At 28.3% G+C, this 72,089-nt stretch overlaps 5 protein-coding genes and 3 non-coding genes across 10 annotated transcripts in view; 5 read left to right on the top strand and 3 right to left on the bottom strand.

The window, feature by feature from the left end:
* Positions 1–4,206: 4,206 nt before the first annotated feature.
* LOC114179672 (bax inhibitor 1-like) lies at positions 4,207–6,486 on the top strand. Its single transcript, XM_028066084.2, has 6 exons — positions 4,207–4,456; positions 4,562–4,705; positions 4,793–4,884; positions 5,675–5,861; positions 5,959–6,114; positions 6,207–6,486. The coding sequence occupies exons 1-6, from the start codon at positions 4,349–4,351 to the stop codon at positions 6,255–6,257; spliced, it is 738 nt and encodes a 245-aa protein (XP_027921885.1). The 5' UTR covers positions 4,207–4,348; the 3' UTR covers positions 6,258–6,486.
* A 26,384-nt stretch (positions 6,487–32,870) lies between these two features.
* GATA26 (GATA transcription factor 26) lies at positions 32,871–38,651 on the top strand. Of its 3 annotated transcripts, none has more exons than XM_028063712.2 (8): positions 32,871–33,358; positions 34,686–35,057; positions 35,576–36,008; positions 36,214–36,283; positions 36,558–36,661; positions 37,034–37,220; positions 37,762–37,879; positions 38,100–38,651. In XM_028063712.2, the coding sequence occupies exons 1-8, from the start codon at positions 33,319–33,321 to the stop codon at positions 38,405–38,407; spliced, it is 1,632 nt and encodes a 543-aa protein (XP_027919513.1). In that variant the 5' UTR covers positions 32,871–33,318; the 3' UTR covers positions 38,408–38,651. The 3 variants fall into 3 exon arrangements, with proteins under 3 accessions (XP_027919513.1, XP_027919512.1, XP_085527555.1); XM_028063711.2 differs by having other exon boundaries at positions 32,872–33,358; positions 38,091–38,651; XM_085671429.1 differs by lacking the exon at positions 32,871–33,358 and adding an exon at positions 33,383–34,000.
* A 10,308-nt stretch (positions 38,652–48,959) lies between these two features.
* LOC114175504 (expansin-like B1) lies at positions 48,960–49,756 on the bottom strand. The gene is made up of 2 exons (XM_028060260.2): positions 49,413–49,756; positions 48,960–49,312 (listed from the first exon to the last, which is right to left on the bottom strand). The coding sequence occupies exons 1-2, from the start codon at positions 49,737–49,739 to the stop codon at positions 49,127–49,129; spliced, it is 513 nt and encodes a 170-aa protein (XP_027916061.2). The 5' UTR covers positions 49,740–49,756; the 3' UTR covers positions 48,960–49,126.
* A 5,647-nt stretch (positions 49,757–55,403) lies between these two features.
* On the top strand, positions 55,404–55,475 carry TRNAE-UUC (transfer RNA glutamic acid (anticodon UUC)). The gene has a single exon. It is a non-coding gene; the product is annotated as a tRNA-Glu (tRNA).
* A 381-nt stretch (positions 55,476–55,856) lies between these two features.
* Positions 55,857–55,928, top strand: TRNAE-UUC (transfer RNA glutamic acid (anticodon UUC)). Its single transcript has one exon. It is a non-coding gene; the product is annotated as a tRNA-Glu (tRNA).
* A 157-nt stretch (positions 55,929–56,085) lies between these two features.
* Positions 56,086–56,157, top strand: TRNAE-UUC (transfer RNA glutamic acid (anticodon UUC)). The gene has a single exon. It is a non-coding gene; the product is annotated as a tRNA-Glu (tRNA).
* A 3,460-nt stretch (positions 56,158–59,617) lies between these two features.
* Positions 59,618–61,150, bottom strand: LOC114177005 (expansin-like B1). Its single transcript, XM_028062221.2, has 3 exons — positions 60,938–61,150; positions 60,680–60,792; positions 59,618–60,274 (listed from the first exon to the last, which is right to left on the bottom strand). The coding sequence occupies exons 1-3, from the start codon at positions 61,068–61,070 to the stop codon at positions 59,777–59,779; spliced, it is 744 nt and encodes a 247-aa protein (XP_027918022.1). The 5' UTR covers positions 61,071–61,150; the 3' UTR covers positions 59,618–59,776.
* A 10,631-nt stretch (positions 61,151–71,781) lies between these two features.
* Positions 71,782–72,089, bottom strand: part of EXLB1 (expansin-like B1) — a 1,342-nt gene continuing 1,034 nt past the window's right edge. Inside the window, exon 4 of the mRNA XM_028065427.2 lies at positions 71,782–72,089. This exon is cut by the window's right edge and continues 104 nt beyond it. Within this exon, the coding sequence (XP_027921228.1) occupies positions 71,996–72,089 (94 nt within the window). The 3' untranslated portion in view covers positions 71,782–71,995.

The raw sequence follows: 72,089 nt of genomic DNA, 5'->3' as shown, positions 1-72,089 counted from the left end.
TATCATGTTTTTGCATTATAAAACAATCACTAACAATAAATTTTAGTGATCCAAATTTATTAGTTACTATAATCACTAAATACTAATTTATAAAATAAAAAAATTTGGTTACAAAAATAATCTTTATATTAAAAATTATAGTTAATTTATAAACTGGTCTCTAAAATTTAACTACTAAAATTTTAGATTAAAAAAATAAGTAGTTTATAAATTGTTTACTAAATATTAACTACTAATCTTTTAACTACTAAAAAAATAAAATTTTAAATTAATCTCTCATTAATTAATGATTAATTTAACCACTAATTATAATATTTTATTAATAATAATATCTATTTTAGTGTTAATATTTTTTATTTCATAAATTAATATCTAAATTAGTATTATAATAACTAGTAATTTTTGTTATTAAAATTGATTTTTGGTTTGCTTTTGAAATTTTCATTTTCATCCAGACTAGAACAATGATTTTACTATGTTCAGACCCTTTCCTGCATTTAACTGTAAAAAGTTAATTTTCTATCTAATTGGATTTTTATTCTTTTGCACATTTTCTTAGCTATAACAACGAACAAACACGGAACCAGACCTACTTAGTTGGTACTATTCTACAAAACCACTTAGTTGAATATTTCGTATGCGTGTGTAAGAGCTGCTGACTTGTCAATTTCTTATTGGGTAAGACGCGTGTAAGAAGTAAGCTACCAATTTTCCTTGTCAGCAGACTGCTTTCAAAGTTTGGGTTTTCACAGGGGAAGCATGTGAAGGATACATTTTTATTTTATTTCTACACAAAAATAATTTTAGAAATTTATAAATAATAAAGTCGAGTTTAATTTTTTTAATTAAAAATTAATAATATTTACTAAAAATGGAAAAGTTTACATAGGTTACAAATAAATCATGGAAATATATTATCAAAATATGATTTTTTTTTCATTACATCATTTGATGTGTGACAATTAGTTAAAATTTATGATCAAAATATCACGTTTCTTTTTAATTTTCATAAAAAAATTTAAATATTAATAAAAATATTTTTGGTGAATTAAATATATTTTAATTATTTTAGTAATCATGAATTAAATATATAGTCGAATAGAACGTTAATAACAAGACTAACAAAGCAAATCGCTGGTTTAAAAAGAGTTGCATCGATGGGGAAGTCTTGTTGAAAAGGCAATGCGCGAGTAACTTTCTTTACCTTCATCCTTTGCTGGAAAAACTATTAAAATTTCCCTATCATATTATTTTGCACTATGAAATTTACCTTTTACTGTGCAGATATTTGTATTTATATTTATACATTTAAAAAAATAGAAATAATGAAAAACATTATCTTGAATGATTAGAAATTATGCATTTAACATTTTTTTAAATAAGGCTTAAATACATTTTTTGTCCTCATTTTCGTAGTGTTTGTTGCGAATGGTCCTCATTTTGACAGAATGTTTAAAATGGTCATCATTTTTACCGAATGTTTAAAATGGTCCTCATTTTCGCAATTCGTGTTTTATTTGGTCGTTTTCTATAACGCCGTTTAAATCATTAACGAATAATTGTACAGGTGACACGATTTATATTAGGGTGTGTTACGTGCACTGTACAGGTGGCTAATTAACATTAATTTTTCAATTTAGGGTAAATTTTGCAATTAGAGAAATTTCTTCATCTTCGTCTTTCTTGAACTCGGAATGAAGTGGAGAGTATTGTACTACATTTTGACTTTCCTTAAACTTCGTTCAATTTCACTTTTGCCAAACATTGATGTAGTGCATTTTGATGATGATGAATTAATGTTATGAATTTAACTTCTTCCAGACTTAGATCAATTTAATTTTTTTCAAGTTTAGATCAATATCACTTACTTCAATGCTCAGAGATTAAGATGACATTTTGAACATGTTGGGACTAATATCAACATAATCAAACTAATTCATTTCTTCATTTAACACTAGTACAAAACAGATTGGACTTTAAAATCATTAATCTGCCTCATTTGTGTCATGATGATGACATCTTTTCATCAACACCACCATTTGAAAAAGTTGCAACCCACATTATTGGAACCATCGTAAATCAATAAATCAAAAATTAAAATCAATTTATTATTAACACAAAAATAAAAACAGATTGTACCCAAAATTTTCTACTAATATTCTTTGGAGTTCTTGCCATCCTTAAAGTTGTCATCTCTCCACAGCTACAAATTGGGGTTAATCCATTTCTCGTTGAACTGCCAACGGTGCACGAAGTGATACAACACGGTTGTCTCCAACGATTACAACCAGAGGTAAAGGAAGAAGATTGGGACCGTAACATACCTATATAATGGGATTGCAGGAAGAAGAAGATTGCAGCAACACCAATTGGGAATGGAGGAACAAGATTGCCAAAACTCACCAACTGCCCAAACATTCCTTACCAAAACCCTAACTCACTTGTTTAACCCCAAATATCTAATTACCACACCTGTACAATACACGTAACACACCCTAATACAAACCGTGCCACTTGTACAATGCTCCATTAATGATTTAAACGACGCTACAGAAAATGACCAAATAAAATACGAATTGCGAAAATGAGGATCATTTTAAACATTCGGTAAAAATAAGGACCATTCGCAACAAACACTGCGAAAATGAGGACCAAAAAGATATTTAAGCATTTAAATAACTATGATTCTATTTTAACAGACAATATTAAATTATTGAGGGATGAAACTTTCCATAAATAATATGAAAAACAATTTCAATCAAAACACAACTTTGATATCTAGCAATTTAATACGATTGGGTCAAAATAAGAATTACAACAAATTATTACGCAACTTTTGTGCAACAATAATTAAAAGCAAAAAGCAAACAAGGAATGACTTAATGCAAGAAGTTATGGAGTCAATACAAACAGTTTCTGTTTTCTTGTTTTTTTTTTTTTTTTTTAATTGCAGACTTAACTTTGGACTATAAAGATAAATGCTAATATACATTGCTATGTCGATTAACACATATTTATCGTAAATGTTTTATTGAAAAAAAATAAATATGTATATCATCGTATGACATACATAATTTTTTTTCTTTTTACAAATAACATTTAAGGTGAGGTTAATTTATACTTCATTTACCTATTATAAAATTGTTTTTTATATTTCGATGTGAGACTTTCAACTATAGATGTTAATTGATGTAATAATAATGTATATTAGCATTTATTTTTATAATGGAAAGTTAAGTCTGCAATTTAAGAAAAAAGAAAATGAAAAAAAAAAAATATATATATATATATATATATATATATATAATATGTGTGGGTTGTAGTAAAATAATATTTTAATTTAATATTCAACCAGGTTTGGGTATAGAATAAAATAATAAAAAAAATCAATTGATATATTCTCTTACTCCTTTATGAGTTTTTGTTTTTATTAACTCCTTGTATAGTTTTTATCAAAGTTGAAGAGCTATAATCTTCATACTTATGAACTAAGTAATTTGCAAACCTGACTAAAAGATGAACACAAGAGCCTTTCTTCCTTATATTAACATTTCCCGTATAATATTATACAGAATAATGGCAGAACTTATTTAATCAATTAAATTACTTTATCTACGAAAAAAAATTATTAAATTACTTTTCGACAACTGACTTTCTATCTAATATAATGTTAATAAAATTAAATTATTTTATAGTATTATAAATAATTACCTCCTGGGTAATTCGTTGAACAAATATCATTTATATCGAAACTTTATTTTATTGAAGTGACTTATTTTTAACATGGTAACAGTTATTAATTTTATCATATATACATTTAATATAGATGTTCTTCTACTAAGGGAAAAGTTATAGTTATGATGTACTCTTAGTTCCATAGATTAATATGATATTTATATCAATAGTAATATTCCATTCAAAAAGTACATTAATCATATATAATATAAAAAGAGGCTCGATTTTTTTTATATATTTATTCACCTACATCCTTTCTATTCTTGAATGCTGGTGTACAAAACATGTTTTTACATGATTATATATTATGTAATTATGTAATTATGTAATTATAAAAATACAAAATAATATTACAAAATATTACTTTTAATAGAAGTCATTACATATATTAAATGTAACGCGTGTGATTAGATAAGCAACTACGCGCCCTGATGGATGGTGTGGTTCTTTCTGGATAGAACTAGAATTTGGTGGAAGCCAAACCCTAATAAAGAATTAGAAAAAAGAAAAAAAGCGCGCCCTCTCTCTATATAAGTGTGAGGCTTTTCGTGTCGAACCCCTTGTGCTTGTTTTTGTGTTTGTATTGAGAAAACGATACGATTCCTTGTTTTCAATGGAGGCTTTCTTCAATTCCCAATCGTCTTCGAGAAGCCGCTGGAGTTACGATACTCTCAAGAATTTCCGCGAGATCTCTCCGGTCGTTCAGAATCACATCAAACGGGTAATTACTAATTAAGTCTCCTCTCGGATTGGAAATTGATTTTGGGTGTGCAAACGGTTAGTCTCATATTGTATGTGTATTCTGAATCAATTTGATTGATTTCAGGTTTATTTTACGTTATGTTGCGCTGTTGTGGCTGCTGCTGTCGGAGCCTTTCTTCATGTATTGTGGAACATTGGGGGTTTTCTCACTACGGTGGGGTCTATTGGAACCATGGTTTGGTTGCTATCGACACCTCCTTTTGAAGAGGTTTGAATGCGATTCTACCCGATTTCTGCTCCGTCAATCTTATGAGAAGTTGTTCTCACTCATTGTTCTGTGTTTTTTTTTTTTCAGCAAAAGAGGTTGTCTCTGTTGATGGCTTCTGCCCTGTTTCAGGGCGCTTCCATTGGACCTCTGATTGATTTGGCGATAGCCATTGATCCTAGGTATGACCCTGCTATTACTTTTTTGGACACTTCTAATTAATTACTATTGTTGAGAGCCATTGATGCTAAAAATGATTCTTTTGAACGTTTTGGCTATTGGTGTTTGGTGTAGGAGCAAACAGAACTCCTTACGATGTGTAACATGCCTTTCTTTGTTTTTCTTGTTCTGGTTAATGTGCTTTAGATCATATTCTCCAACAGTGTTGTTATCCATATCTGTGTATAACAAATTAATAACCTGGTTTGTAGTTTACTGTAACTGGTGGAGTCTTCTGAAAAGTATCATTGTCTTGCCAGGGTTGATTATGTGATTAATAGAATATCATGCAAATACTGTTCCGTCATACACACAACCAAAATGTTCTTGTTGCTCAATATTTTGTATGAAGAGTATTAGCAATAGAATAATAATACACTTTTCTTAGTTAGAATTTATGTGAGGACCTCTAGTTTAGGAACGAGACGTCATACTTGTTCAGTTCTGCATCCAACCACACAGGATACGTGTTAAACAAGAAGCTACTAAGAGTTGCTTCTGCATTCTTTGCTCAATCTAATGTGAATTACTGGCTTTACCTTGGTTGATATTGTGTAAGCAAACACACTAGGAGAAATAGGTTGGGAAGAGTGTTGCAACATGGAAGCGTTTTGTCTTGTGATACCATTCTCTACCTTGCCCTCTCACTTTAACCTTTTTCTTAAGTTAATGTTTTTTGATAAATGGGCAGCTGCTTCTGTATTTAGTTTATAGTTTTGGATCCTGGTTTGACATTTTTGTTCCATTCTCCAGCCTTATCTTTAGTGCTTTCGTGGCGACTTCCTTGGCTTTTGGCTGTTTCTCTGCGGCAGCTTTAGTTGCAAGGCGTAGGGAGTATCTCTACCTTGGTGGTTTGCTTTCTTCTGGGCTGTCCATCCTTATGTGGTTGCACTTTGCTTCCTCTCTCTTCGGGGGCTCAATAGCGCTCTTTAAGTTTGAGGTAACTATCAATTTAATACCTAGAAAAACCCTTTTATATTTTCTCGTGTTTTGTATTATTAGATCTCTTGCGGGGTACTCATTTGCATTTTTTGCAGTTGTACTTTGGGCTTTTGGTGTTTGTAGGCTACGTCATAGTAGATACCCAAGAAATTATTGAGATGGCTCACTTTGGTGACCTGGATTATGTGAAGCATGCATTGACACTGTTCACTGATTCGGCTGCAATCTTTGTGCGGATTCTTATTATAATGGTGAATGGTTTTCTAGTATTATATTGGTTTTCTTTTTCTGTTCCCTACCTTTGAATTGGTATTGAAACAAGGTTTCCGTTATCCTTTCACAGTTGAAGAATTCATCCGAGAGAAATGAGAGGAAGAAGAAAAGGAGAGATTAAATGACTGACCGGGCTTGGACAACTCTACACTGACCTAGATCGTGGAAAGGCAAATAAACATAGTCTTTTGTATAGCTTTTGTTGTTGCCCATGTGTAGTTAGTTAGGTACCCTTGTTTTTACTTCAATGGTAAATAAAATGTCAGGATTTCTTTTAAACATCTTAATTTGTATCACTAATAATCATAATCTGTCGTATAATATGATATCGCTTTTTGTTTAAGAAATAAGCAGTATGCTGGGTTTTGAAAAGTCTCAAGTCAAGTAGATTTTACGGTTTAGTTTAACACAATGAGGGAAGTGTTATCTCATTAATTTGAGAATGAGATCATCGTCATATTCTGAAGCACTGAGGATGTGCTGCTACTCTCGCAGACCACAGTGGAACGTCAGGTAGACAACACAAAAAAACATTGAGGTTGATCAGCATTCTGATGGAGTAAAACAATATCTACCTGGTTATGTTATTCGTTTCTGTGACCTCATTAAGATTTTATTTTAGGAAATTTAATATATATCATTTTTCTGGTTAAGGGTCCAAATATATTTGAGCATATAATGAAGAGTGAAAGTAGGTGAAATGGCATAAACCAACTGTATCCCTTTTCCTTACATTATTTTAATGATAAAAAAAGTAGTTTGAGAGGGGAAATTGGATTTAACGTCACAGAGTTTATTTTGTTTTATAATATTTTGAATAAAGTAATAAATCCAATGCCATTGGGGAAGCAGATTAAAGCTAAAAGCAGCCATGCATATCTATACAGATTATGCTCATAATTTTTAGTAAAAAGGGGGCGGGATTAATGGAGGCAACTTCATAAACTTGCACATCCTTAAGTTTAAAAATAGTTTATCGATAAGGTTGTAGCCAGGATATTGTTTTAGAGAATTAAAATCTAATTTCTAAATGTAAGTATAATATTTATTTCAGATTTATTATGATTCTACTCCTTAAACGCTTTTAAATTCTACTTCTAGGTTCTAAGTTTTTCTAAATTTTAGTTTTAGTCCTTAAATGAAAAGTTGGTGGATTTATCTTTAAGCTTTTAAATTAAGATTTTTAAGTCTTGTATAATCAATTTGTTTTTTTGGATAAATTATTTTTCATGTTTCCATCTTTTAATACAATTGATTGTATTTTTTAATATTTTTAATGGTTTTTATAATTTTTTACGAAATTTTCTTTTATTTCCCCAATTATTGATTTATTTGTTTCGTTTTTATTGTCGTTGTTTTATTCTTCCTAATCAGATACTATTATTATCTATGATGTGTGAAAGCTACATCAACCTATTGATATCATAATTATGTAAATAGGTGAGATATATATATATATATATATATATATATATATATATATATATATTTTTTTTTTTTTTTTTAATAATTTTAAGGTCATAAGAAGTTCTATAACAAAAGTTCAAGTGAGATATTATTATGTATGCGGATTACTGATTTTTCATACTACATATAATACATTACAATCGTTTCTTTTCTTCAATTTTCAAAATCTTATTTGAAGTCAGACAAATAAAACCTGAAAATTGTTTGAAAATATCTCGAATCAATAATATTTCACTGTAAATTTGAAAAGTCAAAGTCATTTATTATTTCATCAAGTAACATGATATTTGATGAGAAAAACAAATAAACAAAGGAGCGAAGTCAAAATTATTGAGAAGATAAAGAGAATATTACTAGTCAGACATATGATAAGCGAGTAAAACTGAATTTTCTGAAAAGATGATAAACTAAAATATAATTTATTCAAAAATCATATGCAGACAAATTATTGCCATGACAGCTAATCTGACGTTGCCGTCACCACTTAATAGTTACATTTAAAACTGGGACGAGTTGTTAACGAAGAAAAGTGTATCAACCAAATCAATTAATTCTTTGTTTAAAGAATAAAAAGTAGAATTTGAAAAAATATAAAAATAGAACCTTCTAACTTTTTATTTTGTTTCTTAATAAAAAAAATTATTTGTTAATTTTTTTAACTAATTTTGAAGACATTCCATTAACAAAATCCTTTAAAATCTAAATTGTGGTTAAAAACTAATTAAAATGTTTATTTTCAAATACAAATATTTAAATATTCTAAAAATATATAAACAAACTTACATTTTATCAATTGTTCTAATGACAACGTATGAGAATTAAATAAAAGTTTGTATTTTGTGATAAATAATAATATTTTAACTCACTTTTTTATCCATTTTTAATCCATTACGGTCATCACCCTTTCCCTTAATTTTGAATTTTTTTTGTGATTTCAGAAGTTACTACATCTTTCGATGTCGTATTTAGGGATGACAAAAATATTCGTGCCCGCGGATATCTCGGATAAAATCCGCGACGGATAGTTACTACCCGCGGGTATTTATTTCCCACGGGTAGCGGGTATTTTAATACCCGGTTATAAACGGATCGGGTACGGGTATCATACTATCTGTACCCGCGGGTACCCGTTATCCGCAAAAAATTAAAATTAAAATTTAATTTATATTTTATTAAGTTAAATTTAATTAAAATTAGAAGTAACAATATATTTTATTATGTCAAATTTAATTATAATTATAATTATAATTATAATTTAATTTAATTTATATTTTATTTTTATAATTTTATATTTAAAAATTTATAAAATAAATATTTTTTAAAATATTTGTGGGTATCGGATATCCACGGGTACCCGTAGATATTTTTTAAGCGGATACCCGACAGGTAAACGGGTGGGTAACGGGCGAATTTTTTTTAGCGGGTCGGGTACGGGTATCATATTATCCGTGTCCGACCCGACCGGTTACTATCTCTAGTCGTACTATTACATAAATGAGAATGAGCGGTTGTCATTGATAAATAAATAAATTTTGTTGGTTAAAATTTTTAAAATTAGAAGATTTTATGCTTTCAACTATTTTGTGTCAAATGATCATGATTATGATTTGACGGCTTGTTTAGAGTAACAATTTGGGATTTAATATTGAGTAAATGGCTTGCCTTTGATCATGCATAAGATTATGTAGATGAATCATTCTGGATTGCTTTGTTAACGGTTAAGTAAAGAAGAAAGTTCTAAATACATTTAAAAATAGTTTAATAAATAAAATGCTTTTCAAATTACTAGAAAAGCAAGAATAATTTTTTTAATCGACAATTGAAATCAATTTTAAGTAATTAAATTCACCTGAAAACACTTAAAAGTTTTCACAAACTCCCACAAGCTCCCACAAAGAGCTTCTTTGTATGAAAGGCATATAATTCAAAGTTGGATAAAGTTGTTTGTGGAAGTTTCCAAAAATGAGTTATGTTGTCCAAAACTTCATTGTCTTTTGCTTTGATATGGGTTCAGATATGGTTTTGATGAGAGAAAAATAAAATAAATTAGGATATGGGATGTCACATGGAGACCTTTGAATGGTTCTCATTGAGATGAATTTGGTATATAATATGTGTGGATAGCTCCATTGAGCAACGTTCAGATAAAATAAATAAAAAAGAGGGATAATTTTAAAATTGTGGTGAATTTATAAGTTTTTTTTCTTAAAACCCCCAAGATATAAGTGTCTAAGAACTGGGACCTAAAAATTCGTAAATTTTTCAAAGTGTCACTATATTTTTATATGATTTGTTTGCTTTAAAACTGAAACATATCATACGATTTTAAAAATCAAAACTACACTGGTATTTGGTTAAACCCTATCAAAAAATAATTATAGTCACTAAAATGTTGAAATTAACGGCGGACCTTAGAAGTCCGTAGGGGGCATGGCCCCTCCCCCAACATTTTTAAAATATTTTTAAAAAAAATTTTAGATTGATTTTTATTTTTTTAATAAAATAATATTTAATATTAATAAATAATAAAATAAAAACTTAAACATAATAAAAATTATAGAGATATATTTTTTTCTCTCTCATCTTAAATGTTTTTTATTGTATTCATTTATTATTCTTGCATCTCTTCTGTTGTTTGTTTGTTTGTTTTGAAAAAAAATATAAAATTATATATAAATTCATTTTCTCGCTTTTAGATAAAAAGATAACTCTCTTTCTCTTGATAGGAAAATATTAGTTTGATATTTAAATTTTTTTTCATCTTATATGTTTTTGTATATTTATTTTGTTATGAATATAAAGAAAAGTTATGTATTATATGTTTTTATAATCATTTCTGATATGTGATTTGATTATCATATTTGTTGGAGTAATTACATCTCTCAATTTTTTATTAAATTTTGAAATTAATTTTTAGTCTTAATTTTTTTTAAATAGTTATATTGATGAAAAATAAAATAATAGATTTATTTTTAAGTGATAAAATGGAAGATACCCTTGAAGATGAAAACAATACAGATTTAATTATTCACTTATTTAAAATAAGTTTCATATCAAATACAATTTCAAAACTATAATTTGTAAGAAAAAATATATAAAGATTTCAATACTAAATTATATATACTTTTATTATCTATAACAATATATAAAGGGGATTCTCCTTTTTGTGTCCACATTTCAAAATACCAAGTTTACCCTTTAAATATAATAATTTATTAAATTTTTTAAAATTGACCATTACTTTTACAAGTTTTTTATAAAATCGGCTATCTATGCTTCTTTTCTTCTTCTTTATTTATCAATGGTTATTTTTTCATCTGTTCTGATATACTTCACTTTATTTTTAATAAATATAATTTTAGTTTATATATTAACTTAATAACATTACAATATTATCATCTACTAATATTATAATTTTAGCTTATATATTAACTTAATAACATTTAAGTTTAAAAGATGCATACACACAGGCGCTATCGCGCCTGTGTTTACACTAGTATTAATAATAATAATAATAATTAAATATATAAAATTTGAGTATATTATTTTGACTTCTTCGAATTTGAAAAAAACAGTGGAAACCTTCTTAATATATTAAGTAGTTTTATGATTAAACTACTTTTTATATTGTAATAAATGATTGGATAAATTTTTTCGCATAAATATAATTAATAGTCATTTTTCAGTTTTAAATTTTGAAACCATTATATATTAACTATACTATAATATCTTGAATGAATGCTTACCTTTTACATCTTATTTTTTTAAATTAAAAATGGTTCAACAATATATAATTTATCCAATTTCTAATTTTATTCTAAAATGAGATCAATTAGTTTTAAGAATGAAAAAAGTAATTCTATTGAATTTATATTATTTTATATTTGTATAACTATTTGGTATTTGATAAGGATATTGTTTTAAAGTATTCAGATTCATTGAAAGTTCTGATTGCGTTTCAAACATCACTTATAATTGTCATGAACAAGATTTCAGTTTTTTGAACTGTTATTGATAGAATATCTATTATTGAGTCTATTAATGATTAATCTTTATTGAAACCTTGAATAATATTTTTAATGAGTTCGCCTCTCACACTCACATTTAAATTGTAAAATAATATTTCAGTCTATTGTTCGTATGAAAATGACAACATGTTGATATTATAATGAATAAATAAATTGTACTAAAATTATTATTATTATTGTTATTATGTATCATTAATATTAAATTAATTTTTCATTATTATTAAATTAAGAAATTAAGTTGGTAGAATCTATATTTAACCAATACCTTCTCCTCGAAAGATATCTCTGGAAGAATGTGGGAGAGAACATACAACAAAACATTGAAGGCAGCTTAGGAAAGAAAAATAAGGGAGTGTGATTAGTAAAATGGGTGCAAAAAATATGACATAAATGTATAAAAACCGGGCCCGTGTCACAGTTTAATTAAAAAGCAAACTCGAAAACTCAATCTTATTACCCTGTAAGACACGTGTCTTTAACTATTAATATCCATAAAATTTCTGACAATTAATTTAAGAATAACAACTCTCATTTAATGAAAACAACAATGAAAAAAAAAATCAAATAATCATAGCTTTAGTTGTTTTCAAGCGAGACAATGTTATGTACCATAATGCACCACCCCACTTCATTATTTGTCAGGAATGAAAAAAGAACTTTCATTATTTGTCCCAAAATTTCCACAAGCAGATCCCATGAATTTATACAAAAAAAATAAATTAAAATATAGAAACTAAATATGTTTTAGATTTCTTATTAAAAATTTGCTATATAATAAATCGATAACAGTCATACTAAGATATTATCTAATTAACTGATGATTGAAAATTTTGTACTGACAATATATCAAAATTAAGATAATATGCAAGGAAATAATTTATAATAACGTAAAACATTAATAATTGCGCAAAATTATGATATAAGTATAATGTAATTTTTAAACTTTGAAATGGACGTATATTTGTTTCATAAAACGATGAGTAAATAAAACAAAAAAGAATAATAGTTATTTGTAGTTGATAGAAGATAATCATAAAGTACAAAAGAAAAAAAAATTATCACCTGGAGATGGAGTCATAGATTAAAACGCTGAGTTTCATGGTATGATTGAATGAGACTCTTAGGGTTTAATATGTGTTTGTATGAAAATATGTTTATTATATAATGGGGCAGGTAAAGTAATTAACTTTCATGCCATTGCTTCATCCCTAAGCATCCAATGATACAAACTAAGGAAAATAAAAATAAAATAATAATAATAAATATTTATAATGGACATACGTCAATTTGTTGTTGATATTGGACAAAATCGAAGTCCGTTTTTAAGGCAAATTGACTTTATGATAGATTGAGCATTTAATTATTTTATTAATCACTTTGAAAGAGTATACATGGTAGCTACCTACTGTCTAAAGAAATGAGTAGTCACATTGAAAGATAAGATGCACATTTTTGTGTTTTCCCTTTTCATCTTCTTATGATAACCACATTTCCTATGCTATACGTAAACTAACAAATACCTTTATTAGATGCTTTATTGTGTTTCTTTATGCACAAATAATGCATGATTGGGTTTCTATCATATACTACAACTCATTCTTTTATTACAAAAAATTTAATGCGATAATGATGTTTGAAAAAAAAATATATCTTATAAGTGTTATCACATCTCTCGTTGGTATGTTTGGATTAAACTTGAAAGTTTTCTTTTACAATTTGAATACACATTAGAGTTATTGTACACAAGATGAAGAAAGAAAACTTTGTTGTTTTAGGTACAAATATTATTAAATTCAAACATGTATGCATAACGCATATGTTTGTATTGGGTTAAGAATTTTACATTTAAGATTTCAGATTTATGTAACTCAGTTCAATTTACGCAAACATGTAATTGGGTTGATCAAATTTCATATTGAAGACAATTTATCCTCTTTCTTTCTTATTTATTTATTTATGTTATAGAAGAATTGAATTAATTACAAAAAATAATAAAATGGAGTTGTACTTTTTTTTTAAATAACTGATTTTGTCATTCACTTCATAAAACCTAGCTAAAAAAGTTAAGTGTTTTTTTTTCTTTAATTGTATTATAGAAATGTTCAAAGTCAAAATTATGATTAAATGCACGGGTGAAATTTCACTCAGACCAAAAGTTTGTTTATAAATATCACAATTATCCTTAATAGTTATAAAATGACATGATAAGAGATAAGTTAAATTTTATTTCCATTTGAGGATGGTTAACAACACAAAGTAATTGATGAGTTTCCAAAAGCTAGGTGAACACACATAAATACTAAAATGCTCTGGTTTTAGTTTACCCTAATCTTGAAAAAAAGTTAAGATTTATAATTATTCTTTGAGTAACTCTTTTTGCCTTCACCGTTTACTTATTTGAAAATATAATTATTGATATTGTTATAAAATAAAGCTAATAACATAAAGAAAAATAAAAAATAAGAAGATATGAGTCACATTTTTTTTTTCTGTATGTCTTATTATTAATAAGAAGAATCCTATTTATATATACAAATCGATAGTCTACAAAGGATACAAATCGAGTAATTAATATAAATATTTACAAAGAGAGTAATAAATCATATGATTATCAATTATATAAAATCAATAAACAACTATTAATTCATAATAGATATTAGTTTACTATTATTACCATTGTGTTTTGAGAAAATGATCTTATAATGAGATGTAATTATCTTAGAGTAACTTGACCTCTCCTTTTCCAATTTTTATTTTAGTATTATAATAATAATTATTTACTAATGAATGAAGTCACACCCAAATCCTACTTATATTCATAAAATTCTTAGGTGTGAAGGAAGTCAACTTGACTCATAAATGTATAAATGTTGGTTTATAATGAATTTGGAGTTAAGAATAAATTAGTTCAATTTAAAATATTTTTTAAATTAAAAATTTTGTAACTCCATTCATTTAATTACAAGTTAATAGTTTATTAGATTGACTCACTTAAATATGTATTTGTCCTTTTAATTTATCCACTAGTGATGAATAGTTATAATATATTTTAACATCTCTATTACTAACCTTATAATTTTCAATTTATTGACTATACTTTTGAAATCAACACTTTAAACTTATATTGCGTGAATTTTTAAACTTAAAGATTTCTGTTTTAAGATTTAGTAATTTGGTCTATAATTTGAAAAGTAGTACCATTTGAGAATAACAATTATTATGTGTTCGAAATATTACAACATGTAACAAAATTACTATAAATATTATCTATTTCATAATAATAAATAAAATCATTACTTGTTAAGAATTACTATTTATATGTGTCAGTTATTTTGTACTATTATATTTTTATTATATTTTTAGTAATCACTTTTTCTTATTGTAAAATAATTAATAATAAATCTTATTTGGTTTCTATATTTAGGTTTACTACCTATTTTGATTTTTATATTTTTTAATATTTGTTAAATATGATCAATTTGGTTCATAGAACCCTTTGTTTTTTTTTTTATCCCTCCACCTTCCTCTACTCCCTCTGCTTCTTATCACCAACTCCTTCCACCTTCCTCCCTCCACCTCCTTCACCTCCCACTAAATATTCATTTTGCATCATTTTTAGAGAATAAAATATCATAGCATCAAAAGGTAATTTATTTATACAATTCTAAAAATAAAATTCTCATCAGAGTACATGAGAGTAATGTGGTAAACTTTAAAAAAATATTCAAATTTAAAAATATTTTAATTCCCTCATTTATTCCTTTATCTAAATTCTGATGATTTTTTTTACACAAATACATTGACTTAAATCACATAAAAAAATATCAAACTAATTATAATTCTAATTTAGTCACAAATCTTTAATCTACTTTAGATGGTGATAATCAGGATTCATGACAATGTCATTAGATCATGATATTACAGTAAATTAAAAGTCTACATACAATTGTGCTAGTAAAATTACACTTACCAAATTTGCTAGAAAATAAAAGTAATTGTATAAAAAATCATCAAAACAATATTCTATGAAAAAAATAAAAAATAAACAACAAATACAAATATTTGAAATATATATATATATATATATATATATATATATATATATATATATATGATATGAGAACATTTTCTAGAAATCGAACTAGTCGAATTGTTAAATGATAATGAAAATTGTTTTAGCGAAAAAAACAGTAGTTATTCAAATAAAACAAAAGTTAAGGATAAAAAATAAAAAATAATTATTTTTATATTACCCAAAGTGAAAAGTTTACACAATTAGCCACTTTAAATTTAAAGTTGTTAGAAGTGGGTTTTAAGCCTAACTCAAGCTCACAAAATCGCTTGTAAGGTCAGGTTTGCACCTCACTTATATATTATGAATTGGTCTTATCTCTAGTCGATGTAGACTTCCAACACATCCCCTCATACTGAGGTATATTCATCTAGTGCATGGGATAAGAAATTAGTGGGTGGTTCGTTAGCGTCCCGATATGGGGTGGAACAAAATATCCAAGAAAGTTCGCTATGATAGGCTCTAACTTGGCTTTGATACCATGATAGAAGTGGGCTTTAAACCTAATTCAACCCCACAAAATCGGCTTGTAAGGTGAGGTTTGCACCTACTTATATATTACGAATTGGCCTTATCTCTAGTCGATGTGAGATTTCCAACAAAAGTAAAACATTCAAATGTGATAAAAATAAACAATGTATAAAAAAAAGAGTAAAAAAAAATCAAATGTGTGACATAAAAAATATGTAATCAAGATTGTGAAAGAAGGAAAGTAGTTTAAATATGTGAGGGAATTTTGTGTTAAAATGAAGAAATTAGAAAATAGGATAAAAAGTGTGTAATAAAGAAAAAAGTTATGAAAGTAAAGACTAAGAGAATAATATATATATATATATATATATATATATATATATATATATATATATATATATATATATATATATATATATATATATATATATATATAAGTTTTTTAGGTCATTTAATAAATTATGGGTACTTTAGTAATTTAAATGAGGATGAAATTGGTATTGAGACTAGTATGGTAAAAGGACACAATAAATATGTACTTACTTATCTCTATTTTTATATCCAATTGAAAAATTTAGATATTATCCATACACATACCTGTATTTTATTAATGTGATAATTTTTCTTTAAAATGGAAGTGAGTTCAAATAATGTGTATGAAAATATATTTATTTGTTATTCTTATTTGAGATAAGTTATTTGTAAGAAAGTGTTATACATAATTCCCAATAAGTTTTTTATGTTGAGATACTAATGAAAATATTAACAAAGGTCTACAAATCATTATAATTATTTTATGACCAGACTTTCATGTTGGACATGTCAAGTTGATTTTGTAGTAAGTTAAGGATGAGATGCAACTACCTATTAGTTATTTATATAAGTGAATAGGTTGGTTTTTTACGCTTATTTATTTGGTGTGACCTTGGCTTTCAAGTTGAGTTTAGGGTTGTTTGTTAGAATTAATTATATCATGTGACTCATTTGAAATATTATGATAAATCCAAATGTGATTTAATAAAATATAAATACCTATTGGTTATTATAGAAAGTCGTAATAAAATAAAAATAAAGATAAAATAAAGTCCAACCCAACTTGATGGATGATGACTTATAAAAGGGATTAGGGTTCTCTCTCTAGCTATAAGGTTTTTTCACAATAAGTCATCAAGAAAGAGAGTGTGAGAGGAGAAAGAGAGATAGATTGGGAAATGGAGGTCGAAGTACAAGGATTAAAGAATGCATTCTCATTGAATCTCTCATGGATCAAGGTTAGTATCATATTATGATTTATGAGACTCATGGTTTTAATTGAAGAACACATCCTCATTGGATCTCTCATGAACCAAGGTTACACTAACACAAAAAAGCCTTTTAACGTCCGACATTTTCGACCTTTGACGTCTGCCCAAACACCGACGTCGTATCGGGTGACGTCAAAATAACGTCAGAAAAATAGCAAACGCCACTTGACGTCGGTCTTTTAAGAGTCCGACATTATCCAACGTCGGAGCCAGTAACAACAGACGTCAATTTTCACGCTGAAATGAGGGAAAAACCTGAGCAGTTTAATGTCTGTCAGAGCCCGTCAGACGTTAAATAACGTCGGCCCTGGTACGGTCAGACGTTAAATAACGTCTGTCAGGGCAAACGTCAAACTGCTCCATTTTTTTAAAAAAAAAATTGACTGTTTTTACAACATCCATACACCTGAAAATCAGAAAATTCTCAGAACAATTTCATAATACTTTCAGCACAATTCTGGAGTTACAGTTATATATAATAGAACTTAAGTTTCAACATATATTCTAAACTAATATAAATAACAACAAACTAAAAATTTCAACATGAAATTCTTGTACAATAAAGTTTTTGAAAGGAGTTATAATTCATGTGGTATCAACTTCATCTCTCCAATAGATATGTTGCCCATTCCTGTCTTAGTGTGTGGATAATGTCATCTGGCAGAGGTGATGGATTCTTGAATCGCTGAAAAAGTAATACAATTTCATTATGTATGAATATCATTCTTTAAAGTTTGATATGATTTATAATATGTGAAAGATATATATAATTACATCTATCCATTCATCTTTAATTGCAGCTCGAATGATTGTTCTTATCCAAGACATGACATAATATCCACATTCCCATGAATCTTCTTGCTTGTTACACTGAACACATGTACAAATAAGTCAAACATCATAAATTTCACAAAATTTTGACAACATTTCGCATTGGTCTCTGAAGTACACGAAATGAAAGTGATTAATCATGATCACAATCAAGTATGCATCCAGAGAACAACACAAATTAGCCTCAATCGAAATTTTATGAAATTTATACGTAAACCTCAATGTACACATTGTAGCAAATTATGAAAAATAATTTTTTCAAACTGTCCAATCGGACAATTCAAGATTTAATACAAACGATTAAAAATTTAATCATTTGTACTAAATCTCAAACGGGAACTAAGTTTCGCTCACTGTATACTATAAGTATAATAAATCTACATATATAAAATAACACTGCAACAATAATATTCAAAAATAAAATGCAATGAAAATTATTTAAACATGCATATATCTAATAATAAATATAATTTTATTTCCTAATTTTACAAATATTATTATAAAATTTTAAATAAAATAAAAAAATAGGCCAAAAAAATTAACAAAAAAATAGTCTAAGACTAAAACTATAATGACATTTATAAATTAATACAAGTAATTCTATACATACAATGAACAAATATATACATACAATGAAAAACTAACCTCTTCTAATTGAAAGACGAACTTTGAGAGGAAGTCTAGGGTCTCCGCACACTGCTGGCCAAATGGGAACGAAGAGCAAGTGGGACAAATCTCAAAACGCTGCAAATGGGGATGAAAACGAAAAATAATCGGTTCAAAACGCGTAAAATCAACCCATAATCAAACCCCAACAAGTTTGATGGCGAAAACCTTTCGAAACTCACCTGGAGGGGGTCGGAAATGGCGTCGCCGGGGGGAACTTTCGCGGAAACGATGAACAGCGCAAGGGTTTCTGCGTTTCGCGCAGAGATAAACCAAAACTCAACGTCAGGGGTGTTATGTCCGACGTTAAGTGACGTCGGGGGTGGGAGGGGCCGACGTCAAGGGACGTCTGTCGAGCTAGGGGCCGACGTCCTTTTTTGAGTGACGTCGGGGTATCTTTTAACAAACGTTAAGTAACGTTTGCCCGCTCCACGTCAGACGTTAAAAAGGTCTCATTATTTACAAAAATGTCACCGGTCATTTTTAACGTTGGACTTTTTTTAGGCAGACGTTATTGTGGTGACGTTAAAGACCTTTTTTGTGTTAGTGTTAGTATCTTATATTATGATTTATGTACATGAATCTATTAGACTCGTGAATCTTATTTAGGTAGTTTTCTATAATAAATTATTGTCGCATGAAAATTACAAAGTTACATTGTTATCACTTTCATCTAGACGGTAGTTGCTAGAAGATAGAATGTTAGATTTCATAATATGATTTAAGATTCCATTTTTTTATTACTATTTTTTATAACACTTGGAATTGCTACATTGAGAAGAGTAAAATTATTATTTTTAAATAGTTAAATGTATTTTGTATTCTTAAATTGTTTTCAAAATTCTATTTGATCTTAAATTAAGTATATATTTATTTCGTTGTTGTATCTTATGAAAGTTTACGTGAAACTTCCTCCAGCAATGATACATGAAAATTATATACTACAAGCAATTTTGTAATTATTTCCGAAAATTTGACAAAATTAAATCCATGAACAAAACAAAATTTACAGATTAATTTTCTCGACAAATATTTTCATAAGTAATGTATTAATTGGTAAATTATTGTTAGAAAATTCGTTAGTAAATTTCATAAATAAATATCTATTGGTGATCTTGAGTTGTTATTATTCACAATTTTTTTGTTGATAAATTCTATCATTAAAATGTGACTAAGTTTTCCACTTTAGACTTAGATCTTTTCGTGCTAAAATTCGTCGGTAATCATAAATCTTAATTACTGATGGAATTTTTTGTCAATAAATCTTTTGGTAAAATGCATGCAAATTTTTTATTAAATTTGACGAAATATGTTACAAATTAAATGGAGAAGGATGAGAAGAAGAAGACAATAAGAAAAGGAAAGATAAAGTAGGAGGAAGATGACCAGAGGCGGTAGAACGACAACAACAATGGTGCAATGACAACGCGACAATAGAACGACGACAACGATGGAGGAAAGAAAATAAGGAGGAGGCAATGCAATAACGAAACAACGACAACGGCACAATAATATAATGAAGACAACGGCAGTGGATGCAACAACGATAGCGAAGGAGGAGTAGAAGTGGAGAAAGAAGAAGAAAAAATGGAAAACCATAAAGAATAAGAAGAGAACAAGTTGAAGGAAAAAAAAAACAAACCGTAATATTTATCAACAGATTTTACTGATGAGAAGAATTCATCAATAATTACTGATGAATATTTATCCAAATACATTTTTAGTCTATAATTAACAATAACTATTAACAAATTTATGTTCATCAGTAGTTATACTCTCAATTTTTATCAGTTGATAAGCGACAATTTCTTTAACACCAAACAACCATTAATAACTTTGATTGACCAACAAATTTTAAAAATTATTGATAAAGTCTGACTATTAATAATAATTTCTCATATACCACTACTTAACAAATATATATATATATATATATATATATATATATATATATATATATATATATATATATATATATATATGAAAATTCATTATATTTTATGTCACGAAAGATTTTACCCTTTAAAAGCATTGTTATGAAATATTAAGATTCTTATTAGGTTGCTAAGGCTTTAACAATCATTTGCTATCGAAGAAAAAAAAAATATTAAAATAAAATAAAATTACAATCAACTATGGGACCAAACCCCCTCGACAGAACAAACAAATATGGTGAAATCAATTTATATTTCAAACGAATTTCTAAACAAATCTTGTTTAATACCATCACGTACATTATCATACCAAATTAATTCATTTCTAAAGACAATCCAGAGCTAAAAATAATATTTACATAAAACTAAATATATATTTATTTTATTTATGTACTTTATGAAAATTATGTAAAGTATATTTTCAACGAACAAGAGTATGCGTATAATATTTACCATATGATAACAAAATTTAACACTAAACTATAAGTTTAAGAAATGTGATACAGTTTTTTACATTAACACAGAAAATGTTTCTTACGTGTGATACTTTTTACGTATATGTTCGGGAAATGTTTGATATTATCGCGGGTTGACGTTGAAGGTAACAATAATGTATTAATAATGTATTAATTAGTGATTAATTTATGGTCAAAATTTTAATAGCTAATATTATTAACTTAAATTAATATCTTAATGACCGGTATGATTAACTTTAGACTGATTTTATGTACTACATCACAAGTATCTCATATTTTATATTTTTAAAAATTTATACTCTTTTCAAATTTTATATAGTATATATATGTATATTATAAGATTGAAGATATGGGTAAAAGGTTTTGTACCCCTGAATTGAGTGTTATATAATATGAAATATAAATCTGTAACACATGTGCGCACTATAATGTTTGAAACAATGCGATATCATGCCATAAAATTTGTCCCCATTTAATTAGTATTATCCGTATAATCAGAGTGCCAGGGAAATAATATATACTTTATTAACACACAAATAGGCTTCATACAATGTTTCAAAGGCGAGGCCAATTATTAATTATAAATACTAACCATGATTTCACAAAAATGTTATATTTAAAACAGAAAACAACAATGTTGGGACAATGAAAGCTTAAAACAAGGCTACATGGACCAAAGATGAAGACTTAGTTTTTCATATATTTTTTTTTAATTTTATTTTTTCCCATTCAATCCAAATTATGCATCTTAGATCCACCTACTTATCTTTCCCTTTGTCTTATTGACTAAGTGTTCTCATTACAAACATTTCTTGCTTCATCCTCATAATTCTTCCATCTTTTAACCCTTTTCTTTTTCTCTTTCTTAGCCATTCAAATGTAGCTAGAAGTTTCTATGAATGGTCCAATTTTGTTCCCCACATTTTCTTCCACTTTATTATTCATCGAATCAGTTTATACTTGTCCATGATATCACACACACAAAAAAAAAAGGTTTACACTATCTGGGAAATGTGTCTACACACAAAAAAGAAGAAAAAGAAATAAAAGTGCATGAAAAACTTTAAATTAAGTTATCGGCTATAATTATTTTCTTGTACTACTAATATATTTACGAAAGCTTCAGAAAAAAATTTAAATATTAAATATTATTACCATGTACGATTCTATTTGACATGTCACTGCTGTTTAATAACATTGTGTTTGTGACTTTTTTTATTGCTTTTTAAAATCCATACCAGAATTTAAATTAGTTTTGTCTTAATAAAAAAATAAAAGCCATTTTTTATATAAGCTTTTATTGTAATGGAATAGAAATTAAATTAATGTGATTTCAAATTTTCTTAAAAGTATGGAGTTGGCTTTTTACATGGTATGAATGGATAATTTAAATTTTTTATTAATTGGATAACTAATATCTTTTCAAATCCAAATTTAACATCTTTATATTTTCTCAAGCTGTTTTAGTCCTATCAGAGAGAGAGAGAGAGAGAGAGTTGTTTTTTACTCCCTTAGTTTGGTCATAGTGAATGCTAACTATAAAATATATGATGCAAGGAAAGAAGTTATTTTTGTAATATGTTTAGAGATGTCTTGAAAATACAAAGTTCAAACACATACTTAGATGGAAAACATGGAAAAACATTGGCCAAAAATGAATATAACCTACCCCTACCTTTGTAATACAAACATTGGCCAAACGTGATATTTTTTTATGTCCTATTTGCTTCATGATACATTATATCGTTAGTTTATTTGATTTTTTTTTTGTGTGTGTGTTAATTTGTTCTCTATTTTATATGAAGTTGTTAGCTAACTTTTTGTGTTTGATTTGTTATTGTGTGAGTGTTTACATGTGGATGGGTGTGTGAAATTATTATTAGGATAAAATAAGTCTCTATTATTTTCTTTAAGGCTCTCTAAAATTGAGAGAAAGAGATTATTTTTAGAAAAATTGTCCATCTATTTATTATTTTGTATGTTTTATTTTTTTTATTTTAAGGTTATCAAAAACTATGAATATGTTATTATATATATATATATATATATATATATATATATATATATATTCTTATAAAGTAGTTATAGATGTTAATTTTTTAGAAACTTGATTTTTAAGAATAGGAAACATGAGTTGTATTTAGTTTTCTAACAAAATAAACATGTGATAGTTAGAAAACGTGAGAAATAAAAAAAGATAATAAGAAAAAACTAAAAAAAATGTCTCAATAAATTTATATATTTTTTATTGTATTTAGTTTTATATTCTATAATTTGTTAACACAAAATGTTATATTTTATAAAAAAAAATTACCTCATCTAATTTTTACTACTAAAATGTATATTATAAATTTTAAATTTTTTAAAAAGTTTAGAGGGGTCGTATCCTCTCAACCAAAATATCAAGGTAGTGTTCCTTTTAGTGGATTATAAGAATCCACCTATTCGCACGAATGGATAATATATATTTCTCATGTTCTTTTTAACAATTTGAGAATGAATGAATAGAGAGATTTGCGAAATTGTATTAAATTCCCATCTTTCTCAAAATGCAAAGATTTGCATGATACATAATAACTTAAAAAATTTAACCTCATAATTCTTAAACTTTTACTTTTCTCATTGTACATCAAACATTTATAATAATAAATATGTTTTTTTTCTTTTATAATACTTCATCTATAACAATATATAAAGGGATTTCCCTTTTTGTGTCCACATTTTAAAATATCAATTTTACCCTTTAAATATAATAATTTATTAAATTTTAAAAAATTGACTGTTACTTTTACAAGTTTTTTATAAAATCGGTTATCTCTACTTCTTCTCTTCTTCTTTATTTATCAATGGTTATTCTTTCATATGTTCTGATATATTTCACTTTATTTTTAATAAATATAATTTTAGTTTATATATTAACTTAATAACATTACAATATTATCACTTAGTAATATAATATCACACATATTTAAAAAATGCATACACACATACGTGACGTGATAACGCCTGTGTTTACGCTAATATATTAATAAAGATTACGTGTGTCTATATATAGATATATATATATATATATATATATATATATATAAAATAATAATAATTATATATAATAATTATTAAAATTAATAATATATATTTATATAATTGTTATTATTATTAATATTAATATATGTATATAATATATATATATATATATATATAAATAATAAATGATATGTAGTGGAAACATACTTTGCACCACATGCATTACATTTTGCCTTTTCTTTACCTTCTTTTATACCATTTTTCGTAAAATGATCCCAAACCTTAGAAGTAGTTCCCCTAGGTATCTTACTTTCTCTACCAAAATTTGTACCCTCATTATCAATCTCTTCTGTAGTTGGTGGCAAAGAATCATTCAAATTATCATTAACACGTTGATCATTTATTGTTTCAGAATTCATTTTGTTCAGTAATCACCACAAACATTAACTATATAAACAAACAACCAAAAATGTCAAGTAGCATAATTTTAAAACAAAATAAAGTATGAAGTGAAAGTGAGGGAGAAAGATGAGAGATAGAAATTAGAACCGTGAAAATGATGAACAATCGAATAATGTGAAGTCTGGAAGCAGCGGTTTCAAGACGACAACAACAAACAAAAAGATGTAGTGGTGAATTAAAGAGAATATCATTTAAGTTTAGGGTTTTATTTTTTTAATATTACATATATATATATATATATATATATATATATATTAATTTCATATTTAAAATTTATTGGTGGGTTGGTGAGCCAATCCGGCTCATCACGGGTTCAACCTGAATGAGTCGGGTTCTTAGTGGGTTAGGTTCATTTTTAACCCGTACTGAAATTTATAATTTTTTTCGATCGAATTCGGCCCGAACTTGTGATGAGCCAGGTTGGCTTACGGGTTATAACCCATTTTGACGACTCTACTAATACTATAGTTTGATAAGTGACAAGAATGATTTGATGTTAGACAGTAATTTATATTTTTGTAATTTTGGTTTGTATCTGGAGTTTAACATAATTTGAGATTTTATTTGGATTGTATTGAAGTTTATTTAGATTTTAATCGGAATTATAATTTAGTTTTCTTGGGATTGAAGAAAAAAAATTATGTGTTTTTTTTTATTAAGTGAGCTAGTGAGCCAACCCGTTTAACCCGACATCCCGTGGTGGGTCAGGTCAGGTTCTAATTTTTTTGGCTCACTAATAAGTGAGCTAGGTTGGGTTGACCCACTAAGTGACCAACCCGTCATGGGCCGAGCCAGGTTGGGTCGGCTGACCCGTTTTGACAACTCTAACTTTATCATTTAAATCCACTCAAAAAACACACATATTCATCAATTCAAATCTACACAAATCTTCACACTCTCTCAAATCTATTTTACAAAAGTAACACAGTCTAAGATCCGAAAAGCATATGAAAGAACAAAGAAATACCTATACTTGAAAGGAAATGACACAAATGTACGAAGACATGAGATATTATAGAGATTCAAACAATACACATTTTTGTGAAGAATTTGATTGTGTAAATAAGCTTTCAAATTTAGTCATTGTCATAAAAATACACGAGTTCCAATGATTTGATTCTCTCTCTTTTTTTTTAACATGGATTTGGTTTGAACTCTATTATTTTTGTTTTACTTCTTCTTTCTTTCCAATAAAATATTTTAAAACAAAAGAATAACTTCAATAATTATTAAATTGAAAGAAAACAAATCTAATTGATTTATTTTATCATAAAGATTAAAAATCAAGAATGTTATGATTTTATAACACAATCAATATAGTAACCTAGACATGTCAAAACCAACTGACCAAACTCACACAGTTACTCACCATAAGCCGGGTTGAAAATTAATAAATCTAACCCGATTCACTTTATGGTGAGTTATAAATTTTGCAACCTAGCTCAACCCACCACAGATTGGTGAGTTAAGTGGGTTGACTCACTAACCCATATAAACAAAATATTTATTAATTTATTTTCAAGTATTCAAATACTTAAATAATTTTTTAATCAACTCATGAGATGACAATCACAGTAAAATCAAGAATTAATTAATGTCTTCATCATGCTCACAACTAATATATGATGAGTTGTTTCCAATAAAGTATCCATATAGTCCAAGAAAATATGGCTAATATTACACATTTTCTACCATGTTATTCAACAAAATATAAATTAAAAATTACATATTTTTGTCATGCTAATTTAGAAAAATTTGTTTATAACTTGAAAATCAAATTAATTAAACATTCAAACTATTCAAATATTATTGAGCAACTTTATAACATTTAAAAATATGATAAAATTGTGAACATATATAATTAGGAGTAGTAAATAATTATTAAAAAAATTATAAAAAAGTGTTGGTGGATTAAATGAGTAAATACAATTTTAACCCGACTCGAACTTATTTAATCCGTGGGTTAAGTGAACCGGGTTAAGTTCAACCAACTTTTAAAAAAACTGAATTTTTTTCGCATTTGACATCTATGTACTAACTAAAGAAAATGTTATTGAGTATATAAATATAAAAACATGTTTCTTTAACAACATAAATCATATATGGGTAGGGATGTTTATGTATTTTCACAAAATATTGATTCAAAATTAAACACTATAGGAAGCATCGAAAAAATCATTAATTAATTTAAATTTATAATTTTCTTATAAATCATCATAATATAAGTTATAAAAGACGTTCTAATTCTTCAAATAATAAGACCAGACATTTAGAATTTAAAATTATTGATTAATTTAAAATAATTTTATTCCACCTGATTTTACATTGGGATATTGTGAAAAAAATTCATGATGCTGTGAAACTATAATTATCTAGTTGTATGGGTTAAAAAGTAAATCAGAAAGACCAATATATTATATAAAATATCATTGTTTGGGTTATTAAAAAATGTTTTAACTTATTCAACTTATAATTTTTAGAAATTATTTACAACAAAGGGTGATAATTGACTATGTATTACGTTTGTTGTTGTTATTAAAGTAAAATATAATTTTGGATAATTAATTTATGTACATTTTGTGTGCATTAGTGAGGTATAGACATGATATATCGTTTGTATTATGTCTTTTGATAGAATTTTGGTTTGGATAATTAAAAATAATATTTTAATTTAATTCAAATCACTCTTTTAATGACAATTATAATTTCTAATAATAGGTATTCATGACCTTAATTTTAAATATTAAAATATAAATACTTTTCCTTTTATATATATATATATACTGCACCTTATTTTTAAATCGAAATTTATGTTTATAGGATTGTATTTTATAAATATTTTACTAACCTTCAATAAAAATAAAATTAAATAAATTAAAATAGTTATTAATTAATAATAGCAATAAATAAATTAAGCCCTATTTAATTTATCCTAAAAAAAATGAGAGTCTTTTGCAAGTTAGAAGACTTTACTGATGACCTATAACTTCTCTTGAATTTTTTTTTTTCAATTACTACTTATTCCTTTTGAAACAATTATATATGTACTATTATAAGAAATAAATAAAAAATTATATTGTGTGGTTTAGGTAGAGATTTGTCTTGAACTTGTAGTAAAACAATACCAAATAGAATTAGAAGTAGAATGTGGTGTAATAGACAAAATAAATACATGTGGATATCTACTCTTTCTCCATTAGAAAAAAAAAAAAGTTAGAAAAACCGTCATTGGTTGTGTCGGAGATTAGGTTTCTTTATCAGAGACCAGAACCAATCAACCAATGAATAAATCGATATTAACATTTCTACTTCTCAGCGAATCATTTTAATCTGCACCTTAGCATTTTAGCCGTACACGTGTTCAAAGGGTTAGTCACGACTTTTACAACCAAACAACTCTATTATAACTATGGGTTTTAAATTAAAAAAATACATTTTTTATGTTGAAAATTGTTCTCTCTATTACATAGCAGGTATGTGATTCAACTAAACTTTATCAAATAAATAAAATTTCCTTCTTTAATTCATTACTTATCTAATTTTCTACATAAAATGTTTTACTTTTAAGTTTAACAACTTGATAGATTTGTGCAAGTAAAAATATCTTGATAACACACAAGTAAAAATATTAATAAAAATAATTAGGGATATTATTAATATGTTTATGGTGTTTAAAGTTTGATGTTTTTTAATAAAAGTAGTTAATGTTATTTTTAATTTAATTTAAAATATTTGGTTTTGGTCTTCATTTATCCTAATGTAATTTTTGTTCTAGCAAAAAAATTAATAATAATAACCAAGTTTTTAAGATTAAATAATTTTAGTTCAACACCTATTGTATCATTTAATTGTTAAAAAATGTTAATATATCTCTTAAGAAACAATAATAAATTTTATGATTAAATATTATTGTCAATATTTTTCATAAATAAAGTTGACTGTCTTATTATCAGTTAACCTAACATTTTATTGTAGAAATTAAAAAATATATTAGCATGACATTAAAATCATTTAATTTTATAATATTGAGTCTTTATAAGTATCAATATTGATAAAGGGTTGCGCGGAATTACACTGATACAGAGTCAGAAGATATCTTTAACAACCCTAGATCATTGCCAAACATAATGACCTCACAGTTTGAAAGGTCACACCCAATAATAACCCCTTTAAAGGGAAGAAACCAAGAGAAGAGGTCCATCTAGGGCAGTTATGCATTTTAGTAGGTCCCTTCAACAGTCCTCACTAACATGATTTTAAATTTTCATTTTCTACAAATTTAATATTTAAATAATACATTATGTAAAAACAAATTAAATAATACATTCTCAATTAATTACTTGTGTGAAGTGTGATTCACAATTTAGTTTCAGGTCTCATCCTGGAATCTGAGAATGTCTTTCACTACTGTGTTGTTTTCCTTCTTCTTTTTTTATGAAAAAAAAAAAGTTTTGGTACAAAGTAATTCAAGATGAGTGAATGTAAATTTAAATTGGAATATATTACTATATGAATGAAGGTGAATTACATTAACACATATATTTTAGTAAATTTTATAAGGTTTAAATTAGTTAGCTGTGTTTTGAAGTTTTATGAGAAAATAATTAAAAAATAGCTAATTAACAAGCTTTAAACAAGTTCATAAAAGAAGAAAAAGAAACTTACTTTATATTAACTTTTTTCAATTCAAGATTATGATGTATAGTTTTGGATAAATCTATTAAATTTCACAACCAACTTATACGAGATTAAGATGTATAGTTATATATATATATATATATATATATATATATATATATATATATATATATATATATATATATATATATATTAAATTTAAGGTTTAATTATTCTTTTGATCCTTATTTTCGTTCAAAAATGTTAAATTGATTCTCCAGATTTTTTTTTAGTTTCAATTTGGTAACGATTTATAAAAAAGTTTATACAATTTGGTTCTTTTCGTTACATTTTTTCAAACGAATAAATGATTTTACATCAAAATTAACACTATCATTATGTTAATTATATCAATAAAGTAAATCATCCTTATTAGCAACTTCAATCTTAATAAAAAATCAGCTTATCCATTTCAAAAGATGTAACGGAAGGACCACATTACATCAATTTTTTAAAACTGGAGATCAAATTGAAATTAAAAAAAAAAATCAATTTGATATTTTTGAACAAAAACTACGACAAAAAAATAATTAAACCTAAATTTAACTACCAACTTATAAATAGTATTACTTCTAGGTATAACATTTATACCATAAATTATTGATAAGTTTCTATAACCTTTTGTAATATATAATTGAACAATAATACCTGACTTTTATTTTTTACTCTCATTCTTTACTTTCTGACTGACTTAATCGTGGATCATTGAGAGTAAAAAAATGAAAGTATAAAATAATTATATCCATCTATTTTTATTTTTAAAGTATAAAAATTAAAATGTATTAAAATTTGAAAGACAAAATCCAAATTTCTGTTTAAATCTAACCATTAAAAACATTTTTAACCTTGATACAATCAAGTTACTTCCTTACCATTAACTTTATATATTCTTCTCTTAGGTTGATCAGACTTTCAAACCAGACTTTGTCTCAAATTTCAAGACTATTTTTCTGATAGGACCATTAATTATTTTGATGAAACATTTACTGTTATTGATATTTATAACTCCTTTCTTTTATCACCCATGTTATCTATGTCTCTGACTACATATGATCCTTATTTGATGTTTTGTTCTGTCTTTGTACACAAACAACAAATGGTGCATAAGAGTAACAATGGTCCTTCCTTCTCTGCTGAGCACATATTTTGAAGTGTTTTGACCTTAGGATATTTTAATTGTGCTCTGAAAACACAGAGGCACAGACTCAGTATATTAACTTATTCTATTGATTCTATTGAATCATACATTTTGCAATGACAAATCATACAAACATGCATAGATGATTACTCTAGTAAGTTTTAACAGTTATTACACTTATCATACTGGTAATTGCATACTACTAATTAGTCATATGTGCAAAATAAGAAAAAAAAAATTCCAATAAATGTAATTGTTTGCATCCATACATAAGTATGCATGATGTGAATACTTTACTATCTCATAGATGATATATTATATTCAGGATATATATACTAAACATAAGTTTTTTAAGCTTGTATTTTATATCTTTGTATTGTATTTCTTCTTTTAGTATTGAAATAATTATCTCATGTTATATTTTCTATACTTAGTTGAGATATCTATATGCTTGTATAAAAAGGAAACGGATGAAACGACATCAAAGATTTATTGTTTGGGAAACAGAGTGCAACAGAGTAGCTAGAGAAAGAGTCTGAATTAGTTACTTTCAAACAATCAAACAATATGTATGAGGGAATCTCAATTATTCTTATCATAAGAATAGAAGGTGAGAATACTAAAAACAAATAAAGAGTAAAACAAAATATATATCAGAATCAATGCATTAACCAAGTAAAAGGCAGTTTTACTAACTGCTAAAGTTAAAAAATTAAGAATTATTTAAAAATTGATAATTGTGAAAGTAAGAAAGAAAATCGAATTTTGTTTTTGAAAAATCAAAAACACGTTACCTGTAGAGGAGGGAGGATTTGACTAGTTGGTGCAAAGCTAAATATTTAATTTGATTTTTGTTTAAATAAAGATTTAAAGAAAGTGTTGGAAAGATCTGATCTGGTAGAAGGTGATGATGTTTTGATGCTTAGTCAATGAAGGTGATTTAATGATACAGTTTGAGAGATGGGTTGGACCAATTTTCTTTACACCCTCAATAGCCTTTTCCCATCTTAGATTAAAGGGTGGAAAACACACTAAAAGATAAGGAACTTCACAACCCACCAAATTAGTCAAATTCATGAGATACCCACTATGTATCATGCCCACACTGTTTCTCATATTTTCAATTTCAATTCATAAAAATCAATCTCATTTTTACTTTCCTTTTCCTTTTCTTGTTTGGTGAGTCTAGCCCCTAGCTTGATAATTCTTCTACCTGTCTTCGCCATTTCCTCTGAATAATTGAGTCCCAGATTCATGTACCCTCCTTAATCACCGTTCGTTTCAAATCAGATTAAAAAACTAACTAAAGCAAAAGCATATCACTAATGGTGGCCCCAACATCAACCGTCCTCGCTTAATCAACGGTCTTGATTGGGTTTATATCACAACAAATTCTCACACACCTGTTCCTGTTCCTACCCTCTGTTTATTCCTTTTTTTATTTTCTCTATCAACGCCACTCAAATTTATCAACATCATGCCATCACACACCAGACACACAATATAAAATCATCCATATATATATAATACCATAAATAATCATTTCATAAACATTATATTATGCAAAAATAAATTCTCTCTCTTTAATCTCTTGTTTTGAGATCTATCCAGTTTTTGGCTTGATTTTTTTTCCTCCATACTCATCAATATTAAGTTATCATGAGTAGAAACTGTTTTAGACCAAATTCCGAAGGGTGAAGATTGGAATTTGAAAAATTAAAAGCAAAGCAAAGAAAAGTCTACACTCAATATATTGATATTCCCATATCGATTTCTCTTTACAATGTATTGATATGCATACTTTATAGATTAAAATATGAGAAATTTATAAATTACTGAGTGTTTAGATGCAATCTTATGTAGATGAGAAAATTTATTCTCATATGTGTCCTGCTAAACTATACGGAATAAATAATTTCATTTTTTTTTCTTATTCTAGGACGTTTGTGATTCAGCATTAATCTGCCTGATTTCTTTTACACCGTAAACTCGAATTTTTTTTTTTACTTTGGTTTACAATTTGGAAACTGAAATATCTCAGATAACATCAGGGAACCCAAAAAATATTCCTCAAATAACAACAACAAAAGACAATTAAAAAAAAAAGAAAGAAGAAGAAGAAAATAGAGAGAGAAAGACGAGAAAGTGGGTTAAAAAAAATAAATAAAGGAAAAGCTGGACATTTACTTCTTGTACAATACAACAAGAAGTCACATACTCAGACCTTCCTCTCTCTTTCTGTCTCTCTCTCCATTGCACCTTCCCTTCTTCTTTTCTCTGTCATTTCTGAGATTCCTTTACTGGTTTTTTCTCTTGTACAGATTTCTAGCTACAACACCCAGATATCAATTTCTGTAATTCTGTTTGTTCTGTGATGTTTATGTGAGTTTTTTTAAGGACAGTAAAACATAAACTCTTCTGGGTGTATTGGCTTCTGCTGCCTTTATTCTTGCAAACTCTTTTCTGGGTTTGATGCAGAAGAAAGCCTTCAATACCCACTAATACAAGCCTTCAAAGAAACTGGTATTTAAAAAAAAACATTTTTTTCTTTTTTGTTAAAAAATTTTTTGCCCCTTTTTTCTGCAATTTTTTTCTACATATTTTCCCCTTTACTTGAGGAAAAGTTTGAGACATGGGCAAGCAAGGGCCTTGCTATCACTGTGGAGTTACGAGTGAGTTCTTGTCTCTCCAATATGAAATCTTTTGTTTGCAGTTTTTCCTGAGAGTTATTGGTTTTTTTGAAATTTGTCTCTTTGAATATGAAGTTTGTCTTGGAACCGATGGCATGGATTGTGATTTTGATAAGAAATTAAGATGCGTGCAAGGGAAAAGTTCTGGCCAATTTAAACAAATGGGATAATTTAGTTTAATGTTCTTTGTTTGGATGTATTAGAATTCAACCATATAAACATTCTTGTTGCCCAGAATATTTGGAAATGAAGTTCTGGAAAATTCAATTATATTAACTTCCTCTGTTGATGTGTTCTGTGTCTCATTCAGTGTGTCTTTGCGTTCCTTGACTATGTCTGAAGTGTGTGCAAATGTAATTCATGCAAATTTAATCTCGGAATGGATTGAATATTACACCGAACCTTTTTCCCAATAAGCAGAACATCTGTTGTTCTAAATGATCTTTATCAGAAGAGTCAACCCAATCTCCACTCATTTGCATTTTATGTGAACAAGAGAAAGTAAGAAAAGGAAAGGAAGATAATTGTGCTTTTGCAAAATGTCCGTAGTAATCTACTCCATTTCTGAAAAAGGATTTTACAGAGTTGTTCGTTGTCACTTTGTCTACCTAGCAATTTCTCATTGTAGGTTAGAATTTTTTTTCTCATTGCATTGTAGTCATCCTTCATGGATCTTACTTCATTGTCTCTGGCTGGGATGAAAATTCAATTGCTACTACGACTGATCATTTCTATATCTTCAAGCTTTCTCAACTATGCTGATAACTTTGATACAACTTATCCTGCAACTTAAGCCTTAGAGATGTTCATTGTTTTTCTGATAAACTTGAAACTGTTGTCTATGTGTTATTGGTTTGCACTTCAAAATTTGAGTGCCAGTGTTTGAGAACAAAACTACTTCATTACGGACAAAGGAAAATTTAATCTAGATTGCCTTAACAGTAATGCCACAAGCACTGAGCGGACAAATGTTAATTGTTTTGGTTCAAATGAAAGCATTGTCTTCCTACCATTCTGCACGTCTTCTTAACTTGAGTTTATCCATATCTGCTGCTTGATGAATGTGAAGTGTAAACTAATCTATAGTTTTTCTTGCAAAAGGATACTGCGTTATCTATAGTTAACCATTCATGCAGAAGTTCTGGATCTTTTTGATAGTAATTAATGAATGCTGTCTCATTGCTTAACGTGTTTGCAAGAATTTTTAGTATATGTTAGCTTTGTTTCAATCACAGATAATTCTATTCCATTCTTGTTTAGAAGATTTTTTAAATTTCATAGATTTTCTAATGAAAAAGACTTCCATTAGGCACACCACTTTGGCGTAATGGGCCACCTGAGAAGCCTGTACTATGCAATGCATGTGGATCTCGATGGAGGACAAAGGGAACACTTGCAAATTATACCCCTTTGCATGCACGGGCAGAAAATGCTGATTATGAGGATCAAAAGGTTTCCAGGGTAAAAAGCATATCATTAAATAAGAACAAAGAAGTGAAATTGGTCAACAGAAAGCAGAACTATGATAATGCTGCATCTGGAGGGTTCGTTCCAGATTATAATCAAGGACACCTAAAGGTTGTGGATGAAGATACAAGCAATAGATCAAGCTCAGGGTCAGCTGTTTCTAATTCGGAGAGCTGTGCTCAATTTGGTGGCACAGATGCTAGTGATTTGACAGGTTGGACTATTACTGTTTGCTGATTTCATTGGAAGATGTTTCTACATAACTGATTATGGCAGCATTGTCCTTTCCATTGAAATAGCATGGGTTTTGATGATTGTCCTGATTTATGCGAACTTAATCAAGACCTGGATAATGTGTGGAATTACAGATTCACTAGCAAGGCCTTATTTTTTCTCCAAGAAAACTAGTTAATATTAATTCTAATTTTACATCATAAATACGGGTGCGCTTTTAAGAATTCAAAAGTGATTGGAAAAAATTCATAATGAAGAACCCATTTTATCTCAACAATTTTGTTGGCAGGCTATACAATTAAACATGAGTTATCAATTATCTTGTATTTGTTTATACCTATATTTCCTTTTCAATGCTTTATAGTAAAATGTCAAGTTTTACAGTACATGACATAACATGTCTGGTTCTTCATTGCTGCTTACTGCTGTTGAAAACAGATTCCTTTGTTTCTTCAATAAAAGCATATAATTCTAAGATAGATAGTATGGTTTATGCAGGTCCTGCTCAGTCAGTGGTCTGGGATGCCATGGTGCCTTCTAAAAAGAGGACATGTTCAGGTCGTCCAAAGCCTTCATCTGTTGAGAAGCTCACGAGAGACCTGTGTACTATTCTTCACGAACAACAGTCTTATTTCTCTGCATCTTCTGAGGAGGATCTTCTTTTGGAAAGTGACACACCAATGGTCTCTGTTGAGATAGGACATGGAAGCATTCTCATCAGGCATCCTAGCTCTATAGCCCGTGATGAAGAGTCTGAGGCCAGCTCTCTTTCAGTTGATAATAAACAGTGCCTAATGAATGAAGCATATTCATTCTCTAGTACGATTCCTTTGTATAGTAGTGACCACAGTGGCATGAACTTCTCATCTTATGGAATTGAAAAGATCAAAAACTCAGCTGGTCAAATCGTGCAACAAGAGAAACTTGAAAGGCATGTTTTCCTCAGCAGTTTACAGTCTTTCATTATTCTTGTCAGTTATGCAGAAACATTGTGCTAGCATAACTTTGGTAATTTTCTTGGAATGGGTATGAGGATGTCAACCTGTTTATACATACATGTGACTTTATGTAAAAATTAGAGATAAGTGTGCAAATTCAATCGGAGAAGTGACAAAATTTACTCTTTTTTATTTTAGGGACAAGTCTCAGCTTGAAAAACAAGTTCCTGGAAATCACAATTCACTGTTGTGCTCAATAGATTTAAATGTGAGTTGCACAAGTTTTTGTTTCAATAGCTTGGTTTTGTATCATTGCTAACAATACTATTGGATCTCTCTCTCTCTCTCTCTCTCAGTAACACACAAGTATAATCTGTTCTCAGGACTTGCAAAACAGCTACCGAGTTTTAGACTTCTTTTGAGAACAGGCCTACTCATTTTCCACAAATAATATGATCATGCTTTTTTGTGTCATGACTACTGTGTTTTTCTTTGTACAAATTTATTTATAACTAAACATTGCTTGCTTTTATGTTTGTTAGGATGTGGTGAACTATGAGGAGTTTATGAGGAACTTGACAAATGAAGAGCAGCAGCAATTACTAAAGTATCTTCCTGTGGTTGATACCTCTAATTTTACTGATAGGTTAGAATCTGTTATCTTGTTTGCACTGAATTTATCAGTATTGATCATATAATGATCTTTTGATGTTTTGCAAGTCCATGTGCTCTTTACTACTCTTCAAGTCCGTCCTTTCAAAGGAGGGAGGGGGATTTGTAATTCTAAACGCACAATTGCTAAAAATGTTCTATATCAAGAGAATTAAAGCATTTAAGTTGAGTTCTCATTTGTTTACAATTTTTTAAGTAACAAATGCCTTAGTTTTTCATTCCCCTTCTACCAAAAAAAAAAGCTCGTGTAGTGAATCAGATATCCAACTGGTTAGGGCATAAGAAGATATCTAGACTAAATACCAAATCAAACATTAGTGACTGATCGTGCTGGTTGTATTTGCAGCCTTAAAAACATGTTCAGTAGCTTCCAATTCAAGGAGAACTTGACTTATTTTCAGCAACTTCTTGGGGAAGGTGTCTTTGACATCTCTTTGTTGGGGACAAAACCTGAAGAATGGAAGACCTTGAAAAGGCTTGTGTTATCTAATATGTCAAAATCAAAATGGGTAGAACACTATAATTTTCTCAAGGTTTGTGCTGATTTATTATTGAGATACTAATGCTTTTTGTGTTTTCTTACAATTCTATGTGATGAATGTGATTTAAAGTGTAAATCCAATCCAATTTAAATTGATTTGGATTGGATCATAGTTTTGTTTTGTATTAATTTTTTAATACGGAAGTGCATATAAATATATCAAATATAAGTCTGAAATTCATCATATACACTAAACACAAGTTTAAATAAATACATCAAAAATGTATATCTAAATTCTAAATATAATTTATAAAATATCAGTCATATCGTTCCTGCACTTTATATCCAAATTCAAGAGAAGAAATTAAGCTTGGTTTTGTGGTAGAATAGGGAGATTTTGTACGTTAGGTATGGAATAATATAAAATTTTCTTTGGCAGAATATTACTTCCAAAAGTATTATCTATAAAATTTTGGTCTAGTTTTCAATTTTGGATCCAATAACCGATCCATAACAGTTAGTTTTTCAATTTTTTTTATTGGATTGGTTTGGTCTAGAAGACTCATTTATATTGCATCCTTCTATGGGTGCAGAAATGTGAAAACAAAGCTGGAAAAACTATTGGTCCGGGATCTACTGCTATGGAATCAAGTAATGTTATAAACACCAAGAGAATGCGTGAGCATGACAGCCAAAATCAAAATTTTGCAGGTTAGATGACAATCCTCTGTCAACAAAGAAAAATAAAAGTATTCACATACCTCCTTTGCAAGATGTTGAATATATGGTGTGCTTTTACGTTGAAACATGATAAGACAACTGTGTTACAGTTATTTTGATTCCTGTTAGAAGCTATAATTAGAACTCAGCTGTTTATGATTTAATTGAATAAGCATTCTTGACACTAAGCAAGTTATTGCAGAAATTTCAGAATTGAAGACAACAATGAGGAGCCCCAAAAGGGTGAACATAAATCCTACACGTGAAGGCAAAGAAGTTGTAGAAGAAGGCTCAAGCTTCAGCCCGAAAAGCCTTTTTTCTTTGCCCCATGGTGTTGGGGGCTTGCACATGTTGGATTCTTTTAACTATGTTGGTGAGAGTTCTGAGGATCTGCTGTTAGATGTGCCTTCTAACAGTTCTTTTCCGCAGGCAGAGCTTCTACTCCCAACTTTAAGCTATGGTGCAAAGGTCTGCACCACTAGTAGCTCACTACACTCAACTGTTACTCATCATCCTTAATAGGCTCCAAATATTTGCATCTGAAACACCAAAATTCCCGTACAAGAGTTATGATGGTTGTGTTTTTGTTTCCTTGCAACCTTGAGCTTGGATTGCCAAAGGATGGAAGTTGAATGGGCTTTTTTTCATTGTATAGGTTGGTTATAGATTGTAACATATAGTATGAAATGCGGAGTGATCATCTCCGGAGTTTTGTATGCAATTGTAGTTTATGTTTTCTTAATGATTTTCACAACCTTTTTTATCTGAGTAGGTTGAAATCTCAACTCTTCAAACTTCCATCAAAATAATAAACAGTATATATGCATGAGACAACTTTATGGATGGATCAGATGAGAAAGAACTGCATAATTACTGTCTTTAGTATTTTCAAAGAACCACGTCACGTTGGAATAGATCATCATTAATAGCAACGATAATCTTGTAACTATTTCTTTTAGTGGTTTTGGTCTCTTTCTACTCTTTTCATGGGATTAGAAATCAAGCAATATAATTTTCTCGCATGTTTCTTTGTTAGTGTCTAAGATGTGTAGACATTTTGCTATTAGCAAAGACTAAAAGGGTGTGTTTATTTACTAAAATGAACTCTAATTGATATTTTGTTGTTGAATCCATATTGTGGGTTCAAATGGTTGAAGAACTAATGTTGGTGCTGATGAGTCTGAAACATTTGTCACACTATGAACGAGGAATAGTCATTGGCGTCCTGCATTTTCACTTACCGATTACTTCGCAATAAGTATCGGAAATTGTTGGTATTCTGGATTTTTGGCTCAAAAAACCTTGACACACGCTTTAGTTTCATGAGTAGCATAGTGGAACAGGTACACCAATATTACAATGTTATGTATATTACACATCACCAAATAATAGTTGGTCATTACAGTGGATTATATAACCAAGGACCATTCCCAGCAGTGAAAAGATTTTCTAGGAGGTGGTTATCATAAGAGTAGTTTATGTGCATTCTAACTTCTGAATTTTTTCTTCATTTCTAATTTAGTCTCTAAATTTATTCTATAAAATTCAACAGTTAAGAAGCAGCATTGCTGGTGAAAATTATATGGTTATCAGGTCATAAATAATGAAATATGATTTAAAACTATTTTTATAAAGTTAATAAATTTATTCTTATATAAGTTTTATAATCAGATAATAATGAAAAACTATTACATTGTGTTTGGATAAAAATATTTAAGATTTTAGAGAATTTGAAATGTTCAAAATTATTTTGCGTTAAATTTCCTACTTTTTAAAATGTGTTGTTGGAGTAAATAAATTCAATTTATAAGTAGGAATGACAACGGAGACGAATTTCGTTATTTCATATCCATCTCTATAAAAAAAATCATTCACATATTCAAATTCAATGAGTATCAAACTTTTGTCCCATCTCCATTCTTACCAAATAATGGGTATATTCTCGTACCGGTTTTCTTACTGTTTCAATAATAATTAATTAATTTTTATAAAATAAAAAAAATTAATGTAAAGAAAACATAATATTATCAAATATTCAATATTAAGAGGATGGTTGTTTATTTGATATTAAATATTTAGAAAGAAATTAAAATTGTATATATTTCAAATTAGAATACCAAATAAAATCTCATGAGAATCAAAACATTTATTAAATTTGCAAACACTAATGGAACCTAATCGATAAAATTTAAAAATATGTTTTAAAAAATATAAAAAGAAAACAAATATTCAAATTAAAATATACTTTAAATATCTGTTTACTTCAATTTTTAAATTCGATTGAATATCGTTTTAATTTTTTATATACTAATAAAAGTTATAATACATCACTTGATCAAAATCATGTAAAAAACAAATATTAGAGTAATAATAATAAAATTTTAACATAAATCTGGTATCTTTTGAACTTCTGACTTCAATATATGTTGAATGGTGATAAAACAAAATTCATGGTAATTACATTAACTTTTTATATTATATTAAATAAAATTTATTTATACAATTATAGTGACATAATTACAATATGATTGATAATGAGTTAGAAAATAAAAAATAATTAATAAAATATATCAAAATAATATTCTACATGATAAAAATAAACAACAAATAAAAATATTAAAAAATTATCAAATATGTGTCTTATAAACAATTTGAGAGATTATTGAATTAAATCGCAAAAAAAAAAACGATATGTATAATTAAGGGTATGATAAGATGAAAAATACATTAGAGATCTAAGGAAACTTTTCAAATATCAACATAGTTAATGGTCGAAAAATAATGAAAATTGTTTTAGCGAAATAAAAGAATTCTTAAAATGAAACAAAAATTAATAATAATAAAGTAAAGAAGAATTTTTTATATATATTACCTAGTAAATGAAAAATTTATGCTATTAAATACTTAAATTGAAAGTGTTAAGCATTTTCATGTGAAAGAAAAATAAACAATAATTAAAGATATTAAAAAAGAATAAAAATATTCAAATGTGAAACATAAAAAAATATTTAATTGACATAGATGATTTGAACATAATTACATAAAGGTTATGATATAAAGTGAAAAATATATTGGAGATGAGAATGAATTTCATGATAAAAAAACCAAACATTTAAAAGAAATAAAAATTAGAAAATTTAATGATATATATATATATGTGTGTGTGTATATATATATATATATATACATACATATATATATATATATACATAAATTACTTAATTAACTATAAATATTTTAATAATTTAATTGGGAACAAGAGATGACAGTGACAAGTATTATGGTGGGTATGGGGACGAGACAGATATATACATCCCCATACCTATATCCATACCCAATTAAAAAAGTCAGAAATTCGTCATCCCATACTAAATTAATGTGAAAATTCTTCGTAAAAACAGAGACGGATTTAAATAATACCCATTAGAACATATTCATTTGGTATCTGTATTTATAAGTTTGATTATTAAAAGTTAAAAATTTAAAATAAAACATTAACTAATTTCAAATATTTTAATATAACGAAAGATTAAAAAGTACAAAAACATTTAAATTTTTATTTACTTTTTAAATAAAAACTGAAAATTTAACTCTAATGAAATTCTAATGTTTTAGTTTCTCTTAAAATATTTGTATCTACATAACTACTTTATTTATAATAAAATATCTAACTTTTTCGTGAATTACCTATAAAAATTCTTTACTAGTATACATAACCAAAACTGGAGCTCGAAAGAAAAGTTTCAATTTATTTAGTATTTTAATCTAAAATATATAATTAAACATAATTATGGATAATATCCGTAAAAATCATATAAAGGATCTAATTATCAACTATCGTCTAAAATAAATTTGCTAGTTTTTATAATAGTTTCTTAAAAAATATATTATCATTTTTCTGTTTGAAAAAGCCAAGACAAAGAAATTAAAATCTAGATGTATGGAAGCACAACATAAAGACGTGTAGATAAGAGGTTAGTGATCCTGATTCAAGGTTTGGACCAGAATTACAATAGACAAACAGACAACATTCCCATACACATAGAAATTAGAACCCTACCATTCTATCATCCACAAAACATTGAAGTAGAGACATCTAAGAAACTTTTAAATTCCAATCGCAAAAAACACTAATGGAAAACCTTTCAAATAACAAGAACATCAAAGATTATGGTTTCACAGTTTCCCTCAACCGTCAAAGCCTTCCGGCCACCACCTTGAAGAAAAGTCATCCCACAAGCTTTGGCCACTTCCAGCAAATTCATATTATCAGGATTTTTTCTCTTTTCATTACTAATCTCTGAAAGAAATCTTAACACATCAAACGTTTTCTTTTCCACTCGTTCCTCGTCACTCTTCTTCCCCATTCCAGAACCTTCCACTGCACCATCACTTGACTTACTCGCCACTTTCTCGGATTCACTCAAACTAACGATCCCAACGACGACGGTTTCTAAAATTTTGGCAGAAGAGTCTGAAGCTTTTTCTGCTTCAAAAACCAGATTCCCCACGCAATTCCCCATAACCTCTTCCCCTTTCTGCGATTGAACCTCCACTCAACCCTATGTAGAATCCATACCCAGATCGACCTCCGAAACTTTTAATTTTTTCGACCGCTGAACTTCCGGAAACCCTAACTCAGAATCCCTACCCAAATCAACCAACTCCGAGCCCTCACATAAATCGACGAGCCCATTCGTCCCAGCGTCAACATCGGCGGCGTGATTAACAGCGTAAGGGCCATCGCCGTCGGTGGCAGCTTCCGGCGGCGTGTGGAAAAGGTCTTGGGGACGGGCTCTGGGGATTCGGACAGCGACACCATGACAATGGAGTTGAGGCGCGGCGGGGAGTCGGCGGAAGCGGTCACTTGAATCGCTCATGATTTTTTTCTGAGACGAGGCGGGAAGGATGGAAAGCAGGCTGCAGGGATCGTGGTTAGTGTTAATTTTGAACTTGGTAAATGTTTCTACTAGAAGGCGAAACAACTTTTAAAATTGTAAATCGTGAAATCATTTTTTACAGTAAAAAAAATGATAAATTATTAAACATTAATTTTCCTGTTTATATTTGATCAAATTTACTAATAAACTTCTTATAATTTTAACGATGAAAATTTTAATTAGATTTGAATTTTATTTTAATTAAAATATCATTTATAAATTTTAGTTAGATTTTATAATTAAAAGGTTATGAAAAAAAAAAATCTGCTTATATGAAAAATAAAAAGCCAACCAAACCGTGTAAGAAAGTTAAAAAAGTTATATATTATGTATGTTATATGTGGATGAAATATTTACAATTAAATGTCATTTATGTATATTAAATTTGGAAATTTCTATCATATATTTCTATTATGGATAATATATTATAAAATAAAAACAAAATAATTAAATTGAACTCATCTATTTAATTTATGCATAATTATTAATTTATTTATTATTTTTAAAATCTTCATATCTTTTTTAAAAATCCATTTATAGGCTATAAAATTTAACTCGGCCTTTTTTGTATAATTATATATTTTTTTAAATCTAAAAATCTGTTTTTGGAAATTTAGAACTGTGATTTTAAAATTTAATTTTGCTTTTAAAATATTATTATGGATGTAGATATATCTATCCATGAAAATAATTGTTAACTAATGAATCAAATTGAAATTTTATCGAATAATCAAAATTCTAATTAATCTTTTAATGAATACATATAATTAAAAAATTATTCAATCTATTAATTTAAAAAAAGTACCTTATTCTCCATCTACTTTTTTACTTCAAATTTCTAGTAGTCCTCTTCCTATGAACATTTACATGGTCACCTTAGCTATCTATAGATCTTTTCTTTCTGCACCCCATATATCCGTTCTTATCGGGTGGTGAAAAGATAAAAAAAATGCTCTTATTAAATATATTTTGTTACCATATCTTTTTTTACTTTAATCAACTCGTTCCCTCTAAGACCACCAAGAATGTTATTAAGTTAGATTATGAAAATTACAGTTCGATGTTGTTGTTTAATTTTTAATTTTTTCTTATCTTGTAGGTTTTGTTTGGATTACAAATATTGAAATCATATTGTTTTAATTAAGAAAACAAAGTGGAAAATGACAAAAAAATAAAAAAGAAGAAAAAAGAAGCGAGTAAAACGTTTGTATAGTTTAATTGACATGACACATTTTACAAAATTTCTAAATTGATATATTTGAAAATGGCGAAAACTGTCATTATGTTAAAAGTGAAATATGATTAAATGTTAAGTAATGTTTAAATACCTATCACCCACCTAGAATTAAACTAAGCCAGGTCCCTCTTATAAAATAATCATGAATAAATTTATGTTAACAGTTTTATCAAATAACTTGATGTAAGAAAATAATTTCTTAACATATTAGTAAAATTAGAATATAGGTAAAAAAAATTATTATAAAATGTTAGTAGAAGTAAACAAAAGTATAAAGGTAAGTTCATAATCAAATAACAAACTTAAATTAAAAATGTTAGATGAACTTATTTTACATTTTGAAAATAAAAAAAAAATTAATTTAAAAATTATTAATGCAAAAAATCCATGATGTATCGGAAGTCATCATTAAAATAAAACAAGATGATGAGTTTTTAACAAAGGATATTAGAGGTTTTTGTTAAAAGTCAAAAATCAAAAGGAAGAATAACGATTCAACAGAAAATAAGAATCATCATTAAAAGTTGAAAAAAATAAAACATAATAATAATTGCTGGACATAAATCATAATCAAATATATATAATTTAGAAAAATAATGTATTAGTGCAAAAAAAAATCTAAAATAGTCATCTATAATATTTAGATCCCTGTCCATTTTTTGGGATTTTGTTATTTACCACGAAGAAATATCCAACTTGCCCAATTTTCTGCTTTCAACATTTGTTCCTTTTTTGGTTTATTGGTTATTAGAACCTCCTCCCTGCTAACTGTTAAGAGAACATTAAGATACTTATTTTGTCAATTTTTGGCTTTCGACGCTGGTTTATGTGTCATTTTCGAAACACTTATTTGTTGCTCTATTTTGAAGACAACAACCGGAAATGATTCTATTGTGCATCTTAGTGTTGTTCTTGTTATTTTCAATGGTTTCACTACAATAAAACTTTTAAATAACAATCGTTAAAAAAAACAAGATGATAACTTTGTAAATGAAAAAAAGTTTTTGACGAAGGTTATTAGAGATTTTTGTTAAAAGTAAAAAATCAAAGGAACAATAACGATTCAACGGAGAATCGTCGGTAAAAATTGAAAAAATCAAACAAAATAACAATCGTTGGACATAAATCATAATGAAATATATATAATTAAGAAAATAATGTATTAAGGAAAAAGAAATCTAAAATAGTCATCTCTAATGTCTAGACACCTATCCATTTTTTGGGGTTTTAGTCATTTATCACAAGGAAATATCCAACTTGCCCATTGTTCTGCTTTTAACATTTGTTCCTTTTTTTGGTTTATTTTCATTTCCAAAACCCCTCCCTACTTACTCTTTTGAGAACATTAAAATATCCATTTTGCCAACTGTTCTGCTTTTGACACCCATATATATTTTATGGATAATGATACTTTAACTCACTTTTAACATACCACTTCAATCACCATTAAATCATTATATCACATTACTTGAAAGAATTAAAATAAATAATTTAATAATAATTAAAGAAATGAATTAAAAGTGAATCAAAAAATGTGGATTAAACTATTTTTATCCATATTTCAATGATTTACGCGTAATTTCCTAAGCACTTATTTGTTATTTTGAAGACAACAACGGTAAATGATTCTATTGTCCTTCTTACTGATGTTATAGTTACACTTTCAACAATTTCACTAAAAGAAAATTTAAATAGCAATAAATTTTAGAAATAAAAAATAATTGATCACTCAAGTGACTAATCATTAAAAAAAACATGACGGTAACTTTGTAAATGAAAGAAAGTTTTCAATGAAGATTATTAGAGATATTTTTAAGTAAAAAAACAAATGAACAATAGCTATTCAATGTAGAATCATCGTTAAAAGTTGAAAAAAAAATCAAACAAAAATAACAATTGAGAAACCCTTATCAAATATTATAATTAAGAAAAGGAAGAAATATGTTTTTGTCCTGAAATATTATTTACAATTGGAAATAATTTCTCATCAAAACTTATATACCATTTGATCCCTGTATTTTTTATAGTATTGATTTTAGTCCTTATTTTTTCAGTCATCATCAAAGTTTATCTTATGTAGTACATGTTATTTAATTTTTTTTCTATAAAATAAAAATACTTGTGTTGGTCTAGCCCACACTTTTCACAATTGATTAAAAAAATAAAAAAAAAATCAACATATGGTGGTGCAAATAGTGAATATGGAGATGTAGGAAAATGAATTGGCTTAATCCAACCACAACTTTCCTCTTATTATTATTATTATTTAAATTATATTATATAATAATAATATTATTATTAGCAATATAAATAATAATAATAATATCATTATTAATATAAAATATTAATAATGATAAAAATACTTGTGTTGGTTTAGCTCACGCTTTTCACTATTGATTAAAAAAATTAAAAAATCCAACATATGGTGGTGCAAATAGTGAATATGAAGGTGTACGAAAATGAATTGGCAACCCAACTGCAACTTTCCTCTTATTATTATTTTAATTATTTTAATTATATTATATAATAATAATAATATATAATATACTTAATTATGTTTCGAGTCCCTAATAAATTTGAAAATTTTAATTTGAGTCTCTAATAGATTTTTGTGATCTGTTGAGTCCTCGATATTTTAAAACTTTTCAATTGAATCCATAGAATTAAATTTCTATGTATCACTTATCTTGCATTGTCACTCTCTTAGATATCGCTACATAATATTTAGGTAGAAGAGACCGTGATAACGAGATATTTGTATTTAATAAAAATTATTTTTAAACTTAATTAAAATTATAAATTTAAATATATATATATATATATATATATATATATATATATATATTAAATATATAGCAATAAAATTATGAAATGTAAAATTACAAAATTACAACAAATCAAAATTAAAAAATTTACAATTTGATAATTTTGTATTTTGATAATTTCACAATTTCAATAAATTTTTAATTTTATAATTTTCTAATTATATAGTTTTATAGTTTTATATTTGTATGTTTTATAATTTCATAATTATGAAATTATATATTTTTATAATTTCGTAATTTGTTAATTTTTGTAATTTTAAATGCTTAAATTTTTTAATTTTTATTTCATACTTTTATAATTACATATTTATATTTCTGTAATTTTATTTTTTTTTAATTTTCTTATTTATAATTTTTTAATTTTAATTTTAATTTAAAAATAATTTTCATTAAATACATAAAATATTTGGAAAAGATCTCATCATCATGGTATCTTTTAAATATATCATGGTAGGGATGACAACATGGCGGGGCGGGGCGGAGCGGGTACGTGTTTCGCTATCCATATTCATCCCGTAACAAAAAATCTATCCCCATCTCCATACAAAAATCCAACAGGTATCAAACTTTTGTTCCATCACCATTCCCATCGGATAACGAATATAATCTCGTACCCATACTTGTACCCCTTTTCTTACTACTTTAATATTAATTTTAATTAATTTTTATAAAATAATAAAAAATTACGTTAAAAGAAACATAATATCATCAAATATTCAATATTAAGAGGAAAATTGTTTCTTTGATATCAAATACTTTGAAATAAATTATAATTATTTGCATTTTAGATTAGAATACCAAAAAAAAATTCATGAGAACCAAAACATTTATTAAATTTGCAAACCTTAATGAAGCCTAGTTGATAAAATTTAAAAATATTTTTAAAAAAATATAAAAGGAAAATAAATATTCAAATTAAAATATATTTTAAATGTTTCTTTACTTCAATTTTTTAAATTCTAATGAATCCTTTTTTTATAAACTAATAAAAGTTATAATACATCACTTGATCAAAATGATGCAAAAAACAAATAATAAACATAATAATAATTTTTTTTACATAGATCTTGTATCTTTTGAATTCCAATATATGTTGGATGGTGATAAAAAAAAAATAATGGCAATTACATTAAATTTTTATATTGTAGTAAATAAAAGTTATTTATACAATTATAGTGAAAAAATTACAGTATGATTGATAATGAGTTAGAAAATAAAAAATAAATAGATAAAATACATTGAAATAGTATTCTACATGATGAAAATAAACAAAAAGTAAAAATATTAAAAAATTAACAAATGTGTGTCTTAGAAACAATTTGAGAGACTAGTGAAATAAATCACACAAAGAAAAACAAATGTATAATTAAGGGTATGATAAGATGAAAAATATCTTAGAGATCTAAGCAAACTTTTTAAATATCAACATATAATAACGAAATTTATTTTACCGAAATAAAAGACTTATTCAAATGAAACAAAAATGAATAATAATAAGTAAATAATATTTTTTTTATATTACCTAGTAAATGAAATGTTTATGCTATTAAACACTTAAATTGAGAGTATTAAACATTCTCCTGTGAAAGGAAAATATATAATATATAAAAATATTAAAACATAATAGAAATATTCAAATGTGAAACATAATTTTTTTTTTAATTGACATACATCATTTTAACATAACAAATAATTAGACAAACCAAATCATTAGAAGAAATAAAAAATAGAAAGTATATATATATATATATATATATATATATATATATATATATATATATATATATATATATATATTTGAGTTAACATTGGAGCGAAAATGTGTCAAACGGTGTAAACAATTCAAAATACTATTATGAGATACGCTTGAAATGTCAGATAAACTTAAAAAAATTTGGTAAGAAAGATTAAATCCACGCATCTCTAAAGATGGAGTACTAAATTGATATAAAATTTTAAAGAGGGACAAATTCCAAATTTTACTTAAAAGTAAGAAAAGAAAACATATTTAACCCTAAAAACTATATACTAGGAGAAAAAAAATATATAAACAAGATTTGTCTTCAAAGTAACCTTTATTTTGTTCTTATATAATAGGAAAGTACAAGAATCCCCATTATTTATTCGAGCCCCTTAAGACAGAAACATGGACACAGATTAAGAATAAACAGAAAAACAGCGGAGCTTAGAGATTTTATTGTAATATGTTGCTGGGATCGAAAATGAATTTCTGAGTCTAGTAAAGCTGAAGTTTGGTGTCATAAGTTGCCCCAGGCCTCCAATTCGCAGGGATAGGGATGTTTGGTATCATCCAATTAACGCCCACTTGAAACCTCAGAAGAATTGAACCTCTCGGTGGGTTAGCAAAGTCAAACACTGCCCCATACACTCTGCGCAGGGGTTCCCATCGTTGTTGCCCTTTCTGCACAACATTTCAACAACAAAATTCAGATTCAGAAATCGTTGTGTGCATGCATGCGTTAGCCGAATATAATATAAGTTGACATTATATACATATATACCTGCCACATTTCAACAGCATTGACGTCATATTTTCCGTTTACATTCAGAATCGCAACAGCCAAGTAACCAGGGTTGCTGCTACTTTCCTTGATGTGAAACAAGACGTTGCCGATGAACGTACATGGAACCCTTCTGTATTCAATCTCCACTGTACCGTATTTCTTAAGCTCTGCAGATGCATTTTGATTGCGTCCCAGTCTTGAGAACGCCTGTGGGCTCATGATGAAGTCCGTTCTGTCTCCATAACCCTGGTCCGTAGCAACCAGGAATGCTCCATTCACATCGCACACTTCTGTTATTTTGCACTTTACCTGCACCATCATCATTCATATTTGATCATTAGTGTTTAATTTGTTATTGATACATAATCAGTGAATTAGGAAATTGATATGTGTGATAAGTACCTGATAACACGTGCCACAACCAGCTCCATTCCTCCATAGCCCAGAGACCCCTGCCACTCTTGAATAGTTTGGGTTTCTGTGTACTACTGTTACTGATTTTGAATGGAAAAATCTATGGTTTAAGCCATTTTGGATATATTTTATGGGAAAATAATACTTTGACATTCTTAAAAAATACACGTTCAATTACCAACCCAGTTTAATAATAGAATAAGGTGTATTAGAATTTAAAGTTAAAAAACAGAATGGATATAATTAAAACGTTATTACTTTAAGTGATAAAGTATATATTTTTTTTCTGTGGATGTGAAAGTCACCACCCTATTTTAAGTTTGAATCCAACTTGAAAAGCATGACTGAAAATTGGTTCGAAGCTAAGTTGTACGTAGATCATTCCATGCCCACACAAGAATATAATAAAGCACGAGTAATTACTAACTTATGTTAATATTATTAGACAACCTAATTGTTCTACAATCTACGATAATTCCATTTGCACGACCTGATCCATCAGCGAGGGATTAGAACTCGCCGAGATCGTGATAATTCATAAATCTGGATACTAGGATATATAATGATCAAAATTAGTTGTTTAATCCTTTGTACAATATTCATTGTGGATATAAAACCGTATCTAATACAACCACTCCACTTGAAAACCTGTAAAGTCACACTAATCAATCACTATAAGATTTGTAATCCACCAACAACCAGCACAAGAATGAATTGTTTTACAGATTTCCTATTGGATCAATTCGGGTGGCTATAACGAGTCAATTTTGATAAAATTTGATAACACTGCTGGTAAATCTCGTCTCATTTTTAAATAATAAAATGACAATGTATGGGCAAGGCATAACATATGTTAAAGGTACCCTTTGGTTTTGACCCAAAACCAAACCTTTGACTTTCTTATAGTTTAAAAGCATGTATTTAATGAATTCTTCCGTAGATTTTTCTGTTCAAAACCAGTTAACGGGTATTAAACTTACACAAAATGCTTACAGAAAAGGAAAAAGAATAAAAAAATTGTGTTAAAACCATTATCTTTCGGTCTTATTAGACAAAAAAATCAAAATACTCACTCTCTCAACAATCCCATCATCATTACTTTCTGTTACTCATTCCTTTCATTTCTTTCTTATCACTATATTTGTTACTCACTTAATCTTCTTCTTCTACTGCTGCCATAGTCACTGCAATGATGGGGTTCCTCTACCTAACCAATAAATTTCCATTCAACATGGAATAATCAACAAAATTCATTTTCCACGCAGCAGTTCGTAAATTATTCTGCTTCTAAAACTTAATCCATAATTGTTCTTTCACTCCAAAGTTTCTCTATTGCTATTAATTTATTTTCTTGGATTAAAAATATTAAATATCTACCTTGCAAACTACAATACGAGCCTTAGTTTATGTAACAACATCAACAACCAATGGTAAAATAAAACAAGAAAAATCTTAGCGTCAAGGATGGCATCGATATATTTTTCAGATCATGAACCCTTAACGGTATCTGCTGTTGTAACCAACCGTCTATGACATATCTGTAACCTATCTCTTCACTTTCTTCAAACATTTACTTACGTTGTCCATTCTGCAGCATAACAATTAAACAACATCTAATTCGCGACTAAAAACGGTAATTGCACCGGTCTTCTCACTTAACAATAACAAGTGATAAATATTATTATCTCTCAAGAAACTTTCACACTCAATGACTCAATTGAACTCCAAAATTGACAAAAATACAATATAAACTTTGTATTTTTATCATATATAATTGGTGTGCAACAAAAAATTAATACATTATATTTACAGTTTGTCAATATTAAACTTCAACTACTTCATTTTCATGCATTATAAATTATCTCAATTTCATATTCATATTATATTTAACTCTGAAAAATACACGAATCCTATTCCAAGAACCTTTGACTTTATGATCACCGATCAAGTTTCAATTCTTTGAATGCTGTATTAATTTCAATAGTCTAAGATTACTAATGAATCACACGTACACATACACACAATAAAAATAAAAATGAAAGTAAAGATAGGAAATACGTCTCTCAATACTCGAATAAATTTATTGTATGTAACCTTAGCATCATGCTTCTGATACACACACGATAAAAATAAAAATGAAAGTAAAGATAAGAAATACGTCTCTCAACACTTGAATAAATTTATTGTATGTAACCTTAGCATCATGTTTCTGATATGTATATTTATAAACTTTTACAAATAATATTATTTGCTTTTATGAAATTTCTATGTTGTTTTCTTTTATTAATTATAACTTTTGATATCAATTATTTATGTAACGTCCCATTTAATTATTAAATGAAATTAAAGGAAACGTCACGCAAACGATAGTGCAGTAGCGCAGTTTTGGGGTTCTTAACCCAACCCCTACAACCTGGGCACACCACGATGCCAACGGAAACCAGATACAAGTCTAACAAAGAGTGTAGAGTAGGAATGCGTAAAGCGATACATGGGCCATAGCCCTAAAGAAATCATGAATAAGATAAATCCAGCCCAAAAGGCTAAGCAGCGGAATCACCATTTCCTTGCTGACCACGAGAACCTCGTCCATCTGCTCCCATCAATCAAATTGATGATCATCGCAAGAAAGAAGAACCACATACAAGACAACTAGACAACAAACAGGGTAAGCTAGAGCCAACAATATTTTCATCATACAGTCAAATATACTTTCACCATCCAATATCCATACCACAACCAAGCATGTTATGACTCTTCAATCAATACACTACGACTCGACTCGACTCATCCGGATACGTATAACTTGGTCGGATTCAGCGGATGCCCGCACTTGTGGTGGATACCTCTGCTCACCCCCGAGCTATGTGTTACAAGTGTTACGATGGATTAATTTTCCCTCACCACAAGGTTAGCCCTTAATGAATTTCGGGCCTCCTACTACTCTCACCACAGGAGTTAGTCCGCTCTAGGTGAGACTAACTGACTCCTTAGAGTGTCAAGATGCAACCTTACCTTGAATCCTTACCTAGTTATACAGATGGGGCACCACCATGGACACCCACTACCAGGGGCCATGGAATTACGTTTCGACCACTGAAGCGCGACCCTGAAAGTCTCACCTAGAGACCCCAAGGAATTATGCACTAACACAGACAAAAATACGATCATACAGTCAAATAATATTCACCATGCAAGGGTACATTCATTATGTCAACCTTTAAAGCCGTTACCTTTCACATACCCATTCCAACTCATCATAATCCATTCATGTACATAGAATCCAACTCATCTCATTTTCATGCCACTTTAGTAATACCAATCTTATTTAGTTCACATGCCAAAACTCATACCAAACCCATCATTTAAATTTCATGAATCATGCTACGTATACATCATGCTCCACTATATACATGTCCCGCATCATAACATTCATACCCACCCAAAACAGATCATCCAGAAATAAACAAACATCTCAACACAACACTGTCTCGCCCAACACCTGCTCAGGCTGAGGGGTCTCGCTCAGGCGAGACGTGCTCGCTCAGGCGAGCTCCCCCTTCGCCTAGGCGAGGGCTCGAGAAAGGGAGCAGAAGCACTCGCGGGATCTCGCTTAGGCGAGACCCCTCTCGCCTGGACGAGATGCTCGCTCGTTCAAAAGCCGAGCTAGTCGCCTGGGCGACCTTTCGCGCAAAAGTCCTGGGCGAGCTCCCTGTTCATCTCGCCTAGGCGAGACTGACTCGCTTGGGCGAGATTAACAGATCTCGCCACTATTTTCCTGGAACAGTCGCACCCACCAGTCCACAACAACATATCAAGCCATTGCACACATTCAGAACATCAACCAACCAAGGACTCTCAGCACGAAAGCAAAACAGCAGCAAAAACAAAGTACACGAGTGGGTTCTAGCTTCCCTACCTGGAAACAGAGCCAACCGAAGCCTTGACGACACGACACGAGCACTGCAGCCCTTGGAACGCACTAAAGAGCTGAAAAAGACAGGAGGTACACGGGACAAGGGCGGATTAGTACGAACCCTAACTGTAAAAATACAAAGGAAAGTACTGGAACTCATACGATCTAGAAAAGGGGCACTTACGTGGAGTAGGAACTGGTTCGGAGCTAGTTCGAGAAAGCTTGGAGAGAAACCCTAGCAGAGCGTCCTGTGAGAGCAAGGGGTGACGACTGGTTTTCTAAAAGTGAATGAAAAATGTGAATTTAGGGCAACACGAAGGGTTCTTATATCATGGGCCAGCCTTTAGGCCCACTGCTGCAGGGCAACCCTTAAAATTAAGGTGGCAGAAACAATTGGGCCTTACAATTTAATGTCATATGAATTAACTAATCATTGATTCGTTGGTTTAGGAGTCATATATGAGTACATAATGTTGGAGAAGTAAGAACAAAATTATTCAAGTACTAATTCAACAGTTATAAATGCATCAGGTTTAAAGAAGAAGAGATTTTTCAGAAGTTACAACTTTGATCTCATAATATTAGGATTTCTTCATTTTCAAAAGGTTTAGGTCTTTGACATGTATTCTTATTCAAACACGTCTAATGTATATGTTGGACCAATTTTATCTTTGTTTACTAATCACATGCTAGAACATTTGAAGAAGACCATTTACACCGATTTAACTGAAACTAGCACCACCACCTCAAATCTAATAAGGATAGTAACATAATATTAATCTACTATAGCTTTTTACTAAGAAATACAATTTTACTTGAAGAACAAGAAATTAGAGATATGTAATCTTAAAATAATTGTTTTGAAGCATGTGTATGTTAAGTATGCATTGATTGATGCAAGTGATCATGTGTTTATTTGTTTTTGCCTCTTTGGCAATCTAAATGACATCGATGTATAGAACTATCAAGGAAGATTATCCATGCAATTGCTAATCATGAATAGAATTAAACTAAACCAGGTACCCTTATAAAATAATCATGAATAATTTTATGTAAAAAGTTTGGGTTAGATATGTTTTTGTCCTTTAACTATAAATGAAAATTAGAATTAGTCTTTTTTTGAAACTTTGACACAGTTTAGTCCTTCTAAGCAAATTTTATTATGTTTATTTAACGTTTTAAGTATGTTTCATAATAACACATGAGTTGTTTAACACATCACTGCATTTTTGAGGTATTGTCCGCTTTTAAGTGTAGAGTTCCATCATAGTTTTGTCCTTAAAAGGTGACTTTAAGAGTGAAGGGAGAAATGAGTATTTAAACTGCATTTGACCTCAACTCTTGAGTGATGTGAAACTATTAAGTGTACGAGAACATCTTTGTTTACAATCTCATCCTTTATTCTTTTATATCTTACTTTCATCTATTTTCTTTGACTTAGTTTGGTTTTTTCCTGCACAACATTTTAAAAGGAAAATTAATATAGTAGAAAAATTAAAACAAGAGTCCATTGTTGTCTTGTGATTAGGATATCTAGCTTTCATCTAGGAGATTTGGCTTAATTCTTGACAATAGATTTTTTTATCATTTTTAATTTTTACCAATTAATGGATTCATATATAATTCAATAACTATAGTAGAGAATTTAAGTATAAGAGTCCATTGTCGTCCAGCGGTTAGGATATCTGGCTTTCACCCAGGAGACCCGGGTTCGATTCTCGGCAATGGAATTTTTTATCTTAATAAATTTTTTTATTTTTTATTAAATTTAATTTTATGCTTCATTATTTATTAGCATTAAATGTTATATTTTATAAAATAAATAAAAAGATACCTATTTTAATTCTTATCAATTCCCAATATATATTTTTATTATTTAAAAAATTCCAAAAGAATCAAATTTCTTATACATAATTTAAAAAATAAAAAACAAAACAATTTTCATATAACATAAATAAAAAAATTTCAAAAAAAGTTGGGGGGCCAGGACTCCCCCTTGTCCCTTCATTGGTCTGTCAATACACATAAGTATTTTTTAATAAGTTGGACCATGCATTTGGGTCATGTTAAGTTGTTTTTTTAGCCAACACATAAATTATCAAGAACAAGAGTCCATTGTCGTCCAGCAGTTAGGATATCTGGCTTTCACCCAGGAGACCTGGGTTCAATTCCCGGCAATGGAACTTTTTCTTCGGGCAAATAAAGGGTCATGTTATTTTGTGATTTTGGTATGTGTTTTTTTTAATTAAGTAAACCCATGAGCCAACCCGTTTAACCCACCAATCCGTGGTGGGCCGGGTTGGGTTCAAATATTTTTGGCTCGCTAATTAGGAACATGAGTCCATTGTCGTCTAGCGGTTAGGATATCTGGCTTTCACTCAGGAGACCTGGGTTCGATTCCCGGTAATGGAACTTTTTCTTCGACTTATATGTATTTTAATAAGTTGGACCTTGTATTTGGGCCATGTTAAGTTGTTTTTTTAGCCAACACTTAAATAATTTGTATTTTTGTGATTTTGGTTTGTATTTGGATTGTATTAAAATTTATTTAGATTTTAAGTATAATTATAATTTAGTTTTGACTGAAAAAATTAAAAAAATTGTATTTTTTTTAATTAAGTGAACCCATGAGGCAACCCGTTTAACCCATCAATCTGTGGTGGGCCGGGTCGGATTCAAATTTTTTTGGCTCGCTAATAAGTGAGTCGGGTTGGGTAGGCTCACTAAGTGATCAACCCATGATGGGTCGAGCCGGATTAGGCCGGGTTATCCGTTTTGACAACTCTACCGAGACAAATATAGATCCAATTCTTGAACCCATAAACTTTAAGTCGGTTTTTAGGGGTTTAATATCCATCTTCAAGTATAAGGTCGGGCCATCTTCAAGTATCGGGTTGGTTGGACGGTAAACTAACATAATATTAATATACTATATTTTTTTTTACTGAGAAATACATTTTACTTGAACAATAAGAAATTAGAGATATTCAATTTTAAAATAATTGTTTGAAGCATATATATGTTAAGTATGGATTGATTGATGCAAGCTAGTGACCATGTGTTTTATTTGTTTTTGCCTGTTTGGCAATCAAATGACATCGATGGATAGAACTAACAAGGAAGATTACCTGTACATAGAGATGTCAAAATGGGTTTCAACCCGTGAGCCAACCCGGTTCACCACGGGCTCGAGCCGGGTTGGGTTGAGAAAAATTCAACTTTTTCAAAAGTGGGTTGAACTCAACCTGACTCACTTAACCCATGGGTTAAACGGGTTCGAGCCGGGTTGAAGGTGGGTTGGCCCACTTAACCCACCAAATTTTTTTTACAATTTTTTTTAATTTTTTTAAATTTTCTTTAATTTTTTTTTTAATTTTTTAATAATTATTTACTACTCCTATTATATTTCTTCACAATTTCATATTTTTAAATGCTAGAATGTTGCTTAATTATATTTGAATAGTTTGAATGTTTAATTAATTTGATTGTCAAGTTATATATATGTTGATACTTTAATCTTTAACTATAATCTTTATAGTAAATTACTCAAGTAACCGTCTTACAAACAATTTTTTTTCTAAATTAGCATGAAAACGTTTTTTTATTTATATTTTGTTGAATAGTATGACAAAAAATTTGTAATATTAGTCATGCTTTCTTAGACTAATGGATACTTTCTTGGAAATAATTCTTCATATATTGGTGGTGAGCATGATCAAAACATTGGTTCTTGATTTTACTATGATTGTCATCTCATGGGTTACTTAAAAATTTATTTAAATATTTGAATACTAAAAAAAAAAAAAAATTAGGTGGGTTGGTGAGCCAACCCACTTAACCCTCCAACCCGTGGTGGGTTGAGCCGGGTTGCAAAATTTCTGGCTCACCAAAAAGTGAGCCGAGTTGGGTTCACTCATTTTCAACCCGGCTCGTGGTGAGCCAACCCGTGTGAGCCGGGTTGGTTCACTTTGACATGTCTACCTGTACAATAGCTAATCCGATTGTGGTGAGCCAACCCAGCTTACCATGGGTTCGAGCCAGGTTGGGTTGAGAAAAATTCAGTTTTTTCAAAAGTGGGTTGAACTCAACCCAACTCACTTAACCCACGAGTTAAACGAGTTCGAGTCGGGTTGAGGGTGAGTTGACCCACTTAACCCACCAACATCTTTTTACAATTTTTTTTAATTTTTTTTAATAATTATTTACTACCCCTAATTATATAGGTTCACAATTTTATAGTTTTAAATGCTAAAATGTTGCTGAATAATATTTGAATGGTTTAAATTTTTAATTAATTTGATTGTCAAGTTATATACATTGATACTTTACTCTTGAACTATAATCTTTATAGTGAGTTATTCAATCAACTGTCTTATAAACAAATTTTTCTAAAGTAGCATGACAAAAATGTGTAGTTTTTTTATTTATATTTTGTTGAATAACATGACAGAAAATGTGTAATATTAGCCATGTTTTCTTGGATTATATGGACACTTTCTTGGAAATAATTCATCATATATTGGTGGTGAGCATGATGAAGACATTGGTTCTTGATTTTATTGTGATTGTCATATCATGAATTGCTTAAAAAATTCTTTAAATATATGAATACTTAAAAATAAATACATAAATAATTTTTTATGTGGGTTTGTGAACCAACCCACTTAACCCATTAACCTGTGGTAGGTTGAGTCGGGTTGCAAAATTTCTAGCTCACCATAAAGTGAGCCAGATTGAGTTCACTCATTTTCAACCCAGTTCGTAATGAGCCAATCTGTGTGAGTCGGGTTGGCTCACTTTGACATCTCTAGCTAATCGGGTATTTTGTTCTTGTAAAATAGTAATTAGTTATGGATTAAATGTTATCTTTGATTCGTCACCTCTTAAACCATAGCCAAAATATCTACACAAATTTAATTTGAACTAATGAAACTTGAATAGAGAGTAAATTTAATTTATAAACTTAAATTGAAATGGAAATTATCTATGCATTATTTATATGAGATGAAAAATAATTACGAATTTCCTGTAAAATAATTTTGGAATGAAAGTCTTAGACTTACAATTAACCAGGAATTAGTAGAAATTAACTATGAAATTATTTTTAAATTAATACAAATATTGGATAATTTTAGCTATGCAAGGCCTATAAAGTTACCATGAAAATAATCTAGATATAGAACTATGAAAAAGGAAAATTGAATAAAATATTTCTACAAATTAACTAGGAGTATTTTTCTTCGTTAATTGGCTCCTTATTTTATGCCACGACAATATTGTAGTAATTTCGTTGCCAATTTTGTAGTTAATTTTTTTTTTTTGTTTGAGATTACAAATTACCTATACTAATTAGGTAAATTTTAAAATTTCTTGTTTTGAGATATATATATATATATATATATATATTAATCATCTAAGTGTGAATTAAAAGTTTTACATCAGATAAAATAGACAAAATTAAACATTATATAAGAATAAAGGCACATATAACACTATTCTCTTAAAGTTTTAAAGTAAGAATGGTGTCAAATACTTTATATGTATAATACTAATATCATATATATATATATATATATATATATATATATATATATATATATATATATATATATATAACTGAAAGAGAAAAACAATAAGAGACTTACTCTTGAGAGAACATACTACTTAAAAAAAATATATAAGAAACTCACTCTTAAGAAAAGATTATTAATTAAAAATAATCTAAATATAAGTAAAAATTTGATATTAAATATAATAAAGAAAGATAAATACTATACAATAAATATAACCCACTAATAAGCATTTTTTAGATTTATTCTTGTAATATTTTGCTTTGATTTCGATAGTTGTGACTTAATAAAACATGTTATAATTATCCGAAACAAACACATTTATTTCATTCATATTACATGTAATCTTAACTGAGAAGTACAGGAATCTCCCTTTATTGTAATCCCTTTCCAAGAACATCGAGTGACACCTGAATAACAGTGCCAATTATTTGCAACATATGTTGTTAAGATTGTGGTTTCTATTTAAGCTGAACCTCGGTGACATAAGTGCTTCCGGGCTGCCAGTAACTAGGAATGACAATCCTGGGGTCCACCCAATCGGACATGCCACTCACCTTAAACCTCAACCTGATTTCCCCACTCGGAGGGTTAGCAAAGTCAAACACTGCTCCATAGTTTCTGTTAAGTGCCTTCCATTCTCCAGACTGCCACAATTCAACCGCAGTGACATCGTTTATTCCGTTCACATTCAGAATTACCACAGCAAAGTAACCAGGGTTGCTGCTACTTTCCTTGATATAGAACACCACGTTGCCGGTGTAGCTACACGGAACCCTTCTGTATTCAATATCCACTGTACCGTATTTCTTAAGTTCTTCGTAAGCATTCTCATCATGTCCCAGTTGTGTGAAGGCGCGTGGGCTCATCACGAAGTCTGTGTTGTCCCCGTAACCCTGGTCTGTTGCCGCCAGGTATGCTCCATTCTCATCGCATAGGTTTTCTATAAGGCACTTTACCTGAATCATCATCGATCGTTTATATTAACATTGCATAATTAATTAGTCAAATAATACGCAAAATTTTATTCACCAAGTAACCTAACTTGTTTTACCAAGGACCTGCTATATTTTTCATGTATAGTTAATTAACATCCTAATTAACTGGTCAAACACTAAGTTCGTGAATTTTTCTCTGTGATGATATTGTCTAATCTCGGGAAGTTGTCTCAGTAGATGTGGAAAGTTCCACGTCGACGTCGATGAGAGATAAGGTGAATTCATTATATATATATATAGGTGAAGTGCAAACTTCACTTTACAAACCGATTTTGTGAGATTGGATTAAGTTTAAAACTCATTTTTTATCAGAAACATTAGTTACACTGAAAAGAAATAATGAAATTTAAGAAGAAAAGTACGTACCTGATAGCATGTCCCACAGCCAACTCCATTCCTCCATAGCCCAGAGACTCCTGCGACGCTTCCATCATACCAATTCATCTTCCTTCCATATTCTCCAAATCCACAAGCTCCCGCTAAAATATATATGCATATACCATTGTGTTATGTGATTACTTTGTAGCTTAAATATAGAAAGCATCATAAAAGAGAAGCATGCATATTATAAAACAATATATTTATTTAGTTTTCAATAGATAAATAGATAGGAGAGTGACATACTTGGAGTCCCATAGCCATCAGAGGTACTATAAAAGGTTGCTCTGGATTTAGTATATTCCTGGCAGTAACACAGTGCAGGAAAGAGCAGTATGATACAAACAAGGCCAATGTGGTGCTTAAAGCTAAGCTCCATGATTACAAATTAAATTCTCAGGTAGAAGAGAGAGAGAGAGAGAGACGATAAACTAATGAAGTATATGAGAATGGAGAAACAAAGATATGGGGTGATGTATTTATAGTACACAGTCTCAGTTGTAGATACGTATAACATTGTCATACACCCCAGATTTTCTCCACTTTGGCGTCTATTGTACGTGCTAGAAGATTCAGACAATTGGATCAAAGAGATAAGGGTCCTTGATTACCCATAATATCCGAAATAATTTATATAACTACAAACGATCAACCCCTACACATGCACTAATTAATATATAGCAATATCATTTATTTAACCTTTTAAAATAATTCTGTAAACTGTCATTTTTATTTAACCCTAAAAAATAATGATTTTTCTTCTAAATAAAGTATCTGATGCATCATATAAATTATTTGGGCATATTTTAATTATTGTAAGTTTCAGATGACTAAAAGGTGCACGCGTTTTCTCTCACTAGACCACGACTGTTTCACTGCGGGTTAGGTAATATTTGTGCGTACCTTAAGACAAAGTAAACTTGTATGCATGTTTGAGATATATGTTAGCATACGTGGATAAAATGAGGTTGATTTTCTAATTGTCTAAATTCTGATCGGATGAAGATTGGATAACATTGAATAATGGAAACAATACACTCTTATGTATTTTTATATTTGAATCCTTATGTTATAAGTATGAAATATTGACCATGTTTTGTGGACCAATGTTTATTAAAAAAAATGATTTATTACTTTCGATGACAGTTTCCTTTCCGGTCAGATTATAAATATTTATTTTATACAGTTCTTCTAAATCACCTTAGAGCACTCTTTATTGATGAAGTCAAAAATGTTGAAAAGAAAATATATAGGTAAATTATTAGTATTATTTAAATACCATTGAACAATCGCATTACGCAAAGTAGTATATATATATATATATATATATATATATATATATATATATATATATATATATATATATTTGTCACATCTTGTAAGACTCATTTCAAATTACGTTTTCTAATTATTCCAAAATAAATATTATAAGTTAATCTTATCGAGTAGCAAACATTAACTAATTATATGAAAAATAATTATGGGAAAGATTTTTTTTACCATGATCAAATAAAATATTTATCATTTAAAAGGAAAATAGTACTAAAATACATAATATATTAAGCCAGATTGAAATTTTCTTAGTTGATGAGACCTCCCTAGTCATATTCTAGGTTTTTCTTTTTTACATTAATAATGGTATGAACATTTTTTCAAAATTTTATATAGGTAAGTTGTGTCTTCACTGTGAAGAAATTGTGCACGCATAACACGATTTCAGAGTGAAATCATGAGCGTATAACACAACTTTAGAGTGAAGTCTTGCTAACTCTATGCGACATCAGGAAGAGAGGAGAAGTCATGTCACAATTTAGAGTGAAATTGTGCACATATGACACAATGATTATCTTTTTATTTGAACTAAAGTCATGCAAAAGTAATATGATTTCAATGTAATCTAATATGAATCGAAGTAATTAGAATTGGCACAACTTTAGTATAATTAGGATAAGTGTTTAGTATAATTAGGATAACTGTCTGGACAAAAATTTAAGGGTCCAACTTATATTTTTTATTTATAAATTATTTTTTTTAATTAAAAAATAATTTTTATTTGTTCTCATCATTTTCTCTATTCAAAGCAAACACACATGATAGTAGAATCTAACAAAATATGACAATAATATATATGAAAGTCAAACATAAAGTTTATCATCGACAATAATTATTAAAAAAAGAAAAAAAAATCACATTTAGTCATAGTGTTGCTCTACACTATTTCAATGACTTAAAATCTTCGGTAATTGAATCATAACTAAAGTTTGTTGCAATGTCCCTTTCAATATATACTATCATACTACTTGTTAAGAATTTAGCTTCCATCTATTTCTCAACCCGTTCTTGATTAGTTTTATTATAGAAAAATATCTTTATGTTGTAGTTATAGAAACTTGAAGAGTCATGATATGAACCCCATTTATAATAAGTCTTTCGTATCTCGTCAATTTGATTTGGTGGGTATTGCCACATTTGAGGACGCTTTCCCAAATCACGAATCACGTTCTAAAAATTTTTCAAATTCATTATATGTAAATCTAGGAACTTTAGAGAGTTTTTCTCATTTTTTTCAATTCTTTAATTCTCATGAAGTTTCTTAAGTTTAGCTGCCGTTGATACATTTTTTTCATCTTCATCACAAGTCTTCCTCTTGAAAAAAAACAGGGTTACATATGTTTTTAGTCCCTTAACTTTCAGTAAATTTTAGAACTAGTCCATTTCGAAACTTTGGACCAATTTGGTCCTTAATCTTTCGAAATACATGGATTTAGTCCTTTTAATCAAATTTTGTAAAGTTTATTTGACATTTCAAGCACGTTTCATAATACTATTTGACTTAACATTAAAGCAAAAATGTGTCAAATAGTATAAACAACTCAAAAACAATCTTGAAATGCGTACGAAACATCAAATAAACTTAATAAAATATGATTAAAAGGACTAAATCCACGTATTTCGAAAGATGAAGGACTAAATTGATCTAAAGTTTCGATATAGACTAATTCAAAAATTCACTGAAAGTTCAAGGACCAAAAACATATTTAACCCAAAAAAAAAATTAATTTTTTACTCTTTATCGTAAATTTTCTAATATGAATTTGTCACCTCTCACCTATTTAGGAAAGAAAAAATTATGAATACCCCAACCTAAATCTCAAGACCAAAACTCAATATTTTAAGAAAATTAACAACTTCTAAATGATTAGTTTCTCTTACCTTAAATAGATTCCAAATATTGCTCTTCCCTTACACAAACTCCTCCCTTACACAACTTTAAAGCCTAAAATAATTCCCTCTACACTAAGAACACAAAGAAGAGTTCGATCAATAATTAGATCATGATTTCATTATGTGTAGCAAATAGAGATCTGCCTATAATGTAGAAAAGTCACATACAAGAGGAAAACATATTGTTTCGAAAAAAAAAGTAAAAAATCAACCTACTCAAAAGAAGAGACTGTTCAGTCCAAAATGTTCCTTATAAGTCCTTAATTTCGTCTTGGTGCAATTTGATTTTGAAAATAATGAAAGATTAAAGGTAAAAATTGAGATAGAAAGAAGATATGAGAAAGAGGGGTAAAGATAAAAGAGAAACCAAATAAAAGAGAACAAGAAAGGAAAAAAACATAGCTTTCAGATTTTGAAAAAACTTTTTTAAACTAAATTAACATAAATAATAATATATAAATATATTTTTAAAATATATATAAATTTATAAAAAAAATATTGGGAGAGTCGTGACTCCCCTCGATCCCTTAAAAGGACCACCTCTAATTAGGATACACCGAAATCGTGCCAACCCTACACAACTTCAATTCTAATTAAAACAAAATTAATCATAAGTCATATTTTACCCACATGACTTCTCTTCCTATCAAAAATTGTGTGATCAACATGACTTTACTTTTAAAAGTTCAAAGTTGTGTCATGCAGACACGATTTTTTCATAATAAAATTGTGTAATGCAAGCACAACTTGTTCATATATGTAAAATTTTTAACAATTGTCCATTTTGATAATTTATGAAAATTATATCATTATAAAAAATCCATATTTTACCACCTTACTTATTCTCTCTCCCTTTTCAACCCAATTCAATAACTTTGTGAGAGAAGTGATATGATGAATTTTAATAATTTTAAAGGTAATTTAAAAATAAAATCAAGCTTAAAAATTAAATTTATTAACCAAGCCATGGGGCATTTTATTTAAGTGTGAAGTAACTACAAGAGTTTTATGTATATAGATAAGATAATATCTTTAGTGGTGTGATGTGATTAAAAGTGATTAAAGTAATATGTTAAAAGTGAATAAAAAAGTTAGATTAAAATATCATTATCTTACTATTTTATATATGTTTATATACATCACATCAGACCCGTTATAGTTTATTATTTCAAAATCATGATTGTAAGATTTCAAAGTGATTAACATATTATAATATGATTTTTTGACTTCTTTTGTTCTTACGAATATAGATAATTTTAAATTTTTTTTATCTTCATCACGGGTTAGAAGAAAATTATTAAATAACTCTAATTTTAGATATCATAATTAGTTGTTATAATAACTTATTTAGACACAAATTTATAAACTAAAAAGTATTGATATTTAATTCCATGTTATAAAAAGAAATATAATTGATTTGTGAATTTTCTAAATCGGCCTTTAATATTAATTAAGAAGATTTTAACTATCAATGAATTAGTGTTTGAATTAATATTTAATTTTAAATTAAAGATCTTCAGTATAAGAATTCATATAGACTGATCACCTAGACATTTGTATTGTTATTACAAACTTCATAATCATACCTATGTATTTTACTTCCATGAGCCCATATTATTAATTGTATCATTCGTTTGGTCTAAGTTGAGAAATGGTCTATGCCAACCAGTGGCGGATCGTACTGGAGACCAGGGGCATGCCCCCAAAATTTTGAATTTTTTTTTTTAAGTTATAGGTAATATATTAAAAATTAATAATAATTAAATTAAATATTTTTATATTTTTTAATAAAATATAACATTTAATGTTAATAATTGTTTTTGAAAAAAATATTTTTTCTCTCTCATTTTTCACGTGTTCTCTTTTATTTTTGAAGACAAAAAATAAGGTAATTATTTTTGTCTGATTTGAAAGTAAAATATTAATTTATTAATTTATTTTTTGAGGATCTTATATATTAATTTTTTATTTTATGAACATAGAAAAAAATGTATTGTACATGTATTGTGTGTTTTTCTATAAGTGGATTTTAATTGTGGTTTGATTATCATTGATTTTTCATTTAATTTTTATGTCTTTCAATTTTTTATTAGATTATGATAAATTATATTTTAGTCTTATTTTTTAATAGGTATATTGATGAAGAATAAAAGAATAGATTCATTTTTTAAAAGTGATAAAAGGAAGTTACATGTGAAGATGAATACAGGACAAATTCAACCTTTTCAGATATTCTGAAACATGATACTAATGATCCAATTCTTCAATTAGAGGAGCCCTTTCTTAAGGTTTAAAGAATTATAGGTAAGGAGTTTCATATTAATTCTTTGGAATGTGATCCATAACAAAACTTTGTCAAATACGGGAACATCCAATGAGCCAAAGAGATGAAATTAGAAGAACTTATTTAAAATGAGGTTCATATCAAATGCAACTTGAAAACTATCCTTAAAGGAAAAACATCCAAGGAGATTTCAATCTAATTGGTTTAAAAAATTTTCTTCTTAGCTAGAGTATTCCACGACTAATGTTGGAGTTTATTGTTTGACATGTTATCTATTTAGTTCAAAGCTATCATCCTAGGTCAGATGTGTTTATTAAAAAGGTTTTAGATCATGAAAATAGGTTAATGCAAGAAGAAAATGTGCATTTCTCAACTACATTGAAGATAGTTCTTGCTCACCGCATAACAATGTAATGAAAGTAAGTTTGTGAAGACTTGTTGAATCAATCTATATGTATTAATAACATTATAAACTATAACAATACAATGAAAACTCGTGTGATTTCTATTTTAGTTCTCGTTATACTAAATTATATATTTATTTTTCATTGTATTAGTAACAATAATTAAATATATAAATTTTTAGTGTATTATTTTGGTTTCTCCAATCATGTTGATCAAAATTTGCCACTGATGTCAACGCTAAACATTGCTCGTTTAGTCGTTTGTCATGCCAAAAGTTTTACTACTCCCATAACCAATTTTCCAAAATCAATTATCTTCATTTTTTGTGATACATATGCTTTTTAAGTCTCTCCACCATACAGATACAGATTCAAATTTAGCTCATTCCGAAGGCTTTTCCCTCCTCCACCCTATCCTTCCCGCTATCTTTTTTTTTTTTTTTAAAAAAAAAACTATATGTAACCCCATAAGAAACTAAATTGAAGGATACACACCCTTGGAACAAAGGATAAATGTTTATATTTTTCTAAAGCCAAAATTTTCTTTTATGTTACATGGGCGATATAGTACGTAAAAGCCATTTACTTATATCTATTATAACTTAACTTAATTGTAATTAGTCTACTAAATCTTTGTATTCCTTGTTTGGTGCAGAGTCATATATTTTTTACATCTACACAAAATCTAAATAAAAAAAGCATGAAATAATAAAATTATAGTTTAAATGCTATAATATAAATAGATAATAATGAAAGGACGCACACGCAACTAGGTTGATTATTTCTTTTCTATACAACTAGGGTTTGTTCATGACTAAAGGTCTACTGCCAAGAAAATGTTTAAATGTATAACGTGCAAGTTTACTTTGTTATAATGAACCCACAGATTTATTCTTTTGTTCCAACGATCAAATCGTAATTGCATGGTGCTGGATCAGGTCAAATAGAAAATCTCATTGTATGAAGAATTAGTCGGTTATGACAATGTTAACGTGTAAGGCAAGTATCTATTATTATTATTATGATTAATAATTGCAGTTGTTTCTGTTAGTCGTTGTAAATTTTTTCATAGATTTTAAACTATTTGAGAGTTTTTAATTATATTTTTGAATTTGTATTTATTTTTAATTGGATCTTTTTGAAATTAACTGTCGAGGTTATGGGTGTTGCAGTAAGATTGGTACAGAATAATGTTTAGAGAAATTAGTGGAAGAGACATTTTAACAAATTTAATAATAACAAAAAAGAAAATCATTTGTTAGTACTAAAAGGTTATTTTTTACATGAATATGCACTGGATGAAGCGAATTTTGTGACGTGGCACAGGTGTCACTCGAACATATTATAAGGTGCAAAGGTACAACATGAACATTTTTTTTTTATCGCAGGCTAATATTGACTTGGTTAAAATGAAAAGGTATAAAAGATACCTGATATAGAATGCAACATTTTAGTCCCTAATTTTTTTAATATCCTCTTTTTATAATATAACATTTTATTGTTTTTTATGATATTATTAAAATCATGTTGTGGCAATGTTGTTATGAGATATGCTAATGTGGCAATCATTTTATTGTTTGAGCCAAAGATTGGGTGTGGATGCATTTGAGAAATACCTACAAAATTTATTTGTTTAATTAATATAGAGTAAGTTCAAGCTTTAATGTGAAAGACTAGTGTCTTTTTTGTATAGGTATAAACAATTCAAATTTGATGGCAAAGAGGAAGTATAATAAAGATATATCTCAGAAATAGACATGTCAAAATGAGCCAATCCGGCTCACACGGGTTGGCTCACCACGAGCCGGGTTCAAAATGAGCGAACCCAACCCGACTCACTTTCTGGTGAGTCAGAAATTTTGTAACCCAGCTCAACCCACCACGGGTTGGTGAGTTAAGTGGGTTGGCTCACCAACCCACCTAAAAAAAATATTTATTTATTTTTTGTAGTATTCAAATATTTAAATAATTTTTTAAGTAACCCATGAGATGACAATCATAGTAAAATCAAGAACCAATGTTTTGATCATGCTTACCACCAATATATGAAGAATTATTTCCAAGAAAGTATCCATTAGTCTAAGAAAGCATGACTAATATTACAAATTTTCTGTCATGCTATTCAACAAAATATAAATAAAAAAAAACTATACATTTTTTTCATGCTAATTTAGAAAAAAATTGTTTATAAGACGGTTACTTGAGTAATTTACTATAAAGATTATAGTTAAAGATTAAAGTAACATATATATAACTTGACAATCAAATTAATTAAATATTCAAATAATTCAAATATAATTAAGCAACATTCTAACATTTAAAAATATGAAATTGTGAACAAATATAATAGGAGTAGTAAATAATTATTTAAAAAAAATTAAAAAAAAAATAAAAGAAAATTAAAAAAAAATTAAAAAAATTGTAAAAAAATGTTGGTGGGTTAAGTGGGCCAACCCACCTTCAACCCGGCTCGAACCCGTTTAACCCGTGGGTTAAGTGAGCTGAGTTGAGTTCAACCCACTTTTGAAAAAGTTGAATTTTTCTCAACCCAACCCGGCTCGAACCCGTGGTGAGCCGAGTTGACTCACAGGTTGAAACCTATTTTGACATCTCTACTCAGAAATGAAGAACAGAACAAAAAGTTTGAGGAAAATAATTTTTTATAAAAAAATTTTAAATCTACATAGGTTATAATAATTTTAAAAGTATATTAACACTTTTTTTATAAAATAATTGGTATTTTAGTCTTTTATAAACTCTTTTAAAATAAAAAATCATGAAAAATACATAAAAATAAAATTATTCACAAAACTGATCGATTTTTACGTTTAATTTTTATAGATCAGACGTGAATTTAGTAAAGTAAAAGACCTTTTGTATATTAGTGTGACCTTGATCAGCCTCATTTGAATTTCTTTTACTATTTTCTATTTGTTATTATAACCGATCAGTTGTTATAAGTCTTGCATAATAAACTCTAACTTTCCTTGTTCTTCTTATCTACCATTTTTTTTCCTTCTCTCGATTTGTTCACCAATAAACATGTTACTAAACTTTCTTAATTTAATTTGGGTAGGCAAGAATGGATATCTATAGCTCTTCTGTGATCGATAACATTGGAGATTTATTATTATGGATGTTAACGAGATGGGTAGGGTATAGATAGTAGTTCCCTCATACCCTACCTGTCGGATAAATATCCTTGTACCTATATTTATATTCGTCAGGTATCCATTATGTAGGTACCCACATAATTTTTTAATATCCACATGTACCCGTAGGTATTTTAAAAAAAAAATATTTAATAATATATCTTAATCGTAAATTCAAATAAAATACAATATATAACATTCATAAATTTTAAATAAAGTCCAAATAACTCATTTAAATAGTGTTAAATGACAATTTACAAAGAAATGATTTTTTTTAAATTAATTGATAAAAAAATAACTCATTCAAAATCAATATGTTAATATTTTAATCATGTTTTTTTATTTTCTTAAATTTAAATTAGAGTATATCGGGTATGGGTATCCACGGATACGGATACTATGATACCCGTACTCGCCTCGGGTGCTAAACCTTTGGAAAACTATGTTGTTATATTTGAAGGTGTTATTTGAATGTTGGGATGTTTGTTGGATCTACAGCTGGAGGCCAACTTTTATGTTTAGACATCACTTCTCTTGTCTATGATATATAAAACTACTATATTTTCTAATTCTAGAATCTTTTATGAGCTATAATTAAGTAGACAAAATTGTCTACTGCATTGTTTACACGTAGAGTTTAGACGTAAGTCCTTACATCAATCAATATATGTTAAAATATTTAATGATAATTTTTAGAAATTAAAATTATTTTATATTTTTTATATATTTTTTATATTATAATGTTACCTACGAAAAGCTTCGTATGTAAATTACCTGTGAAGGTTGTCGTAGATAATTACCTACGAAGATACCTACGAAGATCTTCGTAGGTAATTTACATATGCAGAATGTTGGAAATAATTACCTACGATAGTTTTTCTACGAAGATTTTCATAGGTAAATTATATACGCAAAATGTCGCAGATAAATTACTCACGACAATTTTCGTAGATAAGATACCTACGAAATATTTCATAGATAATTGTAGTTGTAAATTATCCACAATTATTTTCGTAGATAATCATGTTCGTAGGTTATTCGTAGATAATTATCTACGTCTTCCTTTTGTAAATAAAGTTACCTACCAGTTCAATACCTACGAAATTTGCTTCGTAGGTAATTCGTAGATAACATCGCATTACCTACGAAAAGAAAACATTACCTACGAAAAATTGGCATAGATAATAAGTTGATTTCTTGTACATTAACATGCAGGTATTAAAAATATTCGTACCCATTACCTGCGAGTATCTATTTGCAATATCTATTTCTTACCCGTTACGAGTTTTTATTTGTGGATACTTATGGATATGAATTTTTTTAACATGCCTGACACTACAAGAAAAAACAAGTTAGAATAGTGACTTAAAAATGATAATAACTTATGAAATTGGTGTCTAAGAGATGATTGACTAAAAATAGTGGTTCATTAGGAAAGATTGTTTAAAAACCCTCTTTTATTAAGTTATCATAACAATACAAACCATAATACAGGGAGGCATTATAACCAAAAAAATTCCGTTGATATAGTATAAAATCAATATATATCTTACTGTTTACATAATACATCATATTTACGATGCTTATACGTGTATAGCTGTGGGCACAAATCGATTGACTATTCGTTAGTTTTTGACTTTCTTTTTGTAGTGGTACATTCTATCCAAAATAAAGCAGCAGAGGCGTATCCAAATAAGCAAGTACAAGTTTATTCACAAAGTAAATAAGCAATCATTACCCGCAAAATAACCCCCCAATCTTTTGCACATATCCAATATTTGCGTGTTCTTCTTGCCATCATTTTTATCGGTTAAGTTGAGTTGAAGTTTCATGCCAGATAAAAATAAGTATAGTGATTGATAAAAATACAATAAACTTACTTTTAAAATTTTGAGTTGGAAAAGTGTTATTTTGATCTTGTTTAAGACTCATTGATATTGAATTTCTCGGTATATCTCCCTTCACCTAAAACCTCAGTGATTAGGGTCCAATAGTGAAAATAAAAGATCAGAGATTAGATAGCAATAAAGGAGAAAGGAGATGCTACATTTATTTTATCCAAATTCATGTGATCAAAGATGGAAAAGTACACGAATTCGACTTATTTTAGTCCCCAAGAGCAGAGACACATACATCAGTAGACACAAACATTCTTATATAGTACGACAGTAACTAAACAGAAACAAATTGAATAGTAGTAGAGCCTATCTAATTGGAATCTTGAAGTGGTTTTGTGTTCCTAATTAAGCTGCACCATGGTGTCATATGTTGCTCCGGCCGTCCAATCACTAGAGATAGCATTCCTGGACTGAACCCAATAAATCCCTGCACTG

This window comes from Vigna unguiculata, chromosome 3 (genome assembly GCF_037176805.1).
Source record: "Vigna unguiculata cultivar grain cowpea cultivar isolate G323 ecotype 2 chromosome 3, ASM3717680v1, whole genome shotgun sequence".
In the NCBI taxonomy this organism is placed as follows: Eukaryota; Viridiplantae; Streptophyta; class Magnoliopsida; order Fabales; family Fabaceae; genus Vigna; species Vigna unguiculata.
Note: the sequence above shows the minus strand (reverse complement) of the source record. Positions and strands in the feature narration are given on the sequence as shown.

Excerpts from the sequence above, each read along its gene's own strand:
- LOC114179672 (XM_028066084.2), top strand. The coding sequence starts at position 4,349 with ATGGAGGCTTTCTTCAATTCCCAATCGTCTTCGAGAAGCCGCTGGAGT. Across the intron at positions 4,885-5,674 it reads GCGATAGCCATTGATCCTAG|CCTTATCTTTAGTGCTTTCG; the intron begins GTATGACCCTGC and ends TCCATTCTCCAG. Across the intron at positions 5,862-5,958 it reads TAGCGCTCTTTAAGTTTGAG|TTGTACTTTGGGCTTTTGGT; the intron begins GTAACTATCAAT and ends CATTTTTTGCAG.
- GATA26 (XM_085671429.1), top strand. The coding sequence starts at position 33,916 with ATGTCCGTAGTAATCTACTCCATTTCTGAAAAAGGATTTTACAGAGTT. Across the intron at positions 36,662-37,033 it reads ACCTCTAATTTTACTGATAG|CCTTAAAAACATGTTCAGTA; the intron begins GTTAGAATCTGT and ends TTGTATTTGCAG. Across the intron at positions 37,880-38,099 it reads CCAAAATCAAAATTTTGCAG|AATTGAAGACAACAATGAGG; the intron begins GTTAGATGACAA and ends CAGAAATTTCAG.
- LOC114175504 (XM_028060260.2), bottom strand. The coding sequence starts at position 49,739 with ATGATGATGGTGCAGGTAAAGTGCAAAATAACAGAAGTGTGCGATGTG. Across the intron at positions 49,313-49,412 it reads ATGCTGTTGAAATGTGGCAG|AAAGGGCAACAACGATGGGA; the intron begins GTATATATGTAT and ends AATGTTGTGCAG.
- LOC114177005 (XM_028062221.2), bottom strand. The coding sequence starts at position 61,070 with ATGGAGCTTAGCTTTAAGCACCACATTGGCCTTGTTTGTATCATACTG. Across the intron at positions 60,793-60,937 it reads TGATGGCTATGGGACTCCAA|CGGGAGCTTGTGGATTTGGA; the intron begins GTATGTCACTCT and ends TATATATTTTAG. Across the intron at positions 60,275-60,679 it reads GCTGTGGGACATGCTATCAG|GTAAAGTGCCTTATAGAAAA; the intron begins GTACGTACTTTT and ends ATGATGATTCAG.